At 52.0% G+C, this 68,521-nt stretch overlaps 3 protein-coding genes across 5 annotated transcripts in view; 2 read left to right on the forward strand and 1 right to left on the reverse strand.

Annotated features, from left to right (window-relative positions):
* The first annotated feature begins 2,850 nt into the window (after window positions 1-2,850).
* SSBP3 (single stranded DNA binding protein 3) lies at window positions 2,851-58,290 on the forward strand. Of its 3 annotated transcripts, XM_077785342.1 has the most exons (18): window positions 2,851-2,994; window positions 3,106-3,178; window positions 3,366-3,427; window positions 3,995-4,079; window positions 40,096-40,185; window positions 47,882-47,962; window positions 48,738-48,797; window positions 50,690-50,756; window positions 50,864-50,940; window positions 53,777-53,841; window positions 53,941-53,989; window positions 54,195-54,230; window positions 54,403-54,457; window positions 54,871-54,941; window positions 55,664-55,742; window positions 55,941-55,969; window positions 56,149-56,250; window positions 56,804-58,290. In XM_077785342.1, exons 1-18 carry the CDS (start codon window positions 2,939-2,941, stop codon window positions 56,831-56,833), a joined length of 1,167 nt encoding a protein of 388 aa, XP_077641468.1. In that variant the 5' UTR covers window positions 2,851-2,938; the 3' UTR covers window positions 56,834-58,290. The 3 variants fall into 3 exon arrangements, with proteins under 3 accessions (XP_077641468.1, XP_021397641.1, XP_077641469.1); XM_021541966.3 differs by lacking the exon at window positions 47,882-47,962; XM_077785343.1 differs by lacking the exons at window positions 2,851-2,994; window positions 3,106-3,178; window positions 3,366-3,427; window positions 3,995-4,079 and adding an exon at window positions 18,779-18,797.
* Window positions 58,291-62,837: 4,547 nt separating this feature from the next.
* Window positions 62,838-66,825, reverse strand: MRPL37 (mitochondrial ribosomal protein L37). Its single transcript, XM_021542889.2, has 7 exons — window positions 66,365-66,825; window positions 65,972-66,155; window positions 65,407-65,522; window positions 64,734-64,919; window positions 64,304-64,461; window positions 63,623-63,826; window positions 62,838-63,061 (listed from the first exon to the last, which is right to left on the reverse strand). Exons 1-7 carry the CDS (start codon window positions 66,738-66,740, stop codon window positions 62,984-62,986), a joined length of 1,302 nt encoding a protein of 433 aa, XP_021398564.2. The 5' UTR covers window positions 66,741-66,825; the 3' UTR covers window positions 62,838-62,983.
* A 214-nt stretch (window positions 66,826-67,039) lies between these two features.
* The window catches only part of CYB5RL (cytochrome b5 reductase like), a 10,859-nt gene continuing 9,377 nt past the window's right edge, over window positions 67,040-68,521 (forward strand). Inside the window, exons 1-2 of the mRNA XM_077785345.1 lie at window positions 67,040-67,093; window positions 68,152-68,331. Of these exons, the coding sequence (XP_077641471.1) occupies window positions 68,155-68,331 (177 nt within the window). The 5' untranslated portion in view covers window positions 67,040-67,093; window positions 68,152-68,154. The remainder of the gene's footprint in view (window positions 67,094-68,151; window positions 68,332-68,521) is intronic.

The raw sequence follows: 68,521 nt of genomic DNA on the forward strand, positions 1-68,521 counted from the left end.
GAGCCTTCCCTTTGCTGTGCCCAGGGGATGCTGCCTTTTCCCCCGGCACCTTCTCCTGCCTTTGGGCTCAGTGGAACAGGATCTGTTGGGTACCCACCAGGTGGGTGCCATGCAACGCAGCCCTGGCACAGGAGACACCCCGACACCTGGGAGAAATCCACAGGCAGGTGTTTAGAACAACCAGCTGGGTGATGGTTTGGGGTTTTTAATGACTTCTGGTGCTTAAATTGCTGCAACCCAAGAAAAACTCCTGATGAAGAGAAAGTCTGGCCAAATAAGGTAGCCCACAGGTCACCCTCCGCACCTTGGGAGCACTCGGTAGCCTTGGTACATCCTCCTGCAACTCAGCTAGATGAAGCTGCTGGCTTTGGGTGTGGGGATTTATTTTTTCCTAAATTTCCTGTCATAACTTGCGTTAAAACTTTGCAGAGCCACTTAATTGCCTTCTGCGGTGGTGATGATATGAAATTAGTCTCCCTTCTGATCTTTAGCTATGTTGGTCCAAAGCACCAGCTCATAATTTGCTCTAATCATCAAGTCGTGGAAGATGCGAAGGCAGGGCCGGTGCCTGGTGAATTCACACGGGCTGGGAGTTTCCGCCCTTGCTGTGCCAGAGTCTGGCAGCTGGCAGGTCGGGCTCTGCCACCCTGGGATGGCAATATTGATAATTTCTTTTGGTGCCACTTTGGGGAGTTTTTCATCAACTGCTCTCGATTGTTTCCTCTAGAAAAAGCTGGGAACTACAGCTGTCCGGAAGAAAGGAGGGAAAGCCGAGGTTGTTTTCTGTCTCCCTTCTCAGCCTGCTCTCTCCTCTGAGCATCTCAGAAACATCTTCCACTTCTGTCTGGAGACCTGGAACCAGACTGCTGAAGGCACCTGGAGAGGAAAGGATCCTGTCTCCCATCCCACTTCCCTGGGCTTGCTTCATGTTCTGAACCACTCCAGGGGTTGGGGAGAGGAAGTGGCTGGGTTTTGCCTACCCACCTATGCCAGAAAATCAGAGTTACAAGAAAACAAGCTCCCGATGAACAGAAGAAGGCAGGGCAATATTCTGGGCACAGAGAGGTCCTTTTGCTGCCGAGGGCACAGCGCCCATCATTCCAGTGGCATTAGTGCTTTCCACCTCCACGCAGGAGGTACAGGATATCATGGTATTATTTTTAACCAGGGATATTTAGTGAACTCCTCACGTGCTGCTGGAGGGTCAGATTTATCCCATAGCCTCAGTCCCAGGGGACACTCCCAGTTATTTTTGAACCCATCAGAGCAGCAGAGGAGCAGAGGGATGCAAAGGCTTGGGAGACACAAAGTCTGGGGTTTGTCTGGCCTGTCCCTCTGGTCTGTGCTGCAGAGGCGTGCATGGAGCAGAGCCCCACATGCCTGCCTTGTCATCGCTTCTGTCACCTCGGCTCCCACCATAAAACCCAAAACTTGGGCGAAGCCCCAGGTTTTCCTTTTCTTCTGAGACGATCTTGGACTCCTGCAAGTTTTTATCCTTTTCGACCTACCGCATTGCAAGACTTTTTTTCTTCCCCCCACCCCCCAGTTCAATTTAAACCACAATTTAACCTGTGAACGAGTTTGGCCCTGCTCAGGCAGGTCCCGATGGCCGTGAACATTCCCACGGGCGCCGCGGCGCTGCCGCCGCCGCGGGAGTCCCTCCCACGCCCCGCGGCTCCCCACGCCGCCGCCCCGGGGCTCCCTGCCCTCGCACGGAGCGCATGGCCCCGCTCACACCCGAGGTCCCCGTGTTTGCACTGCAACCTCCCGGTTCTAGCAGCGGGTAACTCATCACACAGCCGCAGCCAAGCGCGCAGCCGCCGGCCCGGCTGGTTTTTGTTCAGCCACTCACTTCGGGGGTAGAGGTGAGGCCAGGGCAGGGGGAAGGAGCTGTTGGAAGCCCTTGTTTTTGTGCTGCTCCAACATCCGTCCCCACGGGCACCGCCACCCGAGGCCGGCACCGGTGCTCAGTTTGGTTCTGCAGAAACAGATGCTGGTGGGGCGAGGGGCGCAAAGCCCCGACTTTTAAATTAGAGGCGCCCTGCCCAAGCCCCGGAGAGAGGCAGAAGGTCTCCCCACAGCCCGCCCTGCGCGACCCCCACCCAGCCCGCAGGGGGTGGCTTCCCCCGCGTGTTTTTAAGGGCAGCGAGGCGAACACGACCCGTGGCTGGAGCTGGCAGCCAGGACAGGCTGGCCCCGGGCTCCGCTCAGGGCTCCGCGCAGCCGGGCGCGCCCGGCCCCGGGGTGACCGCCGGCGGCGCGGGGCCGGGGTGCGCGGCGCCGGGCGGGACCCGCCGGGGCCGGTCCGGAGGAGAAGGCGGCGTGCCCAGCCCCCGGCCGCCTCCCTTCTTCCTTCTCCCTGCGCCTGCCTCCCGCCGGGTCCGTCCCGCCCGGCGCCGCGGAGCGGCAGCGCCCGCCCGGCCGCACCGCGCTCCCCGCGCCCCCCCCGACGGGCGGTTTCAAGTCCCCCCTTCCGAGGTCTCCGCGGCGCCGGCCAATCAGCGCGCGCTGCGCGCCGCGGCCCGCCGCCTTAAAGGGCCCGCGCGCCGCGCGGCGCCGGGGAAGCGGCGCCGCCCGCGGGCCGAGCCGGGCGCGCTCTAGGACCGCGCGCCGCCGCCGCCCGCCCTCCCTGCCCGCCGCGGGAGGCCGCCCGCCGCCTCCGGAGCGGGGCGTGTTGCCGGGAGGCCCCGCCCCCGCCGGGCGCTGATTGGCGGGAGCGGGCGCCCGTCGGCGGCGGGGGCGGCGCCCGGCGCGGCCACGTTCGGGTGCGCGGCCAGCGGCGCGTTGGGCGCAGCGAGCGGCGGCGGGCGCGGGGCGATGGGGGCGCGGCGGCGGCCGGCGCTCTGACAGCCCCCGGCGCTCCCTCGGCGGCGGGCGCAGCGGCTCCGGCGGCAGCGGCGGCTCTCGGCGGCCGCCTCCCTCCTGCTCGGCGCGGACCATGTTCGCCAAAGGGAAGGGCTCGGCGGTGCCCTCGGACGGGCAGGCGCGGGAGAAGTAAGAGCGGCGGCGGCGGGGGGAGCGGGGCGGCGGTGGCGGCGGGCGGCTTTGTGCGGGGCGGGAGCGGGGCTCCTGTTCCTCCTCCGACCCGGCGCTCGGCTGTTGCAGGCTGGCGCTGTACGTCTACGAGTACCTGCTGCACGTCGGCGCCCAGAAGTCTGCGCAGACCTTCCTGTCCGAGGTGAGCCCCGCCGCCCCCCGCGCCCTTTGTGCGCCGCCGCACGCCCGCCCTCCATCTTGCGCGGGGCGGCGGCGGCGCCGGGGGGTCGCCGCGCGTGGGGGCCCACGCCCACCCGCGACCACCCCCCACCCGCGCCGCCCCCCCCTCCCAACCCACCACCCCCCCTCCGTCTTCCTCTTGCCCGCAGATCCGGTGGGAGAAGAACATCACTCTGGGCGAGCCCCCCGGCTTCCTGCACTCCTGGTGGTGGTAAGTGCGGGGGTGTCCCGTCGCGGGTGGGAGCAGCCCCCGGGGGCGGGGGGGTGCGCGCCGGTGGCGCGGGGCCCCACGAGGTGCAGCCCCGGTAGTGGCGTGAGTCAGCAGCGGCGGCGAGCCCCGAACCGCCCCGGCTCCCGCTCCCCGCGGGCGTCGAGGCGCGGCGGAGCCACCCCCGGCCCCGCGGGAACGGCGGGCAGGGCTCCCGCTGGAGAGCTGCCGGGCCAGCCGCAGGCACCGGGCTGTGCCGGTGCCACTGGGCCGCCCAGGGGAGCAGGGCTGGGCGGCTGCGAGGCTGGGAGAAGTCCCTGAAGTCCCACGGGGTGTTATCCCTTCAAGGTGTTGCCTCTTGAAGGCTAGTTTTGCTTCCTTAAGCGCCCAGCATCCCCAGTCCCGACGGTCAGATCCGCGTAGTGTAAAGCTGGGATGCACAGCTGGATCCAGCTGAGGTCCCATCCCAGCTGTGGGCCCCGGGGGCTGGGAAGCCGCTCACTTGCGCTGACCTGGGTGCCCGATCCCTGATGAGTGACTGCTCTTCTCCCATCTCTCCCTGCCGTGCAGCGTGTTTTGGGACCTGTACTGCGCAGCTCCCGAAAGGCGAGACACTTGTGAACATTCGAGTGAAGCCAAAGCCTTTCATGACTACGTGAGTAACAAGTTTCTAATCCTCGCGGTAATTACGGCGTTGGGGAGCTCCGGCGCACCAAGTGCCAACCTAACGTAACTGGCTGGCAAAAAGTGTGGGGTTTTTTTTAACCAGCAATGTTCTGATTTGACTGAACAGTATTTCATAATGTTGCAATTATGTAAATGAGCTCAGATACTTATCTTAAGCACTTAAAGGCATTCGGGCTAGTGGTAGAATTAAGAACTTTTGCATAGCAATGGACAACAAAGCGTTTATATGGCAAGATATTTCATGCTGAGGATACTGTGGTGGTGAGATGTTCCATGCTGAGGGCACCTTGCAGGATGGGTGGGGGTTGGATTTTGGTGGGGAGGAGAAGGGGGAATTCCCCAAACCACTGTTGAATGCCTTAGTTAATATCTCCCTGCCTTTGGCAAGGCTGGGGGCTTCCTTGGTTTCCCGAGTCCTCCCTTGATCCCAGCAAGGGAGAGGTGTTGTCTTGTTGAAGCTGATGGTTGGTTGGTCGTTGTGCATCTTGGCTCTCCATGGTTTGGGTTGCAGAGGTGGCAGCATGACCCAGGGATGGATGGTGCTTCAGGGGTGTCATGCTTGAGTCTGAGGTGTCTCCCAAGGAATCCCTCTTGGGAAGGGGGCATGGCATGCCTGCCTGCCCCACGGGTGTCGGGTGGGCTGCCCACTCTGGTCCCGCACACGGTACCCGCATCCACAGCGTTGGGAGGAATTTGCATCAAAGGATTAGTCACCTGGCTGCGGGCTTGGACCCCAGTCAAGTGTGTTTCAACCTCGTAGCAGGAGCTGGTTTTGTCTGCTCCAGGGAGACTATGGTATGGAAACCATTTTTCCTCCCTTCCCAAGTTTCTCGTTGCCCTGACATGCCTGGCTTGGGATGTGTGAGGGTTTGCTGGTGAGCAGTGCCGGGCGAGCGTCTCGGGGACCTCCACGGCGCTCTCACACGCTGGCACTAGGCACAGTGGTTGCCCTGGGGCACGGGCAGTGTCAGAGAGGCTGGGCTGGCTGCTGAGCTGCCTCTTGTTTCTTCCCACCCTGCTGGGTCTTGGGGGAAGTGTCTGGGTATTTGCTAGGTGGGGTTTGTCTGTCTGTCGGTCCATCCCTGCGGCCGCTGTCTGCATTGCTTGTTTTCACTGGGTCGGATTAAGATGATGAACTCCTGAACCAAGGGTCAGAGCTGATAACCAGCTGCACGTCTAGCAGTTGTTGGCTTCTGCTCGCTTCCGAAATGTTTTGGGGCAAATTGTGGGGGGTTTGGGAGCCCAGATGGGCTCATCAGGAGCAAAGCAAAGGTAGATCTATGGGCAGCAGAGCCACAGGTGAAGATGACATTAGCAAGCAAGACCTGGTAATGCTCCATCCACAGCAGCCTCCTCATTGTGTCTGAGGATTTAGTGTATTTAGAGAAATTAATCTTTTTTTAGCTTGGTAATAATTCTAACAATAGGCCTGAGTGCATTAGATGATTCGCATAAACTTCTTTAATACACGTTGCTTTAAGCTTACAGTAAATAGACACAATCCTGATTGTTTTTAATTCTCAGTGTAATGCAGTTTTCTAACAGCCCCAAGTGCTTTACCTTTTGAGTAACTCCTAAGATTTTTCACTCCCCTGTGCTTTGGCTTGGTGGCACTGGGTTGGTTTCCCCAGGCATGTTTTGGCCCCAAGACAGGGCTTGTGCTTCTCCGTGGCGTGGCTGGTGACGGATGCTCAGGGTACAGTCCCTCTCTGAGGAGTGGTGTTTTCCTGGCACAGAGTGTACTTTGCAGGGCGAGGGACCTGCCTGGCCAAAACTTAAATATTGACCGAAGAACCGAATGATAACCATGGGAGTGTGAATAGAGCCTTGTTTCTCTGCAGCTTCTGGGCAGGCTGCTGGTACCATTGAGCGTGGTAGGCAGTGTCAAACACCAAACCCAGCGACCCATCAGTGGTGCGTGGCAGCTAAAATGGGATATGAGCCCCAAATGGGACTGGATCAGTGAGTCGTGAATTGCTTCATGTGGTGGTTGTGGTTAAAAATATCCCAGTCTAAGTCTTGCCCCAGGTTGGTAGAGTGTTGTATTTACACTTGGCCAGCAGTGGGCAAATTCCATGTGTCCTGCTTGGTGTTTGCCCAAAATATGGTGTGTGTTAACCCAGAGACTGTGTTAGGGTAAGGACAGAAAGAGGGGATGCTTTGGGAGCCTGGCATGTCACTTTCCCAGAGACAGCGCTGGAGGGGTTCTAGCCCAGGGCACAAACCTTTTGGGAAAGGGGAGCAGTTCTCCTTGGTAGCAGGGTGGCATATGCATGGTGTGTCATTTCCACTTTGTTTTTCAGCATAACTGTATGAAAACTGTTAGGAGCAACAGGACAAATTACCGTTTTTCCCCCTCCAGTTTTGAGTGTTTATAAATCTCCGGTGAGAAATTAAAGGAAGGAAATTAAGAAAGTAAGGAGAAATCCCACCACTTTCTTTTTTTTGAGGGGACCCTTGAAAACTGTGGGGTCTTATGAGTGCTTGGAAATACTTCTTTTTACCATTCCACTGAGGTTTTTCTCCCAGGGTGGGACAAAAGCCTGCTGGGACTTTGTAGAAAACTGCTTGTTGGGAGAAGAGTGATGGGAGTGGGAATTCACCTGACACAGGCAGGAGGAATGCTGCTCTGCTCTACCCTTCCGTCTCTGGCAGGTCTGTGCATCTGCTAACACAACTATTGAGCTGTGTTGGTTGGAGGGTTGTTAGTCATCCTCTTCCACCAGTATCCAAAGAGTTTATCCAAGCTAACAACCCCACGAGCACTCACCAACTCCTAAAACTCAACCTGTAGCCATTGATTTAGGTTCCTCCAAGCCCCGTGGCGAGCATGCCAGCGTTCCGGCACGCTCCCGGAGCCGGCGAGCTTGCAACGGGATCGCTCGTCATGACAGGGGATTTCAGCCGCCGCGTTATCTGGGAATTGGCCGATGGCTGGTCGCAGTTGAGCATTTCAACGCCGTGAAAGCCAATACAATTTGAGTTAGCGGTGATGACTGCCAGTTTAAATACCGCAGTGAATTTCTGTCAAAGAGCTAATACATAGAAAGGGGAATTGCAGAAAACTTGATCACCAGAACCACTTCAGTCGATTTTGGCCTCGAGCTACAGAAAATGAACTTAAATCTAGTTGACTGTTGCTACATACTTTTTTTGTGGTATTGCTCTGCCTGCACAGCCAGCTCATGTCAACATGCAGGAGAGAAAATTCAGGGTAGCCTTTAGCTGATGAAGACTTTGACTTCATCATTCCCTAGTTCTGTTTTCCCCCAGTTTCCTCCTGAGAAGGACCTGCACTTGGGAGCATTTGAAAAGCTATTTTCTTTCCAGCACAAGATCTGCCGAGCTGTGGCTTCAACTTGCCATTAACGCAAAGCATTGATTTATTTGTTTTTGTTTTTAACTTTGGAAAGCTGCTGCAGTTCTTTCTAACTTGGGTCTGGAAGGATGCTCTGCAGCAGTGGGGGTGGTTGCTGCTGGAGGTGCAGTGGTTGGACTGGGAAAAGATGGTGTGTTTGGGGCTCTTGTCCTCCTATCTTGGTTGGGGACAGCCAGAGCTCCTCCTTTTTCACCCATCTGAAACAGTTCCCCTTAGAGATATCTTGGGGGGTTCTGAATCTCATGTGGGTGGATGGGTGGATGGATGGATGGAGAATTCAGGCTTGCTGGAGTTAGTGTGCTCAATGGAAACAAGGTAAAGCCCGAGAGGCTGGACGACTTGGGCCTGCTTGCTGTACAGAGATGTCCTAGAGATGGTTCTTCTGTGCTGAATCTGCCAATCACACGCCCACCCAGGTGTGGGACAGGCACCCCATCCCAGCGTCACTACCTGGGTATTCTTGGGCTGCAGGGGAGCATTTCCTTGTCACAGCACCACCTCCTCGCTAGGGTCTGTGTGGCCAACTCATGGCATGGTGCCCTGGCAGGTGACATGGCCTTGTGGGACCCCTGGGAAGGGATGCTCTTCAGGCATGAAGGGTTTGGTGTGTCTCCTCTGCCATGCCAGGGTCTCGTTCCAGGATCAGTGAGGGTTGTAAGGCCTTGTTCAAGGCACCCGTGGCTGTGAGGGTGTGACCAGCAGGTGTGATGATCCATGAGTGCTTCTGTTGAGGTGCTGCTGGTGATGGGTCCATGAGAGCTTCTCCTGTTGTGTGCAGCCAGTGCTGTGTAGGAGAAGAGGTGTTTTTGGGGCAGGTTTAGTGCAGCACAGGGACAGGGGTTGGGAACAGCTTTGTGTGGTCCCTGTGAGCCCCCACAGGCATTGCCTGAGCCCTGGGCATGTGGCTCAGTGGTGGCACTGCTCTCTCCTGTTTCCTTCCATGTGGAGCTGCGCTCCGTGTGGGCTCCATCCAGCTCTGCTCTGCAGGGACAGGGTTCCCTGGTAGGTAACCGGAGAGGGGAGTTTCCTTCAGGAGTGGCAGCTTGCCAAGAGCAGCTGCAAAACTCCACATCACTTAAAAAAAAAAAAATTGCAACAAAAATAAATAAATCCAGATATTCCCTTTCCTGGCAGTGCTGGGTTCGGCCTTCCCTCCCAGTTAAGGGTACTGCTGAGCCTGGGTGTCCTTTAAAGCTTGCTCTTGCTGGAGTACCATGCAAGGGTGGATGAGTTTAATATTATATTTTAAACAACATTGGCTGTCATGACAGAGCAACCTCGGCTTCCACGTTTCCTGCTGCCCAGCAGCAGGACCAGGGCATTGCAGAGCAGCACCTTTCCACGGGTGATGCTCATGGAGAAGGCTCCATTGTGAAACTGGAGGTCAGAGCCCAGAGCTTATGTCTTAGTCTTTGACTGGGGAGCCTAAATATTTATCCTGTTCTGTCCCTAATGAAAACAAATTGTCAACAGTTGTTCAGTAACTGACTAAATTAAAATCTGTAATTAGTCAATTAGATTAAAGAGTTGGCACAACCTGATTGTATCATGCTGGTTAGGTTATTAAGAGAAAGGGTGTGATTTTTAATTACTGAATGCTAATTTTGACGGTTTCAAATAGAAACAGACGTTCCCCCCCTCCACCCCACCCCGAGTGCCTCTGCAAAAGTAAGGCAGGGGATGGATTTTATATCAACAAATGGTGCAAGCACGCAAAGTTTCTCTGGCTCCAGTCCGGGAGGGGGTTCTCCAAAAAAGCCGGGAGCGGGATGGGAGGAGAGGAAGGATTTCTTCAATCCTGCCCGAGGATGGGAAGGCAAGTGGGGGTTTCTGCTTGGGGTGGGGACCCCTGCCTGGCCGGGTGTCGCGGTCTGGCTGCTGCCCGTGGAGGTCCTGCCCTGCTGCCCCATTGCCCACGCCGGTGCGCCCTTGCCCAGCAAGCAGCAGCGAGCCAGACCGGAGTATTTTTTCTTTTCCTTGCTTTGTTTGTTTTGTTTTTTTTTCATAGTATCTTTTTAATCCCCCTCCCCCCAGTGCTTGAGAGGGGCCAGCTTCCAGTGGCAGGCGAAGCCCGCAGCGGGGAGGAGGAGGAGGAGGAGGAAGGCCGCGGTGCGAGCGCGCAGCCCAGCGCCATCCCATTGTCTGCCCCGGCGGCCACGTGGGGAGCGCGCTGGGGCCGGCGGGGGGAGCGCCGGCCCCGGCAGATGCCGGGCTCCGGGCGAGCACAAAGCTCGCAGCCCTGCCCTCCCCGGCCCTCGCAGGAACAAAGAGGGCCAGGGGCCGCCGTGCCAAGCCGTGCCGTGCCGTGGCCGCACGGGCGCTCCTGTCCGGCGGCGGGCGGTGGGGAGGTGTTAGGTCAGGACGCCGTCTGTTGGGTACGAGTGGGACTTTCCTGTCCTCCTGATCATTTCCTTCCTTACCTTGGAAACTTGGATTTTCTCCTACCTTTTGTTCCCTATTTTTCTCTTGTAAAGCTGTCCCTGGTTCTATTGGAAACAGCTGCCGGAGCTGGTCCTGGGGAGCGGGCGGGGGGCTCTGCCTGTTCCTCCTCTCTTGCCGCTCACGCCCCCGTGGCAGAGCTGGCACCGCCGAATGGCACCCGGCTGTGCGGAGCCCTCCCTGGTGGGGGTGCTCGGGGGGAGCTGCTGCAGCCACGTTTGTTCCTGGTTTTCCTTAGGAACAGAGGGGATGGCAGAGGGAGAGCGGTGCAGCACCCAGAGCACCTTGTGTCCAGCCTGGCTGGTGCTGGGATGTGACCTGTGCCTTGTGTCCAGCCTGGCTAATGCTGGGATGTGACCTGTGCCTTGTGTCCAGCCTGGCTGGTGCTGGGATGTGACCTGTGCCTTGTGTCCAGCCTGGCTGGTGCTGGATTGTGACCTGTGCCTTGTGTCCAGCCTGACTGGTGCTGGATTGTGACCTGTGCCTTGTGTCCAGCCTGGCTAATGCTGGGATGTGACCTGTGCCTTGTGTCCAGCCTGGCTGGTGCTGGGATGTGACCTGTGCCTTGTGTCCAGCCTGGCTAATGCTGGATTGTGACCTGTGCCTTGTGTCCAGCCTGGCTGGTGCTGGGATGTGACCTGTGCCTTGTGTCCAGCCTGGCTAGTGCTGGGATGTGACCTGTGCCTTGTGTCCAGCCTGGCTGGTGCTGGGATGTGACCTGTGCCTTGTGTCCAGCCTGGCTAATGCTGGGATGTGACCTGTGCCTTGTGTCCAGCCTGACTGGTGCTGGATTGTGACCTGTGCCTTGTGTCCAGCCTGGCTAATGCTGGGATGTGACCTGTGCCTTGTGTCCAGCCTGGCTGGTGCTGGGATGTGACCTGTGCCTTGTGTCCAGCCTGGCTAGTGCTGGGATGTGACCTGTGCCTTGTGTCCAGCCTGGCTGGTGCTGGATTGTGACCTGTGCCTTGTGTCCAGCCTGGCTGGTGCTGGATTGTGACCTGTGCCTTGTGTCCAGCCTGGCTGGTGCTGGATTGTGACCTGTGCCTTGTGTCCAGCCTGGCTGGTGCTGGGATGTGACCTGTGCCTTGTGTCCAGCCTGGCTGGTGCTGGGATGTGACCTGTGCCTTGTGTCCAGCCTGGCTGGTGCTGGATTGTGACCTGTGCCTTGTGTCCAGCCTGGCTGGTGCTGGGATCTGACCAGCCCTGCCCACTGGAGACAGCATGGGCTGGATCCCCCTGAACATCGCACACCCGCCTTGCCAGCATCCCACTCATGGCTCAGAGAGGCTCCCTGACTTCTGCTGAGGCTTCTGCTCAGCCCACAGGCACATTCCTCCTTATTTCCTGGAATTTTTTCCCTCCAAGTCCTCACCCTGCAGATCCCTGGGGGGACACCCAGGGCTGGGGTCTGAGTAGAAACAGTGCTTTCCTCCAGGCTGGCAGGGAGAAAAAATGTCTTCAAGTAAACAAATACCTCACCTCTGCCTAGGTTTGGGGTTTAGGTTTTTGTTTGGTCTCTCAAAACTCCTGGCCATGGCCACAAGTGCCAAGTTCAGAGCTACAGCTGTGCAGTCAAGGAGGGATTTCCAAAATGCAGGATAGCTTTGGGTGCTGCTACCTGTGTGTGATGGAACCCTGCTGTGCAGCCACCCACTACCACCTCCTCTCATCTCCAGAGCAGTGACACCAATCTCCTGTGCCAGTCAGGGCAAGAGGGGCACCTGGGTGGCTTGAGTAAGATTTGGGTTTGGATGAGAGTGCAGCTCTGTGTGGCAAGACCAGCTTTCCTTTTGTGTTGAGTTTGTGCATTTAATGAATTTTTTTTTAAATTTGGGAAGAGGAGAAATGCTCATTCTCCTGCCTGAGCTTAATGTGGCATGCATGGTGACTGTTAGTATCAAAATTAAACAGAAAACAAATGTACACGTGTGCAATTACATCTGTGGAATATGCACTATTAGATGTACATGTGGATAAAGATAGAGGGGCGTGTGCCTGTGTATTTTGGAGTGGTGGGACAGAGCAGTGCTTTGTGCCTGGCTATCCAATGCCCTCCCACTTGCCTTATTCTTCCTCCTCCATGGCCTTTGCCACTGCCGCCAGTGGTTTTTAGCAAGGTGATTTCCACCTCCGTATTCCCCAGGCTGGGTGGGAGCCTGTGGGATCGGTCTGTCTGTCTGTCTGTCCATCCATGTGTGAGGCTGCGCCTGCTGCCTTAAGATAAAGTCCAAAGGAAGACCTCTGGCTGTGTCTTGAGCTAACATTTTCTTTTTAATTTTTTTTCCTTAATGTTTCTGCATCAACCCTTGAACATTTGATCTGGTGCCTCTCCTCCTGGGGTGCGGCAGCTTTCTGTAGTGAAAATGAGCTCTCACCACCCCTCCTGCCTGCCTCAAACAGGGTCTGGAGTGGGGGGGGGGGGGTGGTTTCCTTCCCATTTTCCCTGGATTTGGGCTGGTCTTTTTTTTACAATCTCTCAAGGCTGAGCTCGCACCTATAATTGGAATTTTTTGGCTACATACTGAAGCAGGGGGATGCACTGCAGCAGCTCTGACTTGCTGGTGGGCATGACCTGCCCAACACAGCTGGGGTGCTGGCATCCCATGGCATTCCCAGCAGGTAAAACAGCCCAGAGCCAGTCCCTCCTACCTGACATGGATTTCCTTCTGTGTCCTACTCCTGTCCCAGCTCCCACCCACACAGCTGTCATCATACTTGGGTACCTGGTCCAGCACTGCCTGGTGCCCACCATGGCAAGTGGCCAGCTGGAGTCTCCTTCCTTCCAGAGCAGCCTTGCTGTGAGGGTGTCCCAAGCCTTGGCTTTGCTTATTTACCCATTTATAGTGACAGTAAGGTGGGAAATGCCCTATTCTCACCCCACGGGTAGCTGGCATTGCCCAGCTGTGTCCCCAGGCAGGTGGCTGCTTCCTGCCCCAGGCAGTGTTTATAACTCAGCCTCCAGGCTGGTTGTTTTGGGCTGTGTTTTTTGCCTTTCTTTTTTTTTTTTTTTTTTTTTTTTTTTTTTTTTTTAGTGAAAAAAAGGCAGAACACCCTGAGGAAGGGGGCAGGGCGCTTCCTTGAAGCACCCTGGTTTGGAGTGGGCAGATAAGGGTGCTGCGTCACACTTGGCTCCTCTGCCCTGCCAAACCCAGCAGAGCGTCCTCCTTGCTCTCCTGCTCTGCCCAGCCCTCACTGGGTGCTGATCCTGTTTTTTGGGGGAAGCCCCATTGGGGTAAGGCAACCTCTAGTGCAGAAGCTGCTTGAACCCCCGCATCTCCCTGCCCACGAGCGATGCTCACAGCAAGAAGGAGGGAGAGGTGGAGAGGTGCTTTTCTCCCCCTTGGCTCCTTTCTGCCAGAGAGCTGTGCAGCTGATGGGATGTAAATCACACCCAGCCTCCCTGTGCCCATCTGCCAGGAGAATGGTGGGCGGGGGTCATGGCTGGTGACAGCTTGGGGTGACTTTCCATCACAGCTTCAGCCCCTCTCCGGTGTCCCTGTGGCTCTGGGAGAGTGCCTGCTCCTCCCTGAGGAACAGAACCTGAGTCTGCCTGTTGGTGCTGGAAACACTTTGGCTGTTGGGGTCTTCCTGAAGACGTGAAGCAGGAGGTGGGTCTGGTTCTGTGAGACCCTGTTGGGGTCTGGTTTGGGGCAGGGACAGCTTTGAAATTCTTGGTCTCATCAGGGGCTTTTGGCATGATGTGCTTTGTGGGATATGGATGTGGGGAGCTCACAAGGAAGCAAATGCTGCTTCACATTGCATGTGGGTCCCTTTAGCCCAGCTCAAGAGCAGTTTTTCATGGAAACCCCAAAACAGATGGTTTTGGTTTATCCTGGGTATTACAGCACCAATAACACCCAGGTGCTTCACACCTTTGCCAGTCTCCGCTGGAGAGAAGGTTCAGGCTGAGGCTCCCAGGGCTAATTTCATTGTTAAAAGCAGATTTACTTGCTTGTCCCAGAGCCCTTCAGGGTGTTGTGGCACATCCTGACAGCTTGTCTGTCCTTACCTGCAGTCATCAAGGAGTTTTCAACATGACTTATATAAAGCCTTTGTACTTGGATTGCTCCACCGTGCTGCACAATGGCTTCTTTGTCATCCTGCCAGCTAATTAATTTTAACTTTTACCGTTGCTCCAGCGCGGTGCCTCATCCGCCTGGTCCATTTGAAGCTTCCACCCCCCCCAACCTTAAGTGTTTTCCAAGCAGTTTGACTTGTTGCTGCTGAGCACTGGAGAATCCAGCTGGCCCCACTGGTGCTCATCTTCTGGAGAAGGAGCTGCCTTCACACTGCTGCTGGAGCTGGGGCTGGTGGAGGAAAAGCCATTAGGAGGCTCAGGTTTTCTCCAGTGGCTTGTTTCTCCTGGCTGGCAGCTGAAGGTCCCCACAGAGAACATCTCTGATGAAAATAACAGGCTCTGGCTCCCTAGCTGGTGATTGGCACCATGAGGCTCTCACAGCCAGAGGTGGAAGCCTTGCCTGCATCTTCAGGACAAAACCCCTCGTGCCTGGGGATGTCTAAGCATGGGGGACTTGGCGATGGTGATTTCTGGAGGGTTGGGGTCTGTTTGGTTGTGCTTTGGAAACTGAGTGCTTTTTCTCTGAGCAAACATGTCCAGCACAGCATTCCTGGTGTAGCAGGGAGCTTACTCCTGGTACCTCCCGAGTGTTCACAGGGGAGCTGAGCATCTCCTTAGAGCTGCCTGGAGGAGGACCAGGAGAGATGTGACCCCAGCTGGGTGTCCCTGCCCTTGGGGTGGGATGAACCAGAGTATTGTCTTTTCTGGGTAGGAGGGATGGAGATGGCCACATGCATAAACATCAGCTGAACTGCAGCCCTGGGGTTTGTGGGAGCAGTGCTGTGTGGCAGGGGGAGTTCCCTCTGCTTGGGATGGGGACAGTGGCAGGTCAGGGAATATGGAATTGCTGCCTTTGTGTTTAATCTGGTTATAAGGATGGCTATTAGAGATAATGAATTTTGCCTGTCCCCACTGTTGTAATACAAGAACCCAACTGTCTTTCAGCACCGCGAAGGTCACTCCTCTTTATTTCTGGTTGTAAATATTGCTGGTTACAGATGTTTGGGGTTGATGGACATGGCTAATTAAGTTTCTCCTGTCAGCTGGTTGGCAGGGTGCAGGGGTGCTGGCATGGAGGTGAGGTCAGAGGGCAGGATCACAGCCAGGCAGCAATACCAGCAGCCACTTAGCATGGTGTGAGCCCATGAGAGCAAAGCTGGGTTTGCACTGAGCCTTGCCCCTCTCTTTATTATGAATTTGGAGCAGGCTGGTGGGAAGACGGTGACTTTCAGGAGCAAGTTTCCATTTTGCTGCTCTCATTTGAGGGGAATTTAAATGAGGACACCTGCTGTCCCCAACCTGACCCGAGGGTGGGAAGAAGGGTGCAGAAACCCTTCTAGTTTTTACCATCAACTATCTTTTACCCCAGCACCAGCAGAGGCTTTTTCTTTCCCACGGAGACTAACATGGAAATAACGGTGTGCTGGCCAGCAGAGCTGACACCCCACATCAGATCAGCTCTGGGAGGGGCTGGGGGCCCCTTTCTGTGGGGCATGGGGCCGGTGCTCATCCTGCCAGGCAGGAACCGTCCGCGTGCGCTGCCTGTGCGCCTGGAACGCAGCACGTGCTGCTGTGCTCCCCGGCTCCCCCCGCGTGCCTGATTTATGCCACTCCACATTTTCTCCTCCTTTCCATGCCTCTTTCTCCTCTCCCTCTTTTTTTTTTTTTTTCTCCGTTGTGCTGCCTGTGCATTGCCTTGCTCTTTTTTTTTTTTTTTTTTTTTTTTCTCCCCTCCCTTATTGCTCACAGGCCTCCCTGTTAGCCCAGTGGGCTGCAAGATTTAGGGCTCCCTGCCTGGTGTGCAGTCTGAGTGGGGTTTTATTCTCCCAGAGGAGGGAACTGTGATCCCCATCACCCCACTGGGGTATGATCCTTGCATGTAGAAGGGGCTGTTTCTATTATTCTGTTTTATGGCCGCGGAGCACAAGTCGTGTATCCCTGTTCTGGATGCTCCTGGCCATGGATTGCAGCAGAACTGGTGAGGTGGCCACGGGTGCCCATCGCCTCCATCCCGACGTCACTGCGCCGGCCATCTGTCCCCTCCTGCGCGGCGCCGGGCTGCCGGCTGCTTGCCGAGGCATCAGGGCTTGCCCAGCGGCTGCGAGGCCACCTGAGGAAAAAAAATTACAGAGAAAAAAAAGTTCCATTTTTGCTTTGTTTGCCCCCATTTCATATGCATAACCTGACTTTTTGTTGCGTTTTGGGGAGGGGTTTTTTTGGGTTTTTTTTAACTCCCCTGCTGCTGTTCCAGGCGCATCAAAAGTTTGCTGGGTCTTGTGTGCATGTGCGGATGCCGAATAATTTTATTAGCTGCCTGGAAGAGAGCCAGCACAGCGTGCACCGTGCAGGAGGTGGCTGCTGGGGTGCCTTCCCTTTTCTTCCCCTTCCCAGCTGGCCCCCCTTTGCCTCTGCTGGTCTCCTGTGGGTTGCATCATCAGCATTACCCCTTCATTTTATTTTTATACATACTTCTTAGGGAGGTTTTTGGTTTGGTTATTTTTTTTTTTTTTTTGCTCCTCAAAGGGTTAAAACCGATGGGGAAGTTCAGCTAGCACTTGCAAGATATGGTTGCCTTAGCAACAGGCCTCCTAATCTGGTAGGTGACCTGAGAGACTGTGGAAGATGCAGGGGTTGGTTTGGCATTTCATTATTTCATGAGGCTGCGGCTCTCCAGCTGGTTCCCTTCCCAGCACCGCCACCGCCGCTGCTCCCCCCGCTGCCGCCCCCGGCATTCCTTGGCCAAGCCCGGAGGGGCCGGCAGCACCGTCGCCTCCCTGGGCACTGCTGGGTCCTGGGAGCTCTTGCTCAGAAAGGGGGAGCGGGCTTCCCGCAGCCCAGGTGATAATTATTCAACTTTAGGATTGTAAAGATGGTTTCCTACCTTGCCATTCCTCCTTTGAAAGGATTTGCCATGGTGGCCCCAGATGAAATCGTCCATGTGGCCCCAAGAGCTAAAGGTGTGCCCATTAGTACTTCCAAACCCTGTGTTTTGGGGTCTGTGGCTCCAGTAACAAACAGATGGGACATGAACAGGGAAGCACAGTGGTTGGAAAAGGTGGTGGAGTTGCGATGCAGCATCCAGCCAGTGTTTTGGGGAAGGTTGGTGGGCTTTGGGAGGAGTGTGGCTGCATTATTGCAGCTGCTCTAGGCTCCTCTGGGCTCACTGGGCCAAGAGGCACAACCAGCACATCCCCAGGGATGGACAGACCAAGACCTGGGCGTTTCAGTGCCTCAGCCATGGCCACCTTGTAGTTTATTTCTTGGAAACATCCTCAAGTTGGCATTTCCCAGCACTGTCCCTTTTCCCTTGCTGTAGTCACTACCCCATGCAAAGCACTGATGATCACCCGCTCGTCCTTGCCAGTGGTAGAGCCCTCTAAATTAAGAAACTGCATCCCAAAACTTCCCTGCCTGATTTGGCCTCACTAAACCTCTGTGCACCATTGGATGGGGGCCCAAACTCCTGCCTGTGCAGTCCGGCACGGGATTCGAATGGATGTTGGTCACACCTGACAATGCCCATCAGCACAGAACTGTTGCATCCTGGTCCAAATAACCATTGAGCTTTTGCCAGGGTGGCCAAGCCACTCTCTGTGCCCAAACCTGGGATGTTTTCCCCCTTGCTGGATGCTGAGTGGTTGTGGAGTGTGGCTCTGCCCTTGCCACCCAACCGGATGGCTGGGCAAGGAGACCCTGAGGGAAGGAAGGTGTCCAAAGGGCTGGGGCCAAGCTCCCTCTGGGTACCCATGGAATAAAAGGGCCAGGATAGCGCCAGGGGCATCCCATTCCCGCAGATCCCAGCGTGCAGACCTCTTTTGTTTTTTCCCCCTCCCACTACTCCACGGCGGCGTCGATGGCAGCTGCCTGTGGACGGACGCCGGGGAGAGCCGCCTTTGTTTACCCGCCTCTCCGGCAGAGTGAGGGCGGGGATGCTCTTGGATCGAGGTGCTGATCTGTCATCTCCAGGTTTTATGCATCCCCAGACAAGAAATCAGTGGTGCAAAGCAGAGACTTTTTGTTACTTATTGCCGAGCTCTGTGCAGAGCGCGGCTGCTGAAAGCAATCTGGTGTCTGCGATGCCCAGATTTATGGTTTCCCAGCCTCATTTGAGGTGTTGGCTTCCACTGGGAAGTAGAAAACCTGGTTTGAGCCATCGGAGTAGGATGAGAGGACCATGGTGTGTAGTGACACTGGATCCCAGGTCTGATCCCTGAGCTGGCAAATGGCCCCAGAGCCTGTCATCACCCTGGGTGGGACAGCATCTCCCTTGCTCCATCTTATCTGATGGAGACAGGAGGACCAATGTCCCATGGAGCTGAAACAGCTCTGCTTTCCCTCTGTGTCTTCTCCACTCAGGACTGGGATGGCAGAGGCAAAGGCTGGAGGGAAGCAAAGGGAGGAAATCCAGGCGAGCCAGCAGAATCCCTAGAAAGCCCTTTTTTTGATCACTTCATCCCTTTTTTTTTCCCCTATCTCTGCTTTGTGAGGCTTTCCAGGATTTGTCCCTCTCGGCGGGGATTTCGGGCGGTCAGCCGGGTCCCCAGGCACGGACAGACGGACAGGCTGCCAATCAGCCGGCACGCACCGTCCTTCCGTGGAGCGCCGTGCTCTGCTGCCAGGGGCTCCTGGGGCTCAAGCATGGGATTATAGATGTGTTGTTTTTTTTTTTTTTAAAGAAAATCAAAAATTCCCAGGGAAAATATATTTAAAAAAAAAAAAAAAAAGCCGTCTCCCCCCCGCCTCCGCCCTGCTGAGAAGCAGCTCTGCGATGGCGGCTGGAAAGCGAAGCCGTAAGTGTTGCGCGTGCCATCTGCTCCGCTTGGATCGCGGGAGCGGCTGGAGCCGGCGCAGCCTCGCGGGAAAGGGGGGCCAGCGCTTTGCAGGGGTAAAGATAGGGTCCCCCTGCCCCGAATTCCTCCCATCTGGGGTCCTCTAGGTCAGTTTGAAGCCCATGCTGGCATGTTTGAGCCCTAGCTCGTGCTGCTTGGAGGTGTCCCATGGATGCAGGATGTGCGCCTCTCCCTCTGTGGGTCATCCAGAGGTGAAGATGGTCGTGGGGTGGGATGAGTTGTGTGGAAGGGAATGGACAGGTTTTGGTGGGTTTAGGAATCTGCAGCTCTGCTGGCTGCCTGAGGTGGAAGCACAGGGTGCTCTGTAGTGTAGGGTGCGTCTCACGGGGACCTCAGGTGTTTGCTGTCAGGAGAGCAGCTCAGCAGGACACATCTGGTCCTCCCAAGGGGGATACTAAAGGAAAACTCCTTCCCCAATAAGGAAAAAGTATATGCTGTCTCTAAAAAGAAAGAAATGTGTCTATTTGTGGGTTTGCTATGGGATCATCTCTGGGTTCCCACACAAGTTCCTCTGCTGGCTCCTCAGCTGGAGCCACCAGAGCAGTTTGGGTTTCTCTCGGCTTTACCAATTTTTACAAAACTGGTATTTTTTTGAGACTCCCCACTGGGTCAAGCTAACAGATAGAGATGGGATGCAAAGGGAACCCAGGCTTTCTCCCTCAAAAGGCAGCCGTGTCCTCAGCAGCTGTGTCTGGGGTTCATGTTGGGTTGTGGGTGGTTGGCTTGTCTAGAGGGTAGCCAAGAGACAAATATTCCCAGGGTGTGTGATACCCAATCTGGGAGATCAGTTTTGACTGCAGGGACAGCAACTGTGGTGCCCTGAACTACCCCTTGGCTTGGCTCCACCAGCAGCAGTTTTGGTCTGTAGATGTTTGTCATATATGGGGTATATATGAGATATATATATATATGTATATATAAATTGCTGATTGGGATTAAACCACACCAAGTACCATATATCTTGTTTACACCTCTGCCCCAGTGGGATGGGGAGGAGATTGGGGGCAGAAGGAGAATGTAAAACCCATGGATTGCAATAAGTGTAGTTTATTAATTGAAATAAAATAGAATAATAGGGATGAAAAGGGACATGATAGAAAGAGAGAAGTAAAACATAGAACAGATAACTGATGCACTACATAATTCCTCACCACCCACTGACTAATGCTCAGCCTGTCCCCGAGCTTCCTGGCCAAATTCCCCCAGTTTATGTACTGGATATGAGATTCTGTGGTATGGAGTAAACCTTTGGCCAGTTTGTGTCAGCTCTCCTGGTCATTCTCCCTCATGGTTTCTTGTGCACGTCCTCACTGGCAGAACATGGGAAGCTGCAAAGTCCTTGACTTGGAGTAAGCACTACTTAGCAACAGCAAAAACACCAGCGTGTTATCAATGCCGTTCTCATAACACAGCACTGTACAGCTACTAGGAAGAAAATTAACTCTATCCCAGACAAAACCAGGACAATGTAATTTTTTTTTTTTTTTATATTAGAGAAGGTTTTCTTGCAGAGCTTGGGAACTTGGAGAGGATGCCTGGTGCTTTCCCCCCCTCTCTTCCCATGCAAATGCAGTTGCTCCTCTTCTCCTGCTGATAGAAAAGAGTGGGTTGAGCGTGTGGAGAAGGGATAATGCTCTCCAAACAAAACCAGAGAGCTTGTGAGGAGAAATGGAAAACTGAGGGAGGGTAGAAATGTTTGAGGAGAGGGCTGCAGAAGGCTTTTGGTCTTGCTGGGCTTTGGGGCAGGGTGGAAGGATCCCAACTCAGTGTTTTCCCACACTTGTTCCCAGTTGGTGAGCACAGTCAGACCTTCACAGGGGCTTCTGGGGTTCAGCACTGGCTGTAGTTAAACCTTGTTAGAGCCTAGCCCTTTCTTGGGGAACCTCTTGGGAGTTCCAGGTCAACCCTATGGAGATGAGTTGGGAAGACACGTCCCCCTCACAATCCCTAGCCCCCAGGAAGCGCTGCCGTGCCCACAGCCTGCTGGCTCTCCAGAGCTGCCCACGGCCTTCAGCCATCCCACCTCACCAGGTGCCACTTGCAGGTGCTGGGCTGACCCCACCTGGGTGCCAGGTGCCCCCCAAAGCCACTCTGTCACTCCTCAGCTGGACAGGAGAGAGGAAATACCATTAAAGGCTCATGGGTCAGATAAGGACAGGGAAGCATCACTCACCAGCCACCGTCACAGGCAAAACTGACTCAACTAGAGTCAAAATTAATTTAATTTATTGCTAATCAAATCAGAAAATGATAATGAGAAATACAAACTAAATCTTAAAAGGTCAAAGGCCTTCCCCCTACCCTTCCCTTCTTTCTGGGCCCAGCTTCACTCCTGGTTTTCTCTCCCTCCTTTCCACCAGTGGCTCCAGGGGAGAGGGAATGGGTGCTGTGGTCAGTTCCTCACAGGTGTCTCTGCTGCTCCTTCCTCCTCAGGGAAAAGGACTCCTCCCACTCTTCCCATGGGAGACAGTCTTCCACAAATTTCTCCAACATGGGTCCTTCTCCCAGGCTGCAGTTCTTCCCAAACTGCTCCAGTGTGGGTCCATTCCATGGGCTCACAGCCTCTTTTGGGCATCCCCCTGCTCCAGTGTGGGGCTCCCCATGGGCCGCAGGGGGATCTCAGCTCCACCATGGAGCTCCATGGGCTGCAGGGCCACAGCTGCCTCACCATGGTCTGCACCACAGGCTGCAGGGGAATCTCTGCTCTGGTGCCTGGAGCACCTCCTCCTCCTCCTTCCCTCCTTCCCCACTGACCTTGAGGTCTGCAGGGTTGCTGCTTTCACGTTCTCGCTCCTCTCTTCTCTGTCTGCAGTTGCTTCTGCACAATAAGTTTTCTCCCTTCTTAAATACATTATTCTAGAGCCCAATACATTGCAAGTAGCTCAAAGTGCTGCACTTCGGTGGCTACCCCTGAGCCCAGCGTTCAGAAATTCATTAATTGGGCTGGAACAATTATTTTTGGCTTTTGCAGAGGGAAAGGCTATAAATAACCACCCTGCGAGCTTGTGCGGTGACTTTGCAGCCTCTGTTGGGTGGGGGGGGGTTGTGTTGGGGTTTTTTTTCCCTTGCTGCTGTCCGACTGGCTTTTTCTTGGTGGCCGAGAGTGGGAGACTTATCTGCAGAAAATGCCATTTGAGTTGATTAAAGAAACTCCTGCCATTGGCCCGAAGTGCCAAACTTTCTGCAGAAACAGTTGTGCTTTCTGAGAAACGGCCCCGGGGACCTGCTGGGTGCTGGGGATGGGGAGGAGGACGGGAGGAAGGCTTCCCCAGGCTCAGGGAAGGCAAACAAAGCACAAGACAAAGGATGTGGGGGAATCTTACCAAGGTGGAATCGTACCAAGGAGGGCTTGCCAGGCAGAGGGGCAGTGGTGGTGGGCACACTTCTGTGCTTGCACTGCTCTACCAGCAGCAGCTTGCACTGCCCTCACTCTGAGGGTTTTTGGTCCTTGGGGAGTTGAGTTTCAGCCAGACACTGATCCAGAGGTGAAAGCCTCTGCCTCCCAGTACCTGCCTCTCAAGCTCATCCATCCAATACCCTTGGGAGCCAAACCACAACAGCCTTAGCAGAAGCAAACAGCATCTAGTACACCTTCTTTGTAAGCCCTCTGTCGCATCTAAAATAAATTTGCATGTAAATTGACAGGCTGATTTTAATGTCTCCTGGCTATAGAGCACTGAAGGCCCAGGCTTCTCTTGTAGGTGGGCATGTAGCATGGTCCCCACGCTTGCTGGGCTCTGGCATGGTGGCACAGAGCCATTCCCAGGGTGGAGGTGGCAGAGGCATGGGATGACTGCTTGCAAGAAAGCAGAAACTTAGTATTTCATTAAAAAAAAAGCAAACAAACAAACAAAAAACCCCAGATTTTTTTAAGGATTGAGACTTACTGAGAGGATGGTGGCTGAGAATGGCCTACACAGGACAGCAAACTGGGTTTTCCTGTAGGGAAGCTGCTCTGTACCAGGCTGCTGGACTCCAGGGTTCATGCAGTGTCCTGTGCAGGAGCACTTCCCACATCTCTTCCCTTGCTTGGCAGCAATTAAAACACATTCCCATCGTTGGTACAGGTTGCCAAAGACAACAGCCACGAGTCACTGATGTCTTGGAGAGTGTCACTTTGGCCAGAGCACCCCTTGGTGCCTGGATTTGGGGGGCACTGCTGGAGCTGGAGCTAGTGTGAGGATCTGTTAGGAGCATTTCGGGAAAGGCTGCCTAGAGCAGAGCATCTCCCGAGCAGTCTCGCCGTGGCAGCTTTCCTCCGTCATCCATTATTTATTTGATCCTCTGCAAAACAAATTCGCTCCTCGGCACTGATTCTGATGACGGTGCTCATTTTACAAAAGAGGTAAAAGGAGCTGGTTTTGTTCCCAGACTGAAAGACTTGAACAAAAAGGTGTTTCCTGCTGCCTTCTCTTCTGTATCAGTGAGATAAATCTGCAGAGTTTCAGAGCGGTGATGAAAATTTTGGAATCTCAAGTAGCAAAACATTGAGCAGTGCTTTCCCTGTTGGTCCCCATCTTTCCTGGACTTCCAAGGGTGTTTGCTGTGGGAGGACTGGGGGAACCAAGATGCTCAACTCACCTCGTAGCTCACAGCTGAAGGTTTCTTGAGGGCATGGCTGTGTGTCCAGGGAAAAGGGGTTTCAAAAGGTGCATCTCCTCCTTGCTTGTGCTGTTGGAGGGCAGCTCTGCTCTATGGGTACACAGAAGAGTGTATGCTTGGGTCTTGGAGGCAGTGGGGTGGTTTCAGAGGGTGTTTGGGGATGTCCTCAGTCACACCAGTGGCCAAGCCAGCTCCATGTTGCTTGCACCAAACAAGCTGGAGCAGTGGGCTGAGCACTGGGCCGGGAAGTTCGGAGGGAGGAGACGGCGCGTCGGAGCCGCGTTCGTCAGGATGGAAATAACTGTCAGCCCCATTCAATCTGTCGCCTTGTTCCCGGGGGACAATTGCAAAACAGGATTACTGGTACTTAAAAATTCATAGAAAACGTTTCTTATCACAACGTCATAATTGTTATGACTCAGAAGAGTAGAATTGCCATTTTCCTGTGCCTTTTTTCCCCCCTTCACTTTTGTTGCATACCAAGTCCCTTGCTGCAGCTGCGGGATCGTCGGGAAGGGGGGAAAAAAAAGAAAAAAAACCAAACCAGGGCGATGCTTTATTTTATGCTAACTGCAGCATTTGACTTGAAAATGATGTCCCACTGGGTCTCGTGGTCAGCGTATTACGGCGTGATGGATGGCTGTCAGAGCGGCGGTGGCTGGCAGATTGCGATGGGTGGAGGAGAACAGATGCCCGGTGACTTCAGGGGCTTTAGCAGAGCCCAGGACTGAAGAGTGGAAAACAAAAGCAGATGGGAGAGCTCTGCTTGGGCTAACTATTCTTCTCCGGCCACGTGTCGGGGAGGGAAGCTCGTCGGGCGGCTGTGTCCCTTCTGTGCTGTTCCTCTGTGGTGAGCTGGGCTGCCTGCTGAAGCCCTGGGTGAACCCCACTTGACCTGAGGCCTGAGCCTACGTGCAGACCATCCCTGCAGATCTCAAAAGGGCAGCCTTTTACCCCTGTGAAAGAGCAGATTGCGCTCCATTTGATGGTTCTTGTTAACCCTTGGCCCTGCTGATGGATCCGAGGCAAGGCCTGGGCAGGCTCCGGGGGCTGCCCTTTCGGAGGGCGTCTGCCGGTGTATTTTGTGCTCTGCATGGCATTTGTCTTTGGAGTTGGGCAGGACCCGTGAGTTTGACTGGTGCTCATGGAAGGAAATGAAAGGAGAAGAGTGAGCCTTTCTTTCAAGAACCTATTCTCAGTGAACCCTTTGCAGATGCTGGTCTGCAACCCGTCATTTGCTCCCTGTCTCTCCTGCAAACTTTTCTATACTTTCTACCCAGTCAGGGGGCTTAGAAAAGAACCTGCTTTGCCCCATTTTGCTTCTCACATCTCTATTTCCTCATCTTTTACCCCTTCATTTTGTTCCTACCCCACTGGTCCATCCAAACTTGGGGCAGGTGGCTGCTGCCTTCCCAGCTGGCATTTGCTGGGGATTGCAGGGTTAATGGTGAAATTAAATTTCACTGCTGTTTTTAAATTAATTGAATCATCAGCGTGGGTAACGGGAAACAGTGGTATCATAATGTATTTGATATGGGTCTTTAAGTCAGCATTTGCTGTGAGATCTGGAGCACTAGATCTTGGTTGAAGCGATGGCTAACTGATATATTGCAGTTATGGCCACGGTACAAAGGCTCCTGCTATGTCTTAAAACGTTCAGGTCACAAAGTTGAGTTGGTTTATGATATGGCTGTTTTCTGTGCGTGCTTCTCACGGTGCTCCTCAATCATACTGGGAAAAACTCTGCAGTTGGCAGGAGCCAGTGGTGCTCCCGCTTCGTGCCTCTGGGCAGGCACCACACATCTAGGAGGATGCCCTTTTGGGTGACAGAGGAGCACTGGGGTTTTGCTCCTAAGAGTCTCCAAAGTTTTTTTCTGCTGGAGGAAGCACACACAGGGGAAAACATACTTTTCCCTCAAAGAAAACAGTGGGAAGACCTCTATTGATTTGCAGCATCATCTGGCCTTTCCTTGATGGCCCTGGGTGGCTTCAGGACCTGTCTTGGAGAGAAGAAGCTGTCCAGGCTGAGGGCCAGCATCCTCATGTGATGTCCTCATCATGCTGAGGACAAAACTCCTAGCAGGCCATTGTATGGGCTCCTCTTTTCTTGTCTTTTACCTGGTCCATTGTGGTGGGGCTGTGTGATGAGACTGCATCACAGTGTGGTAGACGGTGGCAGAGGGCTGGTGTTAATTAAAAAGTGGAAAAAAGTAAAGTTTTAGTGTATGTGTTGTAGAGCTGCGTGCAGGTTTCCACCCATGAGGGGTTCCTGCATCCTATCCCAGCAGCTGTAACAGGCAGGATGAGAGGAAATGACCTCAAGTTGCCCCAGAGAAGGTTTAGATTGGATATTAGGAAAAATTTCTTCACTGAAAAGCTTGTCAAGCCTTGGAACAGGCTGCCCAGGGCAGTGATGGAGTCACCATCCCTGGAGGGATTTAAAAGCTGTATAGATGTGGCCCTTGGGGACGTGGTTTAGTGGTGGAATTGGCAGTGCTGGGGAACGATTGGACTCGATGTTCTTAGAGGTCTTTTCTGACATAAATGATTCTATGATTCCCTCTCGTCAGCAACTTCCTCCGGAGATCACAATTGTATGGATGACCCCGGAGTGCACCTACGGCCACGTCAGCAGCACTGCCTTTCACAGCCAAAATCTCAAGGCTACTTAACCAACTGAAACCTCTCAGAAGCTGCCTTGATATGAATATTGATCTCCACATTTAACTCTGCTTTGCCCAGTTGATATTGCCCAGGCTGGTGGCTTGGAGGACGAGCAGGCTACAGGACACACAGTTGGATTTTGGATCAGGGTTTGGTAGGACACACCAAAAACCTCAGGGCTGAAGAGCCTGTTCTGGTGCACTGGTTCAGATTTTGTGTAAAGACTTGCTTATTATTTCTGCTAGTTATGTCTCTAATGAGGTGAGACGTGCCATATGTTGTCCATAGGGAGGGAGTGCCACAGGTGGGGTGGGGGCTGGCCTGGTGGGTAGTTGCTACACAGAAGAGCCTGAAACTGCCTCAAACTCAGACTTGGTGAGCCAAGATTGCAGCTGATCTGTCTGTGCCATGGGCATTGGTGCCATGTCACGTCTCAGAGCCATCTAGAGACTGGCAGCACCTTCTTGCTCTTCATCCACTGTCGTATTCTCCAGCTCCCATCAATTTTATCCTTCCGTTCCTTCTTCCCTTCTCTTACCCTCAACATGTTTTTGCTTCAGAATAAAGTGTTTTTGGGGCCGGACCCGACCAGGCACACAGCTCCTTTGGCTGCTCACAGGAGTGGCAGCCCAGGCTGCTCTCTGAGCAGAAATTTGAAACTGAACCATAGCAGGGTAAAGAAATATTAATTGGTGAGCCCTGAACTTAATTTGAATAGGGCTCTGCTGTTTAAACAATTGTTGGAGCCATAAACCAGAAGCCCTTAATTATGGCTAATTATTTTCTGCGATGAATCTATATGGGAGCTCCTCAACATGAGGGCTTCTCTGAAATGTACCGATTGCGTGTTCAGGCATCATCCAGCCTGACTGTCCCTAATAAAATCAGAGACAGAAGTGTTGCCTCCAGCCCAGCTGCCTGACCAGGCAGGAGCCTGCTGCCTGCAGTTTCCTTAAACCCAGGGGTCGGGGCAGGGTGCAGGGGCTTGGAGGCTCCCCGGGCAGGCAGCTAGGGACTCGAGGGCAGGAAAGAGCAAGACAGGAGCTGTTTAGGACACGGACTTTAAACTCTCTGGCATTTGGGGTTTGTTTAAAAACCAGCTAGGTAAATATTTGTGAAGCAGTTGGGATCCGGCTGCGGGGTCAGGCGCTGTGCGCAGCCCTGTGGGCTGGCCTGGCCTCCTGTAGATCCGGTCCTTCCCACAGCAGGAGGCATGTCCATCCTCACCCCTGCCCTGGACATGGTGGAGGCAGTGCAGGGCACTTGGCATCATCACTTGAGCCACATTTCTCTAGGGTGTGGGGTAAAAACGGGTGCTTAGAGGTCTCTCTCCTGGGGTGTACCGGTGTGATGCTTCAGTGGGACGTGTTTAGAGCAGGTCCGCTGGCGAGGCTGCACTGTGCATCCCGGGGATGTCCCTTCTGTGCCATCCAGGCTTCTTCTGGGGGTTGGTGGTGCCTTTTCCTGATGAACCTGGAGCTCCTGCCCTGTGCACCACTGCAGGAGGGAGGCTGCTGCGGGGGGGATCCTGCTGGGGACCCCAGTGCATGCCAGGGCAGGTAGGAGCTGTGGCTCACTAGGGAGGATGGCAGGGCAAGGATAGTGTGGCAAGGATGGCACGACAAGGATGGCATGACAAGGATGGCATGACAGGGATGGCACAGCAGGAATGGCAGGGTGGGAGGATGTCACAGCAAGGATGGCAGGGCAGGAGGATGTCAGGGCACGGTGCGGCGCCGGGGGAGCGGTCCAGGCTGCCTGTACACAGCAGCTGTCAGCACTGCTGCCTTCACCCGCCCAGCCCCAGCCTCTTCCTCGTGGCACAGATGGTTTTAACACTTTCCTGGGCCTTTTTTTCTATAATTAACTCTTGTTTGCAAGTGGGAAGACACTTCTTTCCTTTTGGCAGAGCCATCAAACTCTCCTCGGCGGTGTGCTTTTTTAAAGCCATCGTGTATCTATCCTCCAACTGCAGTCTGTTGTTTTTACCAGGCTCTTTTAAGGCACTGGGCTGCCCCCCTTTTTCTCCCCCCCTTGCTCTTGCCCGGAGGTAAAATCCGCAGGGATTGCAGGCGGAGGAGGCCCCAGCCAGCTCCGGCAGGGGAGTTAGCGAATCCGGCCAAGGCGATACAAAAGCCGGTGCCCGGGGAGGGGGGAAGATGGAGGGGCCCCTTCCCTGCACCAGGAGCCTTTGAACCCCCCTGCTCCCAGCTTTGTGCAGCTTAGCAGGGTGCTGCCTGCACAAAGGCCCCTCATCCCTCGTGTCAGTTCCATGCTGCAGCTGGGAAGAGTTTTTCCCAGGAGAGGCTGTTGCCCACCGAAAGCCTGGTGGGTGCTGGGGGCTGCTGTGGTGGGTGCTCTGTCCCACCAGGATAAAGGCAAGGAGCACCCCCAAAGAGCCCTGGAGCTTCACCAGTACTTGGGAATCTGCAGGGTGCCCCAGGAGGGGGGTTCTCTCCAGCCTTTACAAAGACCTAGAAAAACTAATTGGAATACCGCAGGCCATCCTCTGCCTTTTGGGGAGCTCGGGGTCTGCCTGTAGCTCCCTGTGGAGTTTCGGGAGGTTTTGCTCTCAGGGAGGTGAGGCTGCAGCAGCTCTAAAATCTGGAAGGATTTGGGATGCTCAGCTTTGGGGACTGAGGATGGTCAGCATCACAAGCTGGTGCTCGTAGGAATGTCCCCATGGATAGGAGGGTGTCGTGCCTGGGTTTATGTCGGGGTATTGCAAGGGCAGCTCTGACGGTGGGGAGTGAAGGAGCTGTTCTTACCTATGGGTATCAAATGGTGGATGTGAAAAAAACAAAAGAGAAAAAGCCTGTCAGGGAGTTTCCTCCAGCAATTCATGACCATGACCACCATACCTGTGCTGCCTCCGCTCCTCATCCTGGTCTGTCCCTTGAACTCCACTCACTGGCTCTGTAGCCAGGTGTTTCCCAGCACTGCCAGTCTAAACAAGACCTTGCAGTGATGCTCAGCTCTCTCACATCACTCCCTCCCCCTCTCTGCTGTCTGAAAGCCTGGGGCTCTTTCTTTTTTTTCCCCCTTACTCTCCAGACTTTAAGTTTTCCTGCCTCACGTACCAGTTTATTGCTGGGTCAGGGGGGCAGGGGTTTGCACGCTAGTTTTATAGGGTCCCTCCAGAGCTGGCTTCAAAAAGCTCCCAGTTCATAAATGGGGGGTTTGTATTAACCACTGTGTTATGACAGGGAGAACTGCTCTTAGAAGAGAAATAATTAATGTTTTGTAAGCTTTAAGGGTGATGTGGCTTGGAGTTGCACCTAACAAAAATGCTCTGTGCAGAAAACAGTGATTTTTTTTAGAACCCGTATTTTTATCAGAAATCCTCCCCTATCCCAATTTGCACCTTGTCAGTTGTGCAACCCCAGGAGGACTTTTCCATGGGGAAGTCCTGCAGCTCAGCTGTGCCTGGGTCACCAGTGCCAGCAGCACCAAAGCAATGCAGAGAGCTGGTGTTAAGGTAAATAAAACATGAGGCCACTTTGGAGCGGTGTTTCCAATCCCCAGGTTAAGGCAGGCGAGAGGCAGCAGAGCAGTGGGGAGGTGGTGTGGTGAATTCCCTCTTACCCCATGGATGTGTACCTCTTCTCCTCCAGAACATGCTGAAATGGTTAAAATGCCTCTTCCTGTTCACCCTCCCCCTCCCAAGAAATCCCAGCCTACCAGGGGAGATCTGCACCCCCTCCACGCTAGCTTAGCCCCTGGCTTTTTTTGGCAGTGGAGAAAGCCACCAGTTCTTGGGAACAAAACTGAATTACACAGTGGCTTACGTCAGATTTACTCCTCCTGTCCTTTGCTCTAGCTGCTCTATTAATTTTGATATGCCTAGAGCAATTATCAAACCTGGGAAACACTGTTTTTGGGGGGCAGCACCCACAAATAACTGCAATAAACCCTGCTGTTGAAAAAGGGGAGGGAACATCAGACATGGGGCTGTGCTTGCCTAGATTTTGAATGTGAATTTAATGTGAATTTTCATCAGAAGCCGTGTGTGTAGAGTGGTTGGGGGTCTCTCGGGGGTCTGGAGGGGGAATCACACCCTTTTCCCACCCATACACCACTTTTGAGGTCCAAAGCATTATTCCCAGGGGCATAGAGGGTGCAAAGGGGCAGCCTTGGAGCAGGTTTGGGATGTGAGGGCTCCATATGGCTGGAAGGGATTAGCCTGGGGGATTAGATGAGTGGAGAGGAGGGGAAAGTTGCTGCAATCCCCCCTCCCCAAAAATCCTCATCTCTGACCCCTGGCAGATGCACAAAGATGATTTCTGGGAACGATTAGCACTGCTTTGGGTTTGTCTGTGGCCCTGGAGTCACAGCTCAGCCTCGGTGCTGCTGGGGTAAAGCGATGCCCGTGGCCTGGGCTTGGATCCTGTGCTGGCAGGTGGTGAGGAAAGCTGGGATTTTCCTCCTGCCATCACCTCACACCCACATCTTGCACCTTCCCTTGTGCTTGATTTCCAACCTGAGCTGCTTGCTCGAGCTTTCAGCTTGCCTGGAAAGAGTATCAGTGGTGCTCATACTGTGCTGCATGGGCAAACCTGCTCCCCAGAGATGGATGAGCCCGGGACACAGCACTTGGGAAGTCACGTGTGTTGTGACCTTGCTGGTGGCCATCCCCTGGATGGGGGGGGTCACCACCGCTGCTGTGGGATGTGGGGATGCAGGGTGGTGTTCTGCAGCTCCAGACTGGGCAGTGAAACACTGCAGGGATCCAGGATGCACCACAGCTCCATTGCTGCACAGCAAAACACTGCAGGGATGCCAGGATGCAAGATGTTTTGTGGCTCTTTTCCTAAGGCAAGATGTCAGTGAAAAGGCCTGCATGGAGGGCAGAATATTTTCACCATTTTTCAGACATCACCCTGGAAATCGTGGGAATCACGCCAAGGAATGATGGCTTTTCTCCATCATCACTCAGTCGCAAAGCCCATCTTGCTTGGGATTGGGGTTTGCCAGCAGCTTTCCTCATGGTGCTCCAGTGTTGCTGTCCCAGCAATGACCAGTTGGGAACTAGATTGGCTCTTGGAGTACAACTGCAGCCTCATGAAGGATGTCTAAACCCTTAATGGCTTCTTGGGATGAGTCAAGGGTGCATGGAGGGTTAGTCATGGCAATGCTTCCACGAGGGTGGGTGCTGTAGGATGGGTGTGATTTGGTTAGTGGCAAGGACAAAAGCCTGTAGCCATCATTGTTACTGAATACAGCAGTCCTCAATCCTGCTCTGAGTCCATCCATCCCAGTTAATTCAGGGCTCTGAAGGGCTGCCCCAGGTCTGGCCACAGCGGTGCCGGCTGCTCCCGTGCAAAGTCCAGCACCTTCCTCCCTATCCGCCTCGCCAGGGTTTATAGGATGTGCTGGACTTTGTCCCTGTGCAGCAAATTACAGCCCTCAGTTAAGTTCAGCTGCCACCGCCACCTCAATTTAAGGCATTTCCACTCCTTCAACAGTATTTTTCATGAAAGATGCTTTGCAGAGAAGGTGCTACAAAGCACCACCAAGCATCAACAGAGCCGCCTTTTAAAAAAATACTGATTTCTTTTTTGTTAACCTGCTGCTTTGTTAGAGAAAGGGATTTTTTTTCTTATTTTTTCTTGTTGTTTTTTTTTTTTTAATATTTCTTTTTTTAAGGGCTGGCTGTGGTAAAACTTCACAGATCAGCAGGCAAATCCATCAGGGGCCGCTGCGAGCGGGGCTGGATGCTTGGCCGCCTCCGTAGGTACACAAAACCCGCCCGAGCGCCCGCGAAAGGTTACGGCACTGCTCGGAAAGCGCCGCCGTAACCTTTCACAGGCGTTCAAACGGGCTTTGTGTTATTACACGAAGATGGTGGCCACGAGCATCTTGTCAGGGACGGGCAGATGGTGTTCACCTGCTCCAGACCAACTTCTTTTGCCCTTTGCCTTTGGTGTCGGGGAATAATGCCGGGGCAGCTGCTCGCAGTAAAATAGGCTTAAGCAAATGGGATATTTTGGCATTCAAGTGCGCGACAAGAATGGGAGTATTTGCATTAATTCTCTCCTCTCTTTCCCTGCGGCGGGAGAGGATGGAGAAAACTGGGATGTTTTCCCGTGGGGTAAAGCCAGGGCCTGGTCTTCTCCCGATGGATTGGGGGTGGGAAGTGCTGGATGCTGTGCTGGGGTGTCAGTGCTCCATCTCACATCATCCAACTGCCCAGACAATGCAAAAAGGATGTTTTTCCAGGGAGGTCACGGTGTTTCCCTCTGCACTGCAAAGGCAGTTGCTGGGAAAGGGGAGGTCTCACCCTTTTCTCTGGATTCGGATGAGGGTGAGTTATCAGACGTCACTGACTCCCTGTGCAAACTCACAGCTTGTTTTGTGTTATTTTTGATTGCAAACAGCAAATTACGAGATTAACTGGCTGAAACACAAGGTGGCAAAAATTTGAAAAAGAAAATTGAAAAATATATTTGTAATCTGCATCCATCTTTAATGGGGAAATCGCTGCTGGGCTCTGGGGTGTTTTGCCAGTGGGATTGGCAATATCCTCGTTAGTTGTCAGTAAATCCTTTGGACAAGTTAAAACTAGTTTTCTTCAAATGCACATGGTGCAGTGGCGTGGCATTTTTCTAAAGTCACGAGTTATTGTTATTTTTACTTCTTGAATTGGATTACCAATTTAAATCTAGCTTTTCTTACAACCCCTTCCAAAATGCACTTGGCAGTTTTGATCTGGAAGAGAAGGCAGAGGAGTGCAGAGCAGCAGGCGCTTGGAAGCAGAAGTCCAGCTGCCAACACCAGCAGCTTCCCCTGCACCTCATCACCACATTATTACTAGTTTTCTGAGAGGGTAGGTGGTATTTTCCTTAATCTGGTCTTTTCAAAGGCTGGTAGCAGAGAGGACTTGATTTTAGCTGTGGAAGGATGGAAGGTGAGCTGGTGCACATGGCACTGAGCATCCAGCCGTGCAATCCCACATAGTTACACCCCAGAAACTGCAGCATGGAGCAAGGGACGTCAGTGGGAGTAAACTTGAAACCATCACAACTTTGTAGTGAACTCCAGGAAATTACCTCTCCTGGCAGCAGTTCTGGTTTAAGGACTGTGATGTTTTTTTAAATCTGAAATTAATCTGTGAGCTTTCCATACTGTCTTGGGTGGGTACATCAGGAGCACATTTAGGTGGAAGCACTGAGTGTCAAGTGCAGAAGGGAATGCAGGTTGTTGGTGCAAGAGCTGCTGGGTATCCCTTGCAGAGCTGAGCTTCCCACACTGATAGATGAGCAGTAGATTAATAGTCCTGAGCAATTGCATTATCTAATGAAAATTTTATATCATTATTTTATATAACTTTTTTGGCAGGTAGACCCCAAAATGGATGGTATTGATTGCTGGAAAAGAGCCTGGCCTGTCTGTTGCTGGAATTATTAGAGGAGAATTGATAGTAATTAATACCTGTGTATTTACAGCATTTTCTAGGGTGCTAATTGCATGGGATCCATTTAAGCTGTTTGGCAGTGGGGAGGGTTCATACATTGGTTCTCATACACTGGTTTTAAGGTGTAGCTGGATGTAGATCTTGTGCCAAGGAAGATTCTGGCAGTGGGACCATCAGCTTCACCTTCACTCCAAGCCAGGGATAGGGGCCACTCCATGACAAAGCATCCCTAAATACCAGGGTTGGGGTGAATCTGTACACCCAGCCACATGGTGTGAAGCCCTGGAGTGCTCTCCTCTGCAAAGCCCTTCCTGAGTCAGGAGAAGCACTTCCAGCAAGTCGAGCTTCACTTCTCACAAGTTTCCCTTTGTAAACCTCGCTCCCTGTACACACGCGCGTGCAAAACGGAGCCTAGTTGCATTTAGTCTATTTTACACCCCCCATGCTTGTCCCCCCCTGCTCTCCACCCCCCTTTAATTCGGTCGCTGTGAAATTTTTGCAGCCCTGCCAAGTTATTTCCTTGGGATATATTTAGAGAAAGCCAGCTCAGCAGAGCGCGCTGGGTGTTTGTGGAAGGATGTTTGTAAATGTTAGCAGGAACGCTGGCGGGCTGGCGGAGCAGATGTCCGCGAGATGCTACCAAGAGCCTTATTTACAAACTTGTAAATGACTGAAGGGGTTTCCTTCCCGGGGATAAGGGGGACGCCGACTTAAGAGATTAAAATCCTATTGTTTCATGGCCGGAGCTGCTGTCTCAGATTATCCTTTACAAGGGAAGGGAAAAGAAAAAAACCCAACAAAAAAAACCCATATTAGCTTGAAACACCATTCAACTCTTGTGCCTTTTTTTTAATGGTTTGGGGTTTTTTTAAGGCTCAAGGAAAATACGGGGCTGGGAGTTGTTTCTTTCTCCATAAAGGAGAGGGAAAAAGTTGCCGAGCGTGGCTGTTCCTGTCCAGGGTGTGTGCTGGAGCTTTGTGTGCTGGGCAGCTCACAGGTGATGGATTTAAAATAAGCACAGAAAGCTTGTGCTGTTGTAAAAGTATAATTAAGGTGAACTTATATGCACAGCTTGTTGTCCTATGGGAGCACAGCAGTGGCTTTTGGGTGGTTTGGTGATACTGCTATGAGCCCATTTAATCTGTTTTGGTTTTTTTTTTTTTAATATCTTGGGAATACACAGAGCTTCAACCCAGTCTTCTTTTACCTTCTCTTACCCTAAAATAAACCAAAGCCGGTTTGCTTTGTCTTCTGGAGCATCCAGCCAAGTGGCTTGCACTGGAGAAAGCAGGATGGACTTTGGCATACCCGGGCTGGAGAGCACAGTATGCCCCCAAAAAATGCTGAGAGGCTCTACAGGCACCATGGTTTTGAGGTGGGTGCCACAGTGGGTGCCTGCTGCTGGCACGTGGGCTGGCAGTCACACTCTCAGAACCTGCAGCAGGCTGGTGTTCTATTTATTTTGGTGCACATTGATACAACACAGGCCCTGGCACCCGCCCGTGGAGGGGACTGATGGGGGAGAGGATCTGAGGGCTGGGTCCAGAGGAAGGGATCGGCGTGTCGTCCTCCCTGGCGTTAATCGGGTTACTGTGAGGTGTGGGAGGGTTCTATTATTAAATTTTAAACCTGGCTATATAAGATGAAGGCAGCTTTAACGAGATGAAAAGGCTTAACTGGAGTCCAATTAAATTCCGTATTACCTGTTTACGCAGCCTGCTTAAGTCCTGACCCGCACGCTGGTTTCTTCTTTAGGCTCCAAAGCCTGTGCTCTAGGCAAAAAAGTAAAATCAAAGGAGACAGGTAGATACCAGATCACCAGCATGTCCTGGGCACCCCCGCGTGCTCCTTCCAGAGGCAGCTGCCCTCAAGTCTTTTGCTGCTCCTACAGATCTCTCACAGGTGTGAGATCAGCCAAAATCCTCTGGTCCGGTGTTCTGAAGAGGAGAGAGGGCAAAACCAGCTCAAAAAGGAAATACTCAGCCATCCTTAGTTTGGTTTTAGGTCTGTGCTATGAAGATACTTTTGCTCTCCCCATCTCACTGCTGGGTTGATGGGGGCTGTGCCTGACCAAGCAGCCAGTGCTGGTGGTGCTTCCCATGAATGGAGCATCCTCTCTGCTTCCTACCACTCTTGGCATGTTATTTTAATTAAAAATGTTTGGTGAAAGCCAGCATGAGATGCTGGGGCGAGCTGCTCGCCTGGAGTGTGCGGTGGGGACACCAGCTTGCATTTAATGGCAGAGTTACTACCACCAGTTGGAACCTGTTTTTCATGGATGGCTCATAGGAACCACTGCTGGTGTTGGTGAAACATGGCAGGTTTGGGTGGGTGGTGAGCTCGGCCAGTGCCCTGCCACCATTATGACACTGAGAGCCTTGCAGGAAGGGGTGCAGTGCCTTAGCCCAACCTTCAGGCTGCTCTTCAAGGTCCACAAGTGGGGATGAGGAGGAAGAATCCCTTGCAGCAGCCCCGTGTGTGGACAACACATGCAGAAAGCTCTTGACTTCCCAAGCCCTCTCTCATAGGGCGCTGTCTTTTATTAGGCTGGGAGCTGGGGGCAGGCACGTTCTGGCAGTGAGGGTAATTTCAACCCACCTGCTCTGGTTTCTAAATTCAGCCCCCAAAACCCCGGCGGGGCCTCGGCGGTGCCTCACGGCGGCTCCGGGCCCGAGCGTGCGGCAGGGCGGGGGGCAGGAAACGGCTCGCCGCACCCTGCTCGCAGCAAACCCTCACGCCCAGCAAAGACCTCAACCCTGCAGTAAAGAAAGTAAATAAATAAAAGCACTGGCCCGCAGCTCCTCCCAGGGCTGTGGGACAGCGGAGGTGAGCTGTGTTCCCGGCTCAGCCGGCCTGGGAAAGCAAATGTGGATGTCACCGAGGTGCGCCGGAGGCTGGGGAGCGGTGTGGGGCAGCCACGCCAGTGCTTCTTCCCTGCTGCTCTTCAGCACAGTTAATACAGCAGAGTAACCTGGCTTCTCCGGGAGGATTAGGTTAAGAAAACAAGATGGTTTTAATAGCCCTTTTACATCCTGCATAGATTGTAGCTGAAGACCCTAACCAGCTTTGTAGCACAGCCAGACAGCGCATCTTTTCCTTTTTTCCTTTTTTTCCCCTCCACAACCTGATGCCAGTGGTCCTGCGCAAGTGGGCTCCTATTGATAATTCAAGTGCCCAGCTCCTGGCTGTGCTGTTTTGTCCGATTTCCATTGCCTCCTGACCTCCATCCTTCTTTATTTGCAAAGCTATACTCGCAGGCAGCGGTAATAAATCAATTAATGACTCTGATGAATCGTTTAATGGCTGACAAAATAACACTACAGTCAACAGCTTGGATCTCTACAGCAGTACCAGAAGATGCTGGTTGACTCAGGGTAGGGAGACGAAACAGAGACTGTTAGCTCAATTAGTGCAATTAGTGTGCGATTTAAAGGCTTAGACGGCATCTGCTGGCATACCAGGCCGGTGTGTTAACTGAGAGCTTCGGTTTGGAAGCGAAACACGGTGATCCAGATTGTCATCATTCCACTGGCTTCCACCAAAAAAAAAGAGGAAAAATACCAACGTATGTGGCAGGGAATTAAAAATACATATGTGTGTTTGTGTATATAGCTATACATGTGCGCCACAGGAACACATATATATTGATTTCCAACGTGGGGAAAATTTGCCATCTTACAAAAGGCAAATGAGCTGGCATGCCAGCATTGCCAGAGATGTCCTGGCTCATTTCTGGCAGTGGTTTCCATGTGTTTCAGTGGAAGGAAATTCGGGGTGTCACATGCCAGTGGGGACCTTGATGTGGCTGATGTGCTTCTGGTGCAGCTCCAGCTTGGATGTGGTGGCACAGCAGTTCCATGCCTATTTTCTGCCAGCTTCCATGGCAACTGCACATTGTACCTTCACCAGGGAGGTTTGATGGGTTTTAGATGTTCACCTCAGAAACGAGCTTTGGAAAGCAAACTGCAACCAAGAGTCCCTAAAAAGAGTTTCTGGGACAAAATGTTGAAAATAAATCATATGGGAGGAGCTGTGTGGCCAAAAAAGTCCTGGAAATGGGTGCTGGATTTGTGCGTTGACCCTTAGGGTTTGGGTGCTCACCCTTAAGGTTTGGAAAAGTTGTTCCTGTTGTCTGTTCTTGCCTTTTTTTCTTTCATTTCTGGCATGCCCAAGTGTTTTACAGAGCTGCTTTAGCCACAGCTGTGCTCCCATTGCTTCACCAGGGCTAAAGGTGCCTCAGTGTTTACCTTAGCAGCGGTGATGGGGAGGGGAATAAAAAAAGAAATAAAATGTCACTTCGCAGCCTTGTAAATCATTCATCAAGGGCTGACCAATTTGGCTCTCATCCTACAATATGCTCAGGGTACTTGCGGGTTTTTAATTACCAAGTTCTGCCAAGCGCCACATGTGCGAGGAACTTTAAATCCCCGTTTATGCTGCGAAGGCATAGGTGAGGTTTCAGGGTGTTTAACACGGAAAAATACTCTGTGGTTTTGTGGAAAAATAGGCATTTGCTTCAAGATTTTCTTTGGCTCCTCTGCTCTCCTCCCTCTGCTCCCTGTTGCAGAAGGGAAGAGCAGCGTCCTTTCCCCCCAGATCCTCAAATCCGTGTTCTTCCTCACTCCCCATCACTTTGGGATCCATTTCGCTTTGGGAGATTCCCCAAGCAAAGGATTATAGTGTGCTGGAAATCTCTTGAAACCATAAAATATCACCTTGGCAGCTTTATTGCAGCGCTTGCCGCCTTGGGAGAGAAGCGTTTTGCGTGATAGAGGGTTTAATAAAGGAAATTCCAAATGGGCTCGCTGCAGTTTGGGGCTCAGTCTTATATATTTTTGCATTAAGAACAGTCATCTGCTTTGCAGAGAAACTGCAATATGTTCATGGCCTTGGATTAAGATTTGGTTTTACTTTTATAGCTGACCCACTTGGGGGGATGGAGGGAGGGGGAGAAGTGGGTTCACTCCCTCTCCCATCTATTTTTGCTGCCGTCTGATGTATAAAAAGAGCCTGGAATGGGCAGGCTTATTTTTCCTGCCAGGACTTTTTTTTTTTTATTAACTGTAAAAACATTCAGATCTGGCCTTTGCTGCTGATGGGGGGAAGGCTGTTCAGGATGCCTTGTTCAGGGGCACGGGAGGGAGCGTGGTGTGGGGGTGCAGGACCCAGTAGCCTCAGGGGGAATTGGTTATTTCATGAAGGGAGGCTCTTACTAGGGAATCAGCCTCCACTGCTGTCTGTGACACTTGCAGCTCTGAGATGCTGGGGTGGGAAAACCACCCACTCATCTGGCATAGTCCTGGCCTTCATCCCACATCCTGCACGCCAGCTCCTGCTGGAGAACGTGGTGAGGGGCACAAGGGATGCCCTGGGAAGGCACAAGGCAATGATTAGTCTGGTGCTCCCCTGCCTCTGCAAGGCTTTCTGGTCAGGAATAGCAGGATTGCCGACCAAACATGGGGATCCTATCTTGGCAATCCTTAGTTCTTAGTAATAATCCTTAATTTTCCAGGCTGCCCTGACAGCCTGGCTTCCCCCTCTGCTCACATCTTGTGGTTGTTGCTGCATCGGATGCGGTTGGGAGCCGGGGCTGGCTCGGCTGCTGTTGGGACGTGGGGTTTGTTGGGTGAAACCAAGCCTGAGCAGGCTCACATGTACCCCATCTGTTCATGGGATTTCCTCTGTAGAAATTTTTTCCACTATGGTTTTAGGTGGGTACATCCATCATAAAAATTGGTGGAGGGAGTAGTTCAGCAATCCAAATCCAATTAACACCACTGAGGTGCCTTTGTAACTGCCCTGTAACTGGAATGGGGTCACTTGGTGTTGGGCAAGCTGGGGTGCACTTGGATGGCACAGGTACTGCTCCTAATCTCACAGGGAGGTGTCACCAGCAGTGGCTTTTAGAGAAAGATCTTTTTCTTTATTTTCTTTGAGCTTACCATCACACTGGTGCTTTCCCAGAAGTGAATAAATGCAAATAGGGATGCTGACAGGAACGAGTGGGGTGTCCAGGTACCCCATATCTGTCCCCATTTCTCTTTTTGGGCCTGGAGCTGTGCTGGTGGCTCATTCTAGGGAGGCACAAGAGGGAATGTGGCTCCACAGGTTGAATGCAGTGAATTTGGAAATTAATAATAAAGCCTTGGCATGTTGGTGAGGTCAGGGAAGCATAATTTTCAAAGGACAGGGCTAAACCAGCAAACCTGGTGGGGAGGTGGGAGAGAGAAGCATTTTAAAGCTTTCAAACAGCTTCTGCCTAAAATTACATTTTGAATGTGGTTCCTTGGTGGATTAACAAGACTCAGTGCCTGGGTAAATGAATAAACAAAACCCAGAATCATCTCCAGGTTCTGTGTGGCCATCTCCTCCGTGGGTGAGTCACAGAGGCCGGTGTCCCTCCAGCTGTGAGCATCCTGCACTGGTTCCTGCACCGGGGAAGATGCTCAGGGAGATACAAGGCTGATTGGCTCGGTGGGATGTGGCAGGAGAGGTGGCATTTTTAATGTGCTTTTGTCATAACTCTGACCATGTTTGCCCTGGTTTTGTTCCCCACAGAGCGCAGCTGCTGCCCCGAGTCCCGTGCTTGGAAACATTCCCCCGAATGACGGGATGCCTGGGGGCCCCATCCCGCCCGGGTTCTTCCAGGTAGGCTGCGGCTCCTCCCGGTGTCCCTCCACACCGCGCACGTGTTTGCTTTCGCTCTGGGTGTCAGCGCTGTCGTGCCTGTGTTTTGGTTTTTTGTTTGTTTTTTTTTTTTTTTTTCCCCCAAGAGGATGCTAGGGGAGCAGCATGCCTGCACAGCTGACCTGTCTAGGAATAATTCGTGTTCTGCTGTCCTTCCACGTTTGCTTTCTATCTTTTGTGGCCTTAAAGCAAATTCCTTTCTTGCTCGAAGAGGTTACTGTGTATTTACAACCAATGTTTTTTTTCCAAGCTGCTTGGTTTGTGTTTGGGTTGGGATTGTATTTGTTCTCCAGTCCTAACAGACGTGTGTAATTGAAAACATTCTGGATTTTGATTCCTGAAACTTTTTCCCCCTCCTCTGGTTAACCACTTGATTTTTTCCAAATGCAATCACTGAATGCATTAACAAACCCTGGCTGCGGCTGCAGGCGGGAGTGGGCTCCAGCCAAATCCCTGAATGCCGTGGAGGCACCTTGTAAGCAAATACCCAGCAAAGTCCCCAAAGTCCCCTCGCTCCTTCCTTATCCCACAACAAGCTCTCACAGAGGAGGGGGTAACGTGTTTGGAGTGATGCTGACAGAAAGGAGATCAACAAGCACAAAGAAAAGGAGTTTTCAAACCTTGAACCTTGGGGGTTTTTCTCAGGAATCTCTTTGCCCGGATTGAGCTGCACTGGTTTGCAGCAACATAAGCTTTTGGTGCTTTAAAATCCTCCTGCTCGAGGATGAAACACTTGTTCGTGTAAAAAAATGGGATAAGAGTCGAAAGGAGTATTTGTTTTGGCAAGCTGGGCTTTTTTTAATCTGGGCTTTTGATTTGTATATGGGAGAACTTCTCGGGCAGTAGACAGGCGAGCTCGATAAGGAGCTTGTGATTTATTGTGGCGATATCTGAGCCCGGTATCGCCGATTGCATTTGTGTGGGAAGGGGGAAGGAGGGTCCCGTCTTTTTTTTGAGAGAGAAGGAGAGATCCCATTTCCTGAACATGCTTCTGACAGAGTAAGAATATCCGATATTGATCGGGAGCCCTAAAACAGGCGAATCTTGTAGCGGCACTCGGCAGCAGGGGGTGAAGCCGACGGCGGAGATGCAATCTCGCAGGTCAGAGCTGCTGCCAGCAATCCGAGTGCCAAGCTGCTGCTTCCAACAAATGTGTCTCCAAAACGTCCTGATCTCGCCCCGCGGTGAAGCTGACTGTCCTTTGGGGCTTCTGTCACGCCGAGCTGCGAGGGCTGCAAAACTGGCATGAATTTAGGGCAAGGCATCGAGAGGATGGGTTGGCTTTCCCAGAGTGGGAAAGGTGAGGAAGAGGAGTCACATCTCTCCAGACTTTTACTGTTCATATTGCCGTCTCGACTCTTCCCGTTGACAGCCTCCAAGCTGTCCCCCCTTTTTTTTCCTTTCTGCCCTCCTGTAGCACTTTTGCACGGAAGGTCTGATTCAGGAGCAAACAACCCGTCTTAGCTCCTTGCCTCCCATGCAGCTGGCCCAGGAGCCACTGGGGAATGTGGTGTCTCAGAAGCAGGAGTGGATCCTGAAATCCCAGACAATTGTAATAACACCAGGACAGGTTATGCTGCCCATCCCCAGCACTGCCAGAGGGAAGAGAGGATGGGTGCTGGTGCATATGGTTCACATGTGACATCTCAAGAGCCTGCCTTTCCTGAAAGCCCTCCAACATCTGGTTTCTTCTCCCAGCCCTCGGGATGGAAAGCAGAAGAAAAATCCCACCTTTTAACACAGTCTGAACATCGCTTCCATGAAAGCTTGTCTGATTTATTGAGGGTGTTGGAGCTCATTCCAGCTTCAGGAGATGCTGGAGACCAGCTCTTGCAGAGATGGGCTGGAGGCTCAGTGCTGAGCCAGTCACAGCTTGGGGGTAATTTCCTATCTGTAGGAGATTAAAATGCCTAAATTCAGAGGGCAAAAACAAAAAGGTCACAGAAGATAGAAAGGACTTCTCCCCCAACCCTTGGTGTATGCCAGCGCTGGGAGTGAGCGAGGTGGTGCCACCTCAGCCAGTGCCATCCTCATGCCAGGAGAGGGCTCAAGGGTTTTCAGCATCTTGTTCTTCTGCATCAGGGACCTGCAAGGGATACCCCAAGGGTAGCAGGCATGGGCAGATAGTTTTTGAGAGGATTTATAGAGCCTGATCATGTCCAGACGTGGTGGGGAGTCACGCAGGGAGCTGAGGAATGAGTCACCAGCAAAGCTCAGGAAGCAGAAACTCTGCACTGCCACCCTGGGGGGCAGCCCTGCATGTGAGGATGTTCACCTCAGGCATAGGGAAAAAACTATATGGACCATTTCTGGGATTCTGTAGACCAAACGCATGTGAGGGAGCTTGGAGGAGAAGGAGTGCTCCAGGAAAGGGAGAAGCAAGGAGGACTCCAGGCTGCAGTGCCCTTCAGGTCAGGGGCCAAGGGAAGTGCAGCCTGCAGAATTTCCCAAAATGATGGGGAAGCAGAGGCCCCTGGCACTCTTTGAGTTGCTGGGGCATTTCATGGTGCCAGCCAGTGGCACAGTATCGGCTGTGCTCCGGACAAAAGGTTGGCTGGGTTGACGGCCAGCATGGGTAGATGCTTTTATTTAAATCTCTCTCTTTGTCCCGTTGAGATGAACAAACAAACCCTCTGCTCATCCTCCTAAAGGTCATCAGAGGCGTTCCTGCTTTTGTTTTGAAAGCTGGATTGATGCCGGGGTGCAGATCCCTCGCAAGAGGGATGGGGGGGGATGCCAGGGAAATACAGGAAGGAAAAGAAAAATTGAAAGGAACTAATACCACACCTTTATGCCACTAAACAAACGGGGGGCCGAGTCAGCAGCCCCCCCAGGCATGCCTGCTGTCCCCAGCGCAGAGTCCCCGCGCCGCCCCGTACCCCGCGCTGATGAAATGGAAAGTTGACCATAAATCAATGTCGGCGCTGCGTTAGCTATGCATCAGCGGCTCGGCGCCGAGATGCACCAAAACAAAGCACCGGCTGCTCCGTGTTCCCACACTGCCCCCTAATGCAGACAGACCTCGAGAGCTGGGCAGGACGGGGGCTCCAGAGCCCGGGGGGCTCCCCCAACATCCCCTGCCATCCCCTCCTCTCCTCCCCGCGGCCTGGAGACCTCCTCCTTTGGGTGAGGTCGCCCATGGGGTGAGGATGGTGAAGCCAGGGACAATAGGAAGGGGTCCATGTTGTCCTGCTCCCTCCTTGGATGCCACCATTTTCCCCCTGCTGTTCTGGTGTCTCAGTGGGATCTCCCACTGTTCGGCGGGTGCCACCAGCTCTGGCCAGCCAGTTCTGGTGAGGCAGCACGAGAGCCATAAAACCAGGCTGCTTTTCCCAAAATCATGGGGTAGAACTTGGTACCAGCCTGCAACAGGCAGGGCTTGAAGGAAGGTAGCCTACAAGCTGGAGGAAAGGAAAAGCAAGTATCAGAGAAAGTTTTTTCTGGAAGTTTAGTAGGATGCCCGAGGCTTTTGTACCGAGCGTCTGGAGCATATGGTGGGATTTGCAGTCAACTTTCTCTCGGGTGCTCCAGCCAGATGGAGGTGACTGTTCTTGGCTCTGGCTGACACGGGTTTGTTTCCTGAAGAGCTTGTGTTAAACATATTCCTTAAAACCAGGCTTCTGCAGTTGGGAGCCCCAGCTGCAGGCGAGGCAGAGCTCCTGCCCACGACTGCCTTTCGCTGTCTGCGGGGGGAGCTTGGCTCGCCTCGCCTCGCCTCGCTGCCTTGCCTTGCCTTGCCTAACCTCGCCTTGCTTTGCCTTGCCTTGCTTTGCCTTGCTTTGCCTTGTCTAACCTCTCCTGGGCTCACTTTGCCCTGTCTTGGGAAGGTCCTCACCCAGCACCACATGCTGGAAGTCAACTGGGGTCTTGCTCTTTGAAGGCAACTGGAGCATCTCTCCTAAAGGCTCCTTCAGAGATAGCTCTTTTTTTCCTTGTCAACTTGCAAAACATCTCTCTCCTTCAGTAGAAATAAATCTCCTCTCCAGTAAACCCAGGCATGGCTTTAATTAATATCCATCTAATTTATTTTAGTGTTTTCTAACGTCAAAACTGGCAGGCAGGGGCAAGTATTTTAAACACAAGATGCCTCCCTATTGCTAACTCGAAACCATCGGTGTCTCGTGGCAGTGATGCTTTGCCTTCTCGTACCATCCTGCCTTGTTCTGCCACCCCCAGAGGTGCTTGAAAATGTTTTTAAATAGCAAAACTCCCCCATTAGCTGAAAGTATGTAGCCCATAAAACATGATCCATTTGTGGTGAATTACGCTGGAAACATAAATTGACACACACAGAGCTATGATCGCTCGTGCCATTTTCCATCTTTAATATTTTACAAGAAGTTTGAGGAGTCGAGCTCATGAAAGACAGAGTGGAAATAACCTGATCTCCTGGAAAATCCCTGTAGGAAGCAGCTGTGGCAGCAAACTTTGTCTGTCCAGTGGGCCAGGTTGGGCTTTTAAAGTCCCTGGAGTGTAGAGGGGAGAAAGAAATGAAGCAGGGGAGGCTGGGGCACCGACAGCTGTTGGAAACAGTTTCCTCTAATGCCATTTTAGCTGTTGGGGTTCTTTTTCGAGGCAGCTACAGGAAGATGAAGAATAACCCCACACAAAGAGTGTCCAGTTTGAGGGGAAGAAGGAGAAACTTGAGAGATTAAGGGGTTTCTGTGGCTGGGGAGAGTGCTGGTCTGGAGATGAGAGTGAAGCAACTGCAGAGCAGGTCCTGCTCACCCAGCATGGCGTGTCAAGGAGCTGTGCCTCCATCCAGGCTGGATGGAGGAATGTGGAGGGAGCAGGACAGCATGTGTTCAGCCTCCTCCTTTAACAGGAGTAGTTAATAACTGCTAAACACACGTTTCTCTAAGAAAAGAGGGATGTTCTGTTGGTTGGAGCCCACATGTCGTCTCTGCAAAACACTTGTCTGAACTGCCGTGATCCATCGGGATCATCTGCTGCTCCCTCTGCAGCGAGGCAGTCCCGTACAAAAAGCCAACCACTCCAGCAGGCGTTCCCAGCCCAACACAGATCCCAGCCCTGAAACATCTGCAAGTATTTATGGAGATAACAGTATCCAGAGGGACTGCTTTCTGACAGAGCAGGGCAGCCGTGCCGAGGGGGCCGCGGCGGGCGCAGCTTGGAGCAAACATTTTGGATGCTGCTGCATAGAAAAAGCAAGAAAAGCAGGAAAATTTTAAAAGCTGCTTTCAGCTCCTCCCTGCCTGCCGAAACATTTGCACGAGCTGGGCGTCACCTTATCCAGAAGTGTCCTCTGGGAATGGTACCACATGGGATAATGTGAGGGCAAGGATGCTGCGGCACCGAGTCTGGAGCATCCCGGGAGCAGCCTTGGTGTCAGGGCAGGAGCACGCTCCAGAGGATGCACTCAGCAGCACAAACAATGGATGCTCCCTGGGTCCAGCTGCCACAGGGGATTTTTCTCTGGTGGAAATGCTGCCGTGTCTCATAGGTGCTTTTTCTCCAATAATCAAACATTGTTTGCTCACTAGCTCGAAAGGCAGGCTCCAAGCATCACCTTCAGGCCCAGCCAGGGTGCCTTCAGGTGGCCATGTCCCCCGTGTGTTTGGTACTTGTTCACACCTTCACCTGCTGCAGAATATGAGGGAAGGACATCAGTGCCTGGACAGCAATGACCCCCTCCTGCAGCACAAGGCAGGCATTGTGGAGGACACTGGCTCTTGCATTGATGGGGCTTGAGGTTTGGCCTCTGCCAGCCCTGATTTTTACCTTTCACTTGGTTTCATCACTCATTCACCTCTTCTGATCTTCCCTACCCCAAATCTTGCAGTTGAGATGTGTAGGAAGGGCTTTGGGGGTGTCCAGACCTTACTGGGGGATGGTGGGAGGTGTCTGCTGCCCCTGCTGCACTTTGCATTCACAGACAGAGTTAGCAACTCAGAAGCAAAAATAAGTCAACTTCCATGCCTGGAGAGGACTTCTGCTAAAGGAGGTTGATGCTGCAGTTGGAATTCAGAAGTTTGTCTTCTCCGCTCTGGTGGGACATGGATGGAGAAGGCAGTGGGGAGGGTTGTCTTGAGGTGCTGTGACCTCGTCCAGATGAGGTTGGCCAGGAACTAAGGGCAGGGGCTGGTTCCTTTTGGCATCTGGAAAATAAATGGTGGTGTAAGTGGTGGGATTTCAGCGGCTGGAGCAGAGAAGCTGGCAGGAGGCTGTTGGTTTAAATCTGCTTGGCTCCATCTCGCCACTGAACCATTGAAATTTAAAAAAAAAAATTAAAAAAAAAAAGAAGAAAAAACCCACCCTCTCACTTTATTTACATTGCACTCAAGTTTCCGCTGTACAAAAGATTTGCAGGTGCAAATATGTCCTGCCTTCATTAACTTCCCCTCCCTTTTTAATTTATGTGATTTCAATTTTCCTTCCCTGTACTGTTAATTAGGGGACCCTCTAATCAGTACCATTATCACAGTGGTATTCATGTTTAGGAAAGCTGCTAAACAAATGCTTGCAAAATTGCTAAATGGCTAATTAATGTCTGTTAATTAAGAAAATTGCTCATGGTAACAAACCATGCCATTGCTGGCAGCAGCTAGAAGGCGAACACTTGTTGAAATTAGTAACGAGGCAGGTAGAGAACATCTGCTCCGGCGCCGGTCCTGGAGCCTGCCGCCGCTTCCCATCACCTACTGACAGAGCTCCTGTGCTTTCTCTACCAATTACACCTCCTTTGACTCAAAAAATACTTTTTTTTTTTCTTTTTTTTTTTTTTTCTTTTTTTCCTTTTCCTCACGTTAACACGCACCGGTATATCTTGCACCGAGCTCACAGTTTTTCCAAGCAAATTTTCATTTTGTGCTTTTAAGGGAAATTAAAAAAAAAAAAAAAATTAAAGTGGGCGTTCAAGCCCAAAATGTCAGCGACTGCTGCATTGCAGTCTTAAACCTGCACCAACTAATCTCTCCTTTTTTCCCCTAGACATCCTTTCTTTGCTGGCAAGCCATTTTACTCTCATCCTTAGGGAATCCACCTCGAGGAAGGATGTTGCATCCCTTCAGCGTGGCGGTGCAGCCCCGGTTGTGCCGGCCAAACGCTGCCCAAGCGTGAGCTGGGACGTGCACCTCGTCCTCTGCGCTCGCTCCAGCACCTCCAGTGAACCACGGTCAAAACACAAACCCAGAGGTGTTTCCGACCTTTGGGATGAGAGAGGAAAAAAATACTTTTTTTAATTTTTTTTTTTTTAGATTTTTTTTTTCCTTTTTTTCTTTTTTTTTTTTTTTTTTTTTTTTGGTTTGGGGGTAGTTTTTCTATTTCCCCCCAGCCTCTCTGGTCCTCTCCTGCATATTTTTTTTCCTCACTGCACGCCCCTGCAAAGTGTTTCCCTGTGTGTTTATCATTGCAGACTTGGTTGAACCACTGGACCGTTTACTCTCAATGTGGCCACTGTATTTTGAAAGATGTTCTGATTTTGAATATATATTTTTTTCACTTATATCATTACTCATTGTTCAGCTACAAATGAATATAAAATCAATTAAAAAAAAATAAAAAGGAAAATAAATTTATTTAAAACCGGGAGGACTGACTCCCTGCCTGAACAGGTCCACCTGTGAATCCTTTTTTTAGCTCTTTCTGCGCTTTCATGTGCTAATCTATAACCTCCTTCTACTGTCTGACCTCACAGGGACCGCCTGGGTCACAGCCCTCGCCACACGCACAGCCTCCACCCCACAATCCTAACAGCATGATGGGACCCCACAGTCAGGTAAAGACACTAGTGATGGGTAGGGCTGTGAACCGGGACGTGCGCTCGATTTACTTCTTTTTTTCCCCTCTGTAAGCATGCTGGGCAGCGGGGACCCGCTCCCCGGGGAGCATCCCCCTGGGCACCCCAGCTCCAAAGCAAAATGTTGGGTTTTTTCCCTTTTTTTTTCTTTTTTTTTTTTCTTTCTCTCTTTTTTCTTTTTTTTTTTTGGTGTTTTTTGGATATGCAGTTGTCAATGGACTGAGAAGTCAATCGTGGGTATCAGACTGTTTTACCTTCCCAAGATAGCCTGAGAAATTTAACTTGATGTGGATTTTTAAGCTTCTGTTAGTAGCAGCAGTTGTAAAAAGAAGTAACATTAAGCCTTTCTTCTTTTTTTTTTTGTTTTTCAGTACTTAGCACTGGGGTTTTTTGTGTGTGCGTGTCTGTATGTGCTTATTTGCCACTTTTTTTTTATAATATATCTCTATATATTAAACTTGAACATTATCTAACACTCAGGGTTTCCCATGCACTAATTTTAACAGCCTCACCTAGTATTGCTGATGCCAAACACGCTCTCAAACAATAAACCTACAGAGAAAATGTCTAGAAAATGGACTCCAGACACCTTTCTCTTTTTTTTTTTTTCCCTTTTGAAACTTAACTTTTTTAAAAAGGATGTCTCCAGAAAAAAAAAAAAAAAAAAGAGCAGTGTGTACAGGCTAACCAGCGTGCGTGGGGAGTGTGCTGCCTCCCCAGGGCTCAGCCCTGACCCCTTTTTGTGTACCCACAGCCGTTCATGTCGCCGCGCTACGCCGGAGGTCCCCGGCCCCCCATCAGGATGGGCAACCAGGTACCGTGCTCACGGGCTTCTGGATTTCCTTGGGATAGCTGTTATTTGGGAAGGGGGATGAGGGCCAGGTGTCCTGCAGATGCTCCTTGGGTTTGGGTGGCAAGCATCACCTCCTTGGTCACCCTTCTTTTTCCTAGTGCCGGATCATCGGGTGTCACTTAACAACGATGGTTTAATTTTATTTTGAGGTTTGGGCCTATCCAGGGTGGAAACAGCAGTGGGAATGTGCTGCTTCCCAGCTGTGGTGTTCCCAGCTGGGCTGTGCCATGCTGCATGCTCGCTGCCTGGCTGGATTTTCCCTGCAATCGCAGAAAATTAAAGTGATGGAGATAATCCTGCCTGAGCGTTTAGATCAGCAGTGGGGTCAAGCAGGGCAGGTCACTGCTGAATTTTTTGGGTTGGATTTATCCTCTTATCCCAGCTTATACAAGGGCAGTTTGTTTCTGGCCTTGTGGACAGAGGCTCCCACCCCACGCCCTACCTGGACACATGCGTGGCCTTTGGTCTCCTTGCCAGTGATGCTATGCAGATCCATAGGGTAATGGCCAAGCCAGAGGTTATTTGTAAGGGAAATTAAAGGAAAACCGTAATTCCTTTGAGTAGCAAAGGTGTCTGTTCAAAAATTATCTAGGGAGCTTGTTTTTTGGCTGTCAGCGTGATTCTTCTGTAGGTCTAATTAGCAGAAGGAGCAGGATAGTCAGGAAGTAGGATGTACCAGCTTGCTCTGGGTTTGTGCTCGCTGGATTTGAGACTTGAATCTTTGGAGTTTGCTAACTGATGCTGAGACAGCTGAGATGTAGCTGAGAAAAACCCAGAAGGGGCTAAGGGAGGACCCCCATGGCTGGAAGAGCCTTGCACCCAGGGCACTGATGATCTAATGAGGTATTAATTCACTGCACCTCCTCATGGGTCAGTTTTAACAGGACCCCATCCTGCAGTGGTTCTTGACTCATCCCAAGCTCTGCTGCAGTTGAGCACAGTCAGCTGGGTAGGCAGGAGAGGCAGGGGGAACTGGTTTGAGGAGGCTGTCCCCACAGCAGGATCAAGTGTCCAGGATTGGGTAAAGTTAATTAGAAGGATTTCATTTTTTTCCCCTCAAACACCACATAAAAAACACATGTTTGTACCTAGGCAGAGCTCAGCGAGGTTATGGTCACATCCTGAGGGACAAGAGGAATAAATAGGCAGGCAGGAAGGTCAGGCAGCAGAAGTGTAAATATCCACCCCTGCAACCCTCCTGGTTTATCTTCCTCCTGCTGCCAGCTTCCAGCCTGCAAAAAACTTGGGATTGGGCTGATTCTGCCTCAGCACAGCTGTGTGCACCCAGGGCCTGTGCTGTGCTCCAGCACAGGGCTCCTCGGTGTTGGCATCCAGCGTAGCAAAACTGTTTACAGTTTGCTTCCCTCAGGCAGACAATATCTGCATTTTTCTTTCCCTTTATCTGTTTGGAGTAGCCTTTGAAGCTTAAATAGCAGCATTGCCCAAGTGGAACGTGAGTTTGGGGAGGGAGCCTTGCTCTGCTGCACATGGAGCATCTATCTCCCCAGCACAGCCAGTGAATCACTGTCTGGTTTGGCCCTGGTGCTGTGTGTCACCAAGGTGCCATGCTGCTCCTCACCTTTCCCTGCTGGATTTGACACCGTTAACCTGCTCAACCCATGTTTTCCCCTGCTTTCCTAAAATACAACAGCATTTGGCCTGGGGGGAGGGGGAATCACCTTGTTTGGAGTTTAGAGAGGGTTTGCAGAAGGATGAAGGCGGCAAAGACCTGGAGGCTGTAGCAGTGGGATGTGGGATGCAGCAGGATGCAGGGGGATGTGGGATGCAGCAGGATGTGGCATGCAGGGGGATGCAGGATTTACTTTTTTAATCTTGCTCCCTTGCTTTCCCAGCCCCCGGGTGCTGTTCCCGGTACACAGCCATTGCTGCCCAATTCGATGGATCCCACGCGACAGCAAGGTAAACCCAGCAGAGCAGGGTCAAGCGTTGATGTTCTTAATTAGCTGCTAATTTGGGACCCAGAGTGACTGTGGTGCTGTGTAACACCCCTGCTTTCTTCCCAACAGGGCACCCTAACATGGGCGGCCCCATGCAAAGGATGAATCCTCCGCGAGGGATGGGCCCCATGGGTCCCGGTCCGCAGGTAAGCCCAGTGCCAAAGCACATCCTACAAACCATGGGAGCAACCTCCTGGGGCTCAGGGCTGGGAGTTCCCCCCCACGCCCTGTCCCCCCATTAGTGTTAATGTGTTTTACATTAGTCTTGCATCTGGAAATCCCTCCTTTTAACAGGAGTGAGGTCCTCAGAGCTCATTAAGGGTATTACAGCCTCCCTCCTGCCCTTCTGTCAGAGGGGATGGCACTTAGCTCCACGCTGGAGCAGCCTTTGAGTGCATTACACTGCCTGCCTGGGAAACAGTTACAACCCTAACTGCAGGAAAGGGAAAGGAGGCTTGCATTTGAAATTAATAAATAAAAAGAAATTGCAAAGATCCCTTTAGCAAAGGGAATAAGGCTTTCCCCTGCGAGGTTCCCCTCCACCTGCCCTTCCTGCTGCCTGCTTGAGTTGTCTATTTCAGGAAAGGGGAGTAAACTTGAAATTAAGCAGATCTGGGTTAATATATGCTGTCTTTCTGTTGATTCACTTTATGGAGTGGCTTGTTGTTGACTCACTCCTGTTTGTTCCTTCTACGAGACTTCAAAACCAGATTACCATATTTTGGTTGGAGGTTTATCCTCTCTGCATCGTCGCCTACGTGGAGTTTGTAGCGCGAGGATCAGAGTCTGTCAGGAGATGAGCGGGTGCGCTGGAGTTTTGTTTTGTTTTTCCCCTGGAGACCGTTGAGAAAAGTGAATGTTGTGTAAAGAAGGAGTTGTGTCATGTCTTTAGCACCAACCTGAGGATGCTGCTCAGTGGTGCTCGGCCACGTCCACGGGCACCCGGATCCATCCTAAGGCAGGGGACAAAAAACCTGCACGAGCATCGTTTCACAGGCGAGCCCTCCCATAGCGCTGCTGCTGTGCTTGAAATCCTCCTTTCCTGGAGAATTACACCCAAAAAGAAAATTAAAAAAACAAACCCAAAAAAAACAAAGGCATTTGCAAGCGTGGCCTGTGCCAAGGCGAGCGGCGGCGGCTTGCCCGGGGGAGGCTGCTTCCCACTTCCAGAGCTCGCCGCGAAACTTGGAAGCGGCGAGCGCGCGCTGAGCGCCGCGTGGGATGGCGGCGGCTCTGGGAGCCGGCAGGAGTTGTGAAATGTTCAGAGCTTTATTTTTGACTCCGCCGTTCCCTGTGTATGTACATTAGGGAGAGGTTTTTTAAGAGGCAGCCTTTCCCTGGAGAAGCGCTGGGCTTCCCAATCTGGCACCCGCAGGCGCTGCCTCCCTGCAGCCGTCCAGGAATCGGCGCCTGCGCAGGCAGCCACCAAAAATAACGACCCAGACCCAGCATCCCCTCACACCTTGTGTGCCCAGGGCTTGTTTTCTTTAAGCTTTGCATTGGGACCTTCTTAAACACTTCTCAAACGATTCCAGAGGGCTTCAGAACATCTAGCCAGGACATCCTGGAGTCCTGACAGCAGCTCCTTATTACACAGCAGTGATGAATCATCCCTTTCAGCTGATTGCCGCTGCCTTTTTCCCTTTGAGTCCCATTTGTAGCTCTGCAGAAGCCAGGACAGGGTTTGCCAGCACCAGTATGAAGAGGGTTTGTAGCTCTCTGGGTTTTGGTGGTGCCTTGCCCAGGTCGCTCGGCACAGCTGCGTTCCCTCCTCACCCTCCCTGAGCATCTTTCAGCTGGCTTCGTTTTCCAGCCTTTCAGCTCCAATTAAAAACGCTGAGCCCTTTTTTTTTTTTTTTTTTAAACAAGGGGCTTGATGCTGCTATTCAGTGTAAATGGCTGAAATTTCTATCAATTAAGGACTTGCTGGTAATTTGTTTGGGGAAAACCCTTTTTTGCCTCTTCAAAACAAACTTTGGTGATGCCCTCAGCAGTGCACCATGCACTGGTTCACTGTAAATTCAGGTAAAAATTGACAACACTAAAGTATTGTCCAGTTTGGAGCACTCCAAGGGGCTGTGGTGTAGCAAGTGGCCAGCCATCCCTTCTCCTGCTGTAGCAGTTTTTACTTTTAATGGCAGAAACACAGTCCAAAAAGATGCATTACAGAAGAGAGGGAGGTGGGAGGGGAAGAGTGGCAACGCGACCTAAATCTGGCTGCACGTCGCCTGGAGGGCACACGGAGCAAAGCACAGACCAAATGGAGCGCAGCATTCGGGGGATTCCTGTTCCTCCACTGCCTTGGGCTTGGCTTTGTACTAGAGCTGGTTTTAGGAGATGAGGGATGCAGATCTGAGGCTCCCAGTCCCAGCTGGAGGCTAAGCCAGGGAGGAATAAGGCAGGAGAGGGGGCCCAGGGGGCTGCCTGCCCTCGCCCACTCCCTGTGGCTGCAGATCTGCTCCAGGGGATGGAGCAGAGAGATGGGGAGCAACAGCAAAACAAGCCTGGCTTGGTATTCCCTACTCCAGCAGTCATCCAGGGAGCAAGGAGTGCTCCATTTCTGGGGAGCTCATGCAGCCTTTCCTCATCCTTACACTGCAGCAGGAACCTTCCCAGTGGTGCTTTTTCTCCTCCTCCTGCCCCTGTTTTCTCCTGCACAAAGGGAAAAGTCCAAAAGGCTGTTGCTGGCGCTGGGGCTGTGAACGGATTTGCCTTGTGGAGGGGAGGGGGATGTTTTCCCTCTGCAGAGCAGGGAGGGGGAACTTTGGGGCTCAGCCTGGCTCCCATCCATATTCATCCTAGGGTTTTTTATAAACACAATTGCCTCTTATGTTCATCGCCATTAATTTTTTTTTTAAAAAGCTCATTTTTGCACACAGACTCACTTGTTTTTTGTTTGTTTATTGGCTTGTTTTCCCCTTTCTCTTGTCTCTCTGGCGTCCCTTCCCGTTACGGTAGACTGACCCTTGGTTATCGTTGCAGAACTACGGCAGCGGCATGAGACCTCCACCCAACTCCCTAGGTCCTGGCATGCCTGGAATTAACATGTAAGGCAATCCCCACACAGGGAGGTTTCACCACTGACTCGGGACTGTCTGCAGAAAAACACAACACTTATTTTTTCCCCTGTTTAATTTTGTCCCCAGGGGGCCGGGCGCTGGTAGACCGTGGCCGAACCCCAGCAGTGCTAACTCAGTGAGTATCTTGGGTTGGCTGGGAAGTGTGCTGCAAATGGGATCATTCCCCATTAGCTGGGCCCTGCTAATGAGAAGGGGTTCCTCAACCTCTTGCTTGGGCTGCTGGGACTCTCACCCTGGCCAGGCTGAAGGGCACTGGGGGTTTTAGCCGTGCCCTGATGGGATCCAGCCCATGGCTGAGCCTGTCTCTCTTGTCCCTGCAGATCCCATACTCTTCTTCATCGCCTGGTACATACGTGGTGAGTCCTCCTGCCCCTGCTGTGTGTCCTTTCGTCAGGAGTTCATGTGGTTTGGGGTGGGAAGTGGCACTGGGCTGGGTTTGGGGGTTGGGAGTTGGGGGAGGTGTTTGAAAACATGGAAAGGTGGGCAGTGCTCATATTTACACGTCTGACGCCAACATTGCTTCTGCAGGGTCCGCCCGGCGGCGGTGGCCCTCCAGGGACACCCATCATGCCCAGTCCTGCAGGTATGAGCCCTCTGAGACCTCTCTCTTCCAGGGCCATCCCTGCCCTGTTGGTTATGACCAATTTTTGTGGTTTTTGGCTTTCTGGGAAGTGAGCGGCATGGGCTTCTTAACTTTGGGATTGCATTTGGGGATGTTCCTACATCCCCCTGTGGTTTTGGATGGTGTGGCGCTCAGGAAGGTGAGGAATTACCTCCCCACCCTTCCCAGCCAAGAGTTGAATTATTTTTCACAGTTGAATTTCTGTGATTAAAAACTTTGTGGATCTTCATTAAATACAAATTAGCCAGAAAATGGTGGTAGTTAGAGGGAATTTTGGGTGATAAAATACAAAAGAATGAGTTCAAGTGGCATGAGTTTGTTTTAATTAAGAAATGAATTAATCACCCGACTTACTGGGCTTCACTGTTTCATAGATTCAACAAATTCAAGTGACAACATCTACACAATGATTAATCCAGTACCGCCCGCAGGCAGTCGATCGAATGTAAGTCTGCTTTCTAATAATTTACATATCAGATACCATAACAAATCATAATTAACTTCATCAGTTGAGAGTAAAGCAGTTTAATTGATTTCAGCCATTTGTTACAAAACAGAAATAAAACAAACCATCAAAAAGCGATTAACTCTTGGGCGACTTTGTTAATTTTTTATGCTTATTAAGAGAGCAGCAGTCCTGCTGCTCCAGCCAAGGTGCTGGGTTCTGTGGGATATGGGCAACCTTAAATCCTGTGGAATGTTGGTTGGAATGCTGTGCTGGAGCTCTGGGTCAGCCCTCCAGCCAAATTTTATAGGTGAACCCAGAGGACTATGAGCACCACAGCCTCAGGAGGTGATGCGGCCTCAGGTTGTGCCAGGGAATGTTTAGATTGGATATTCAGAATTTTTTTTTCATCAGAGGGGTTGCCAAGTATTGGAATGTGCTGCCCAGGTTAGTGGTGGAGTCACCATACCTGGAATTGTCCAAGAAATACGTGGATCTGGCACTTCAGGGTATGGTTTAGTGGGGGTGCTGTGTTGACTGTTGGACTTGGTGATCTCAAAGGACTTTTGCAACCTCAACAATTCAGTGATGGTGTGATACTTCCCTCCTTGCCCTGCTCCAGAGGGCTGGCTGGGGCAGGGACAGTCCTCAGGAACCACCGTGGCAGCTTCTTGGGGTTGTTCTCTGGCTGATTTTGTTTTTTTCACCTTTTTCTTCCACAGTTCCCAATGGGCCCTGGCTCTGACGGCCCCATGGGCGGCATGGGCGGGATGGAGCCCCATCACATGAACGGATCATTAGGTGAGCCTTGATAGTCCTTTATTCCCTGGGGACACTGGGAGAGCATCCCAGTGCCTGTTCCCATCCTGGGGTCAGCCCCCAGTTCGCACCAGCGCTCAAAGCAGAGCCTTTGGCTGGAAGTCAGCGGGGCTGTGGGAGCCACAGGGCCATGGCTGCAGGCCCAGTAAGGCTCTTCTCCTTTCTCTCCCCTCTCTGCAGGGTCAGGAGACATAGATGGACTTCCAAAAGTAAGTGGGGTTGGTTGCAGGGTGGGTGTGTGGGCTCTCCCCTTCCCTCAGCACTGGGGTGCTGCTGTGACCCTGATGGATGGGGACACGGGGAGCGTGACCGTGGCGTTGTCCTGCCCCTGTGGCATTTCGGGGGGCTGTGGGGACCTGCTCACCACCTCCCCTCCCATCTCCCACAGAATTCTCCAAACAACATAAGTGGCATTAGCAATCCCCCGGGCACTCCAAGAGACGACGGGGAGCTGGGAGGCAACTTTCTCCATTCCTTCCAAAATGACAATGTGAGTGAGTGCCTGCCTGGGGATGGGGGGACAGTCCCCGAGGTGTCCCAGCATGGGGTGGGTGGGCTTGGCAGAGTGTGGACTTGGGTTGTGCTGTGTGGGAGCTGATGCAGGACAGAAAAGGGGACAGGAGGGAATAAGGCAGTGGGTGGAAGTTTGGGGTGTGTGGTGGGATGGAGTGCACAGGTGAGGTGGAGAGGAGCCGGTGCAGAGGTGCCTGCGCTGGCCCGGCCCATTGGAAGCTCCGTGGGTGGCTGCAGACATCCCTCCTGTTCTCCCTCTATTAGCAGCATATACACACGTGCATGTTAATTATTTGTTTCAAATTGCATCTCGCCCCATACTGTTCTGCTGATTTTCTTCCCGGAAAAGCAAGTTACAGCGCAGATTAGGCCCTGATAAATTGGAGTCTCCAGCATCTCCTCTCTTCCTGGTTTATTAGATCCAATTAGGTTGCTGTGTAGTCATCATCAGCCTCCTTTTGCATCCCTCTCTTCGATGTCCGGGGCTCTGACCCGCCTGGTTTCTCACCGTGGCTCTGTCTCTCTTGCAGTATTCCCCCAGCATGACGATGAGTGTGTGATTTCCCTCCCCCTCCTCCTCTCCAGGATCAAGAGAGTCAGCTGCCGTTCGGAGGTTCTCAACGAATTATGCAAGAAGAAGAAGAAGCTAGGTGTATGGGCAGGGACACGCGTGGCGGGGGCCAAAACCCCAGGTTTAGTTTCATGCAATAAAAAGGCTGAACTTTTTATTCCATAAAACATGAAGGACAAAACTTAAAATATTTCAAGACATGACAAGACCCTTCTTTGTGCAGAAGGGTTTATATATGTACATGACACTTCTTTTTGGAAACAAACGGAAGCCTCTAGCACCCAACTCCGATCTCTTTGCTTTGTTCTTTTAAATAAAGACAGAAACCGAACCTGTTGTATGTTTGTGCCGTGCGACACCAGGAAGCTAGTCTAGATATGAAATCATGTTGTCTCTGTTGTAGTCATTTTTTTAAATAAACTGGACAGTTTACAATGGTGGTTTTCGTTCAGAAGGCCTGTGGTTTTTTTTTTGTTGTTTTTTTTTTTTTTCCCTTTTTTTTTGGTTTTGGGGGTTTTTTTCCTGTGTATTTTTTGGGTGTTTTTTTTTTTTTTTTTTTTTTGTTCGTTTGCAGCACAACGCTTCCTCCTCCAGTTAACAAGATCTGCTTTGGGGAAGAGACTCCACCACCTCGTTATAAACTTGTTAACGCAGGTGACCCCTTCTAGGATCACATCCTCGAATGAATCGTGATCTTGCTCTCTGTGACTGTGGCATGCACTGTGTTAGTCTTTCCCCCTCCTCTGAGTACAAGAAGAAATCTCTTGTCCCTCCCTTCCCCAGAATCCTTCAGCTGGTTCACTGCAAAAATAGATTTTTTTTAATAATTTTTTTTTTAATCCACCGAAAAAAAAAAAAAAGGTTAATCTGACCTGGGACTTTGAAACTGTGATCTCCAGCTAACTTTGGGATTTTCTGGGGGTTTTATTTGCTTTGGGGGTATTTTGTGGGGGGGTTTCTTTTCTTTAGAGATGTGCTCTTGTCAGGATTTCACTTATCTATGATTTGGAACTGGATGGAGATATTTTTTAAGGAATTCTTGTTGTTAAAATGTAACCTTGCTATTCTGTAGGCTCGCTCTGTAATAAGAAAATAAAAATTAATGGCAAGCATCGAAGGCCCTTCCTTCTGGTGGGAGAGGAAGGGACGAGCCAAGGCGGCGGGTTGGGATCTCTGTACATGACACTGCCCTGTAGTTTGGTCTTGGTTTTTCTCCAGCTCCCATTTCTGCTCCATGTATATCATATTCTGTAAAATACTCTCTCCCTTGGATTTGACCTTTGTGCGGATTATTGAAAGCATTGTATCTTGTTTCAGTGTTTTTTCTTACCTTGTAGTCTGGTTCGAAAATTACCGAGAGGGGAAAAAAAAAAAATTATTATACATTGTAGTTTGTGTACGATATTTGTTGATAATGTTTTATTAAAGGGATGTCTTTTTTCCGCACCCCTTCATTGAAATGTTTTTGGGGGACATTTGGCTTGTTTTTATTATTCTGACAGCAAGACATGAGATGACAAAACAACTTTTTTTTTTAGTGTGTAATACGAATAATATTTTTTTTTAAATGTTTGCCTTCTTTTTCCTAGGCATTTTCATTCTTCTTTACCTGTAGAAAGTCAGGAGGGAGGGAAGGGTGGGTGGGATGGGGGATCTGAGGGTGTCAGTCTCATAGTGACAGTCAGGTTAATATTTTCCAGTTAATGCAGATTGGGCTCCCCAAGGGGTCAAATGTTTACCTTTTCCACTTTACATCTTGTTCAGGTGTGGGGGGCTTTTTCCTTTTTTTTTTTTTTTTTAGTTTTTTTTAGAGTTTTTGTGTTTTTGTTTTTTTTTTTTTTAGTTTTTTTTGTTCTGATGTGAGGAAATGAAAGGACCAGTTTTAATGTATTTTAAAATGAATAGCTAAATTATTGTCTTCATTGGTATGGGATGGTTTTTTGAATGAAACGGTTCCCCCTCCTTCTGCCCCCTCCCCCTGCTGTAATAAATATCAACATAAACATTTGATTTCGGTGCTCTGCAGTTTGTTTCTGGTGTTTGCTGCCAGACCCAGGGTGGGAGTTGGGTATTTTTTTCCAAACTTTAGCAAGGGCCAGACACCAGATTTGGGGTGCAGGAGCAGAGATGATGCAGAGCTGAGGAGGCATTTTAGAGGGGCTGACTGAGCCTGGGAATTCAAAATCCCAGAGGTATTCAGGACCATTCAGGATGCAGTTCAGGACCTAGGTGAGGTTTAATGATGCCTGTGTGTTTCCTGGAATTTTTTGGGGTTTTTTTAAAGCATTTTGAAAATTTAGCCTAGAAAATGGTCAGAGTTGTCTGCAGCAGGCTGAGGATGTTCTGGCTGGACTCTTGCCCTCCCCACACCCAGCCCGTCAGGCTGCAGGCAGAGAGGGGTATTTTAGGGGCTAAAAAGGGAATTTTGGTTCACTGTTCCCCAGGCTTTGCCCGTTAGAGGCTGGAAGAGTTGGGATACCAGCGTGATGATGGAGGCTGGTCTGCCCTGCAGCAGCTCCCTGGCGCTGGGTGCTGCTACTTCCCTTTGCCAGGGTCCTGCACTGCTGGGAGGTAAGAAAGGGAGGGGAATACACAAGTGTTGTTTCCAAATGTGTAAATACTGAGCTTGCAGTGGGGTCTGTGACCCCCTCCTTGGGCAAGAGCTGCAGTGCAGGGTGCGTGTGTGCACACAGGAGCAAACAGCTCCAGGAGCTACTGGGGATGAAGAAACCCAGGCAACCCAACCTGGTTCCCCAAGGGGCAGCATCAGAGGCTGGGGGGAAGATTGGGAAATTTTTAGGCTTTGCATGGGTGGTTGCAAGTGCCAGGTGCCTGAAACGCTCCCAGGAGCTGCTGTGTGAGACCTGTTCTCTGCCTTTGACTAGTTGGGGCAGGACATGGCTGGCTGTGAGCTCTCCCCCTCCTTGTGGGAATGTTCAGGCGTGGGCTGTGGGCTCGGGGGGCTGTGAGCCATCCTGGAGCTCTGCTGCTCCTGGGGAATGCTCCCACCTGGCACTGGCACCCACAGCCACGTCACTGCTGGAATTCCAGCAGCAGGCACCGTGTGGTTATGGATGCTCCTGGAGAAGGGCAAGGGGGCAATGCATTGGATGGCTCCTGGGTTTGGGAATCACCATCGGCAGAGGAGCAGGGTGTGTTTGCAACCTTTGTTGCCTGGGCAGGTTTGCTTCCAGGCTAATACCACAGATGTCCATGTGCAGGGCCTGCAGCCATCCCCAGTGTGGATTTTGGTCCAGGCAATCACATCCCCCCGTGCCTTGCAGAAAGTAGAGTATGAGCATTGCCCATCACTTGGTTTCATGACTCCTGAGGGATTGAGGCTGATGAGGAAATCCTGCCCTCCCAGACCACTGTGGCCATCACTGCCTACCCAGGCCCTGCTCAGCTGCTCAGAGCAGCAGGCTCCTGCACTGCTGCCTGTTGTGTTTTTATTGTGGGGCACAGAAAGTCCTTCCTTTTGCTTCTTAAGGGTTACAGGCTGGTATTATTAAATATCACCATGAAACTGCCAAGTTCCCTCCTCGAAACGTCTCCTGAGCCCAGCCTCAGGGATAATTGTCTCCCCCATTAGTTTTCATTAAATTAAATGCAGGAGGAGGATCAGAACAACCAGGGGCTCCAGGCTCAGCACAGTGTGTACTTGTTGGCATGATGTGTGCAGCCTGTGGAGCTGGATTTTGCAGTGGGAGCAGTTCAGGGGAAGGGAGTGTGGAGTGGTGGAGAGCTCTCCTGTGTGTAGCCAGGCTCCTCTGGGTCCTCCAGAGTTCTCCTGTAGGCAGCCAGGTTCCTCTGCCTCCTCATCTCAGGCTCCTGCCACCCCATTCTTGCATGTTCTGCTTCCCTGGCTGCCGTTCATGAAAAGTTAATGCCTGGCCCTGGTCCGTGCTGAGGTAACGCCATTTGTCTGCTGACGAGCCTTTATAACTTATTGATGCCAACCCAGATGTGCTCCTGTGACCCATTGTTGGGGTCCCCATCCCACCTCCCTCAGCTGGGCCGGTTCCAGCAGGCCCACTGGGGGAACTGGGAGAGCTGAGCCATGCAGAGTGCTTGGGAAGCACAGCAGGACACCAAGGACAGGTGGTAGGGGCTGCCTGGTTTGAGGACCACGGCAGCCCTGAGCATGGTGCCAGGTGCCGTGCTGGGAGCTCCACTCACCTCCACCTTGAGCTCCCCTCCAGGCCCTCGGAGGAGCATTCCCTGCACAAGGATCCAGCTCAATCCAGTGACACACAGGTACCACTTCCCCCTGGCCTCAGGTGAGAGTGGCCGTGCCTCAGCAAAGCAGGGATGTGGCCTCACAGCCTTGTGTATGTTCCCCTCACCTGCAGTAGCTTCCTGATGCCTCGCACAACCCCTGAAGCCTTGTTTTCCTGCTGACCATCCCATGTCTCCCTGCTTCCGCTGTTTTTCAAAACCGCCTTTGCTCTGCCTTCGTCCATCCCTCCCTGTGCTTGTGCTTTGTCTCAGCTCAGCTTGGACACAGCAGGGTTCCAGCTTCCCTCACTCTCTCCCCTTCAACTGCCTGCCCTGACAGAGATGTCTTTGTTGAGAGGTAAAAGCAGCTGAAGGGATTCTGCCTCTTCCAGACAGACCATCCCCACAAATTCCCACATCTACTAGAAGCACACGAGGTGTTTCACCTCTACACAACCCCTTTCCAGCACAGCTGCTCTTCCACCAGGCTTCCTCAGGGAAATTCTCTCCTCAGGAATGCTAACGGGCAGCTGGCTGCCCTACAGGGCTTCCTCCCTAGGACGGGTAATGACCCGAAGCTGGAAGAGCGAGGGGATGTCAAGCAGGGTCCGTGTGACACAGCAGGGAGGCAACAGCCCGAGAAAGAAACACCCACTGCGTGTGACAGGCTCCACAGAGCACAGCTCTGTTCAAATGTATTCCCAAACACCTGGGTGCAAATCACAGACCTGAACAGATTTACTCCGTTGAGCTGAATTAGGAATCCCTGGAGCAGGCAGGATTAAGATGATGCAGAGCAATGCAATGGTTATGAGGCTTTTTCTCTTTCAAGCACTTCTTCTGCTAACTGTAGAGGGATTTGTTAATTTAGCTTGCAGCCACTGCATCCCAATTTACGGGGTGCAATTGTTGATCTCAAATGTGACTGGAGAACATTCCCGAAAGCTGCAGAGTGGAGCTGCCTGATGGGCTGGGGCTGGAACACACAACTGGGGTGTTCATCCAGATGGCCAGGGATCACAAAGCACAGACCAGCCTCTGACACAAGACACTGAAGTGAGATGAATTTCTTGGAAATGTGCTCTTCCACACCTTAAAATAGCACAGGCTGTCCTCTCCCTTCCCATGTGCTGGAGGGTACCAGAACTGCAAAACATTCTACATTTGGCTGCAGCTAATTTAGCTTTCATTTTATAAAACCCACACTAATCCCCCCATGTTAAAAAGAATATGCTTCCTGCTCAGTTAACTCTGTGTGGCAGGAAGAAATTCTTCCTTTGTATTTTTAGCAGCAAATACCAGCTACAGGCACCAAAGTTTCCCTCTACATTCTACACCACTTTCCCCAAATGCACAGGTCTCTTCATCCAGGATTGGGGGATAAAAGGACTGTGGTTCTACAGATCCAACAAAGCAATCCCTCCGATTAAGTGCTTTGGGAACTAAGCACAGGGCAGCACGACGCATCCCACGGCAGCCAGGAGTAAAACAAAGTCAAAGCCAGGCAGAATGAAAAAGCCTCGTAGCTCAGGCTTTCCCCTTGAAGCTTTTTAAGTCTCTTCTGCATTCAGAGGGACTCAAAGCAACCTCGGGAATAGGTTTGAGTCTGGCTCTGTGCAGAAGCACACTGAGAGCAGAGCCTGCGCAGAGGAATAATGACTGGCTTATGTTCTTCCCAGGCAATGGAGGAAGAGTGCAGGAGGATGCATCTGACGACTTCTCTAACCCAAATCCAGAGGTGAGCCCCTAAAATGAAAGAGTTTCTTCATGCACTGTTTAGTTAAAAAAAAGATTTTACTTTCAGTAACAATATAATTTATTTTTTAAAGTAAATTAATCCACCTTTCTTTAATTATGTGATGGTTCTGGCAAAGAGAAGCAGCAGGTACAGTTGGTGAAGTATTTTCATTTGAGCTGAATTTCACACAGTTCCATGCAGATACAGTGCCAGAAACTTCTTGAATGTGTCTGGCTGAAAGCCAGAAATTCCAGCGGGCTTCTGCAGAGAAAAAGACACGGATGCTCAGTTTGCAGTGAAGTGATTAATGTAGACAAACAACGGCTTTAAACATGCTTGAATAAGACTTTCAGGCATGGCAGCTTCCAAATTGTGCTCTCCCTCCCCAGAAGGGTTTGTGCAGGGGTACTTCCACTGGTGTCAATCTCAGAGGGCAGAACCCCTTTGCCTGTGAGATACCCTCCCAGTATAACCAGTCCTGGCAGCCCCGTGCTCTATTCATTCCCCAGAGAGGCTGACTGTCTCTTGTGGGAGTTCCCTTCCTCAGAGCTGGCTTGGAACAAGCACATTATGAGATGGTGGATTACAGCTGGGGGTATCTGTCTGGAGGAGTTCATGTTAAGCTTGGCATGTCACACATCAGCACTACAAACATTCAGGAACTGGTACCTTCAGAAATACCTGTTCAGGTAAAAATTAGGCCAATGTCCCCTTCAGGTCCCTCCAGTAAGTTTAAAACCTGCTGCAGCTTTGTGCCAGCTCCCAGACCCCAGCTGTGGTGAAAGGGCACCATTTACACTACCTTTCCCAAGTTTTCCTTACCGTAACAACTCTCTTCTTGACTTCTGGGACACATTGGGCTCTCTCATACAGGTTCTGATCAGAGTCAATCCAGACTAGATTTTTTATGCCATCATTAGATACAAGGTCTGTTGTATTTAACTGGAACACCATGAACTGGAAGAGCTGTCCATCTGTGCCAATGCTTTGCACCACTACTGGCTGTTCCAAAACCTTGGGATCATTCTAGGAAAAGAAGGAGCATGTGGGGGAGAATGTTTCAAAAGCTAGTTACAACAGAAATCGTATGAGTACTTGCTGATTCTGCATCTTTGGGTCGGTTTAAAGCCAAGATTTTAATAAATATATTGTTACCTTGCCCAGAAAATTACTCTAGTCAAACAAGTTTTGAATGTAGATTTTGTATTTTAATTAAAATTCCTCCTTCAGCCAGCAATGAACTGTCAATTTACATACTGAGCTGTGGGATGGGTTAGAGTTTTACAGCTGAACTTATTCCCTGGTTCCTGCCCATACCACCCCACTGCATCACAAACATGCCCACTGCTGAGCAGTGGATTTCTGGATCTCTGAAGGTTGGGTTTTCACCTCTGGACTGGGAAGCTTGGATGTGAAAATGACTGTAGGGAGCTCTCAGGCCTCCTGCAGTGGCTGCAGCAGCAGAGGAAGAAGAGAGGCCCAGCAGCAGGATCCCATACGTACCCCGTGGAGCGCCTTGGCCTTGGCCAGCGCGTTGCCAAAAGCAAACATCAGCATTTTAGCACGGAGCTGTTCTGGTCTGAACCTGTTAGTGCGAATGTTGGCAGACTCCAGGAGGAACAGGGTGTGAGGATGAGAGTAGGGATAACCATCTCTGAAACCTAAAGGGCACACACTCATGTCAGAAACCGCTCAGGAAGGCACTGTGCAGCCAAGGTTTTCTCCCCTTATCTTCAGGAACTGCTCAAGTAGTTTGCTGGGGTTGGAGTTCTTGTCCTCAGTCCTGCTTAGGCAACAATATACACACCACACTGCAAACCTGTGCCCACTCCTCTGTCCCCTCACTCCCACACAGTCCCTACTCTCAGGTGTCCCCAGAAGGACAAGGACTCCCAAGTTAACCCTGACACAGATAATTATCATCAACACTGACCTGTATCATTGAGCTCTTTGTACACATTCACCTCCTGAAGATCGATTGTAGGCGCAATGGGATAGAAGGTCTCCAGAACATGCTCTTTGGTGGCCAGTATCTCCTCCTTGGAGGCTACTGGTGGTATTGGGGTCATAGAGTTCATGAGTATTCCACTCGGGCCACGGACCTGAAGGAGGATGGATTCTGGAGAGGGAAATCAGGCTACAGTCAAACATTGGTGAAATAATATCAGGGAAAGATGTAAATTTCCTTTTGCCAATCTGTTCTGCAAGGCTCACTCTCTCCCCCTCACCTCCAAACCTATCTTAAATAGTAACTCATGTAGGTTCTTCTAAAATGCCAACGTTAATTGCTAGGGCTAAGTTCTTAACTAAACATCCTTAGAAAAACAACAGCACTGATTTAGGACACAGAAAATAAACAATCAGGTCTAAGAGACTGGCTCCCTTCTCCCACGATCTTGTCAATATTGAGTAACAGCTAATAATCTCCTCAGGGACAGCATCCTGCCATCATCCTTGGCTGCCCATGCCAATAGCGCTGTTTAAACCAGAAAGAACTACCTGGTTCCAGAAATTGTTTAATTTTTTCCCAAGTCCTCAGCCTTAAAGGCAGGAGCTTTGCTACCCCTCTTACAGAGCTAAAAGCTTCCACCACAGCAGCAACTGACCTCTTTCCCACGTTGCTGCTATCCTGCAGTTTCTAGCCAACATCCTTTTACTCAGAGAAGGAAACTTCCCAGACATTAACCGGCATATATGTATCAGGTTTTCAAACAGCATTGGGCTGTAAAACAAGAAAAGAAACAGTTACATAAAAATGAAATCATAATAGCAGGCAGATGCTTCTGGGGCACTAATGCTGTAAAATTACTGTATGTAAAACATACAATGGCATAACACTCCCAAACAGTTAACAGAGATTGCAGATTGGTATCACACACACCAAGCCTGTTTCAAGTTGGCAGAGGTAATGCTTACAATTATTTTAAAAACTGATACTTTGCATCAGCTAGAAGTAGATCGGGAGTTGACACAGAGAGACATTGGCCTGAAAGAAGCTTTGATCTAGCGTAGTATTTATGTCAGTGCTACTGCCAATATTCAGAATTGGGTTTTATTTGTTGCTTTGGTTGTTGCTTTTTTGGTTTGACAATCTGACGGTCTTTCCACGGAAGAGCTGTGTATGAATTTTCTCTGTAGCGTTTAAAACCTCCCTTACAGCTGAGCACTCACCAATATCGTTCCCTCCTGGGAGCAACCTCTGCCGTGTCCCAGAGCCGCGCGTGGGCCACCATGCGTTCCGCCCTCTCCTCGAGCTCCTGGAGCCCAAGGGCCGGGTTGTCCAGAACGCCCTGCACGGCTGGGGGCAAACCTTCCACCAGCTTCGTCTTGGTGAGCCACTGCGCCTGCCGCACTCCTGGAAACACAACCCAGCGTGATCTATCACAGCTCACAGTGGCGATGCTCTAGCCCCCTTCCAGCCCAAGCCACTCTATGCGTGACCGGCAGCTCATGGGGCTGGGCAGGCTCTGCAGAGCCCGTGTTTTTACACTCTGTGCGAGGAGAACCCTCGGCAGGAGGAGCAGGGCGGGTGCTCGGGCCGGGGCCAGCGCGGGTGCCCGGTACCTTCCAGCATGCGGACACCCTGGTGGCAGATGTAGCACCCGCGCTCCTTGTACAGCGCCATCTCCTCGTAGCGCGGCCCCGGCGAGTGCCAGGGGTCGCGCCAGCCGCGCTCCCAGGCCGGGAAGCGCGGCCGGGCCAGGCCGGGCACGTAGTGCAGCCGCTCCGCGTACGTGACGGTGTCCAGCTCCACCTGCTCCCGCACCGACCGCGGCTCCGCCAGCTCCGCCAGCACCTCCGGCGGCGGCCCGCGCACGGTCCAGGGCGTGCGCGGAAGCGGCGAGCGGTGGCGGGGCCGCCCCGCGCGGGTGGCGAGGCCCCGCGCCGCCGCCGCTGCCACCACCCCCGCCCGCCTCAGCGCCATCGGCCCCGCCGCCATCCTCCTGCTGCTCCTCCTCCCGCCGCCGCCTCAGCGCCCGCCCGCCGCCATCTTGGCGAGGCTCGTCCCCCACCGCCACCCGCGGTGACTGACGGCGCCGGCGGCCAATGGCGGGCAGGCGCGCCCCGCCGTAAGGGAGGGTCGGCAAATTGCCTGGCGGTGAGGGCAGGCGCTGGGCTGGTGAGCGGCGAGGTGGGCGGGGAGAGGCGCCTCATCTCCTGTGGGGCGGGGGGGGGCACTTGGCAGACCGTCCCTGGGCGGGAGCTGTGGTGTCCCGGGGCTGGGGCCGCTCTGCCCCGGGCCGGTCAGTCCGAGCCCCCGGGCCGGTCCGTCCCAAGCCCCGGGCGCGCACAGTAAGTGCTCCAAACTCTGTAAATCTGCGCAGCCCCGAGCCCGGGCGTCTCGGACTCACCCGCGGCCACGTCGGGTTAGCCCCCTCTGATAGCCCGTGGGTGCTCCGCGTCCCCGGACAGAGCGGTAGGAAGCCGGGGCAGTTGCCTTTGGTTCTTTCTTCCGTTCGCCCCCCCTCTTTGAAATGAGTGTGTTCTGTTACAGGGGTGGAGGTTAGTTAATTAATTGACCTTGACAGTGAAACTGCTGGAAGCGCTAAGTGTTCGCTTCCTCCACGTCGTCACCCGTGGCTTCATAATTTCCTGCGGACCGGTTTGTGTCCGAGGGATGCGGGCCCGAGCGCGCTGTGAGCAGCCTCCGCTCCTCCCGTGTGTACGAGGCCTGCAGCGCTTTTGGCCTCAGGACTGTTGAGAGCCTACAACTCGCTTGGAGGCAACGGGAGCAAGAATTATAAAATCCTGTGCTTCCTTACCTGTGCGTTTAGAGCCGTATAGTCAAAGCCCATGACCAAAGTGGTTGTTTCACCGAGACTTTGCCCTCTTTGCCTCAAGTCTCTGGGCTCTGGAGGCTGCTTTCAGCTCGCTGCCCTCCCCCCCGTTCCAAAGCTGCACAGAACTCGGGCCGCATCTGGTGGCTGGGCTTGTTACCCATTGTCCTGGTGGTTGGGTTTGTCGCCCTTTCTCCTGGACCGAGCAGCAGATTTTTAAGATATTTCTGCTCCGGGTGACCAAGTGGCTCTATTGTAGGAAATCACCACGGCGGAACGAGCAGGATTAAAGGGTGTAGCATTGCCTGGGCAGCCTGTCTGGGGAGGAGGGCCCAAGGCTGGGCTGAGGCTCTGCTCTGGGCTGGTGGCTGCGAGGTCTGGTGTTTGTGCAGGGGCATTGAGCACTAGAGCAAAAATGGGGTGTTGCAGACACAGACCAGCTCCAGATTTTCGGTTTGACACACACGCAAAATGCTCAAGAGAGATTTTCTGTCCTTTTCCGAAAACACCCAGCTCATGAGCACGCGCTGCTTTTCATCGTGCTGGGTTTGATGCAGGGCTTGTGTTTTGCAGGCAATGAGTGACAACGAGGAGGACTGGCTGGCTCTGAGGCCCCAGGAACCTTCTCCATCCCAGTGCTGCGGCAGCGGCTGCAAGCCCTGCATCTACGATGTGTACGAGAAGGAGCTTGCACAGTGGGAGAGAGCCAAAGCAATGCAAGACAAAAGCCTTCTCATGGGAAAGAAGGAGCAGGTCGATTTCTCTTCATCGCATTCTGGAGCCTGTGCTTTGATCGTACTTGTTCAGTGTGGGGTGGTGGTGTTGGGCGAGGGATGCAGGGGTAAATTCAAATGGTGCCTTAAGAGAGGGCTGTAAATGCAATTCTCCAAAGTCAGCCTTCACCCTCCCCCTTGGCCACTCTCTCCCTGCTGTAATGTGATTT

Source organism: Lonchura striata, chromosome 9 (assembly GCF_046129695.1).
Source record: "Lonchura striata isolate bLonStr1 chromosome 9, bLonStr1.mat, whole genome shotgun sequence".
Taxonomy (NCBI): Eukaryota; Metazoa; Chordata; class Aves; order Passeriformes; family Estrildidae; genus Lonchura; species Lonchura striata.

Excerpts from the sequence above, each read along its gene's own strand:
- SSBP3 (XM_077785342.1), top strand. The coding sequence starts at position 2,939 with ATGTTCGCCAAAGGGAAGGGCTCGGCGGTGCCCTCGGACGGGCAGGCG. Across the intron at positions 54,231-54,402 it reads CATCGCCTGGTACATACGTG|GGTCCGCCCGGCGGCGGTGG; the intron begins GTGAGTCCTCCT and ends TTGCTTCTGCAG. Across the intron at positions 55,970-56,148 it reads ACATAGATGGACTTCCAAAA|AATTCTCCAAACAACATAAG; the intron begins GTAAGTGGGGTT and ends CATCTCCCACAG.
- MRPL37 (XM_021542889.2), bottom strand. The coding sequence starts at position 66,740 with ATGGCGGCGGGGCCGATGGCGCTGAGGCGGGCGGGGGTGGTGGCAGCG. Across the intron at positions 64,920-65,406 it reads AGCAGCAACGTGGGAAAGAG|AATCCATCCTCCTTCAGGTC; the intron begins GTCAGTTGCTGC and ends TTCCCTCTCCAG. Across the intron at positions 63,062-63,622 it reads TCAAGAAGAGAGTTGTTACG|AAGCCCGCTGGAATTTCTGG; the intron begins GTAAGGAAAACT and ends TTTTCTCTGCAG.